General features: G+C 39.4%; 1 protein-coding gene across 3 annotated transcripts; it reads left to right on the forward strand.

Annotated features, from left to right (window-relative positions):
• The first annotated feature begins 3,822 nt into the window (after positions 1-3,822).
• On the forward strand, positions 3,823-43,351 carry si:dkey-240h12.4 (death-associated protein kinase 2). 3 transcript variants are annotated; one of them, XM_017720062.2, is made up of 12 exons: positions 3,823-4,160; positions 20,431-20,575; positions 21,471-21,692; positions 23,672-23,810; positions 25,697-25,826; positions 27,399-27,447; positions 30,781-30,807; positions 33,215-33,367; positions 34,862-34,907; positions 37,344-37,433; positions 40,804-40,890; positions 41,604-43,351. In XM_017720062.2, exons 2-12 carry the CDS (start codon positions 20,514-20,516, stop codon positions 41,682-41,684), a joined length of 1,086 nt encoding a protein of 361 aa, XP_017575551.1. In that variant the 5' UTR covers positions 3,823-4,160; positions 20,431-20,513; the 3' UTR covers positions 41,685-43,351. The 3 variants fall into 3 exon arrangements, with proteins under 3 accessions (XP_017575551.1, XP_017575552.1, XP_037396521.1); XM_017720063.2 differs by lacking the exon at positions 3,823-4,160 and adding an exon at positions 4,313-4,677; XM_037540624.1 differs by lacking the exon at positions 3,823-4,160 and adding an exon at positions 19,804-19,826.
• Positions 43,352-72,089: the final 28,738 nt, after the last annotated feature.

Consider the following 72,089-nt stretch of genomic DNA (forward strand, 5'->3'; position numbering starts at 1 on the left):
TGGTTTCCTCCCACAGCTTAAAGACATGCAGTCGGGTTAATTGGATATGCTTAAATTGCCCCTAGGTGTGAATCTGTGTGTGAATAGTGAATGTATATGTCTTAGTGTCTGCCCTGCGATAGACTGGGGACTTGCCCCTGCCTTCTGCCACTGGGATAGGCTCCAGTAAGCCCCGTGACTCAGAAGGATAAGCGGCTTAGAAAGTGTGTGTGTGTGTGTGTGTGTGTGTGTGTGTGTGTGTGTGTGTGTGTGTGTGTGCGTGTGTGTATCAAAAATGATTGGGGTGGGGGTTCCCATAGAAGACGGATTAACCGATGAAATGATATCACACCCATATCACTAACAGATATGATTTGTTTTTCTCAAAACCAGAAATGTTATGTAATACTACGAAGTTACCAAATGTACTAAAGTACATTTTAGAAAACTGAGGGCACAGGGATGAATACAGAACAAGGATGAACAGAACAGGGAGGGACAGAACAGGGATGAACAGAACAGGAATGAACAGAACAGGGATGAATACAGAACAGGAATGAACACAGAACAGGGATGAACAGAACAGAGATGAACACAGAACAGGGATGAACAGAACAGAGATGAACACAGAACAGGGATGAACAGAACAGAGATGAACAGAACAGAGATGAACACAGAACAGGAATGACCAGAAACCCCAGCCCCCTGAGCTGTCTAGGAGCTCAAACAGGGGACCCTGCCTCTGACAGTCAGAAAACACAAAGTGGTAGAACAGCCGGGTTTGACACAAAACCATTAGTAGGCACAGTGAGGAATCCTCCACTAGAGGTCTCCAGACCGTTTAGGCAAGGGGCTTTTGTACATGAGCATCCATGAAGGCCACAAACCCTCAGGAACTGAGAGATGGGCTCTTCATTTGGAGTCACATCTCCTTTACAGCTCACAGAAATGAAATGATTCAACACAGCTGTGGTACAACACCTTCTTACAGCTGTTGAGAAGAGCAACTTCTGCAAACCTCCAATGCAGAGAAGTTGCCCCTCTCTACCACAGGCTCAGAAACAAAAGGGTCAACAAATAACTAGGAAGGGCATTTGAGTCAATCCACAAGCCAGAGCACAAGTCACGGATGTCTTCAGATGTGGAGACGAGGAAGCTTATCACTGTCTCTGATCTAAAACCAGTCTGCCTTGTTAACACGTCAGCTGATCGCCACTCCTCCACCCTGAAATCAATTTTTTGTCTGATGCGTGTTACACCTGCCATCATGAAGGCTGTGGCTATGTGCTGAACTGGTGGACAAGATGAAAGAGAAAGTGGTGAGAGAGAACAGGCTCATCGGTCCATAACATGCATCATTCCGCCTTGGCCCCATGCATTTAACATTGAACCATAAAAATATAGCAGTCTGTGGGTGCACGGTCAACACCTGCATTAGCTCTGGGCCTCTTTCAGCCAGGGGCAGAAGTGATAGCTGTCCCAAAAGAAGTCTACAAAGGCCTTCTGAACATGGTTTAGTAGTTCCACTGGAGGATCCAATACAATTAGCCAGAGAGACAGCGATACTGTACTGACCCAATTATGAGTGTACTGACCTACATTATTGTTGTTTTTCAGTTTTGACATAATTTTAAAATACCTGTTGCTCTTTACACTGTGTGCAAATTTCATGAAGAATGGACCAAAAAGAAATTACCCATAATGACTTGGAAAAAAGAGTCTGGTCCCATTGACTTACATTAAAAGTAAAGTAGGTTTTTTCCTTCTCCTGTAAAGTTCTCAATTTGGAGATAGGAGGTTTTCCTCCGACAACGTGTGAAAAATGACAAATATATCATTAGTTCATTAATTGAATCATTATAATGGAAATCATTACTGTATCAGTATAATGATAGTATTAACATCAATATTATTTGCCGTATTTTTTATTGTTGTGCTATTGCTACTGCTGTAATGCCTTGGTAATATTAGCAGCTCAGAATCTACAATTTTTTCCTCATTTTAATTCGGAGTTCTTCTCACAAGCAGATTTCACTGATTCTCACTAGCTTTCACTGATTACGGGAATACTATTACTGGATTCTGTAAAATATCTAAAATAAAGTTCTTTATGACCAAACAACAGAACTGACGTTAGCACAGAGATGCACTAGATGGCACTGAATGTTCAGTATTGATGACTCTCTGTGGAACCACTGAGCTTCAAGTTTGTTAGAGGCTCATTAACATTTCTGAGGTTGAGGTGGACAAAAACAAATATTTTACATCAATATTTATCAATATAGCCATTGTTTAAGTGTCTAGGGTGCAATAAACAACACATTACGCTTCTTTACATCCAGTTTTGACAAATAGCAGCCAATAAAACAGCCTTGATTTCTCCATCACATAACGTTTCATTTTTAGTAGTTTAGAAACTTTTCCTAAAAGTAATTTTGCACAGGTACATTAGTCTCAGTTACAATAATGGAAATCGGAATATGCAAAATGTTTAAAAAGTTGAATAACTCAAACAGCACTCGTATAATTCATAGAACATTTATCAAGCTCACAGACTGGAGTGCTGTCTGACCTTGATTTACTATTTACTCTTCATTTTTTGATTTGGCACCTACTGTATGGTCAAAGATACACAGTGTCATTAGTTTAGTGGCTCGGTTACTTCAGAACCTTTGTTTATATAATGTGCAGACTTTTCTGTGTTTGAAAAAAAAACTGCAATGTCCTCAAACCATATATTCCAGCTCACTGTTTATATGTGCAGCTGTTTTGTCAATAAGGTTTATGTTTCTTTGTGAATCTCACAGCAGATGGAGGCCCACCTCTGGTCTTCGAGTGCCCGAATCTAGTTAGTGATTTTCCCTCTTAATGAATTTTCTGCTAGTTGTCTGATAAAATATAAAAGCGGAGAAACCATCAAGCTGTGCCGGACTCTGCCCTCCAGCACCACAGCTGTAGTCCTGTCTTAGATCTGACCATGTGATGACATGAGTTGACTCAGTTCACCCACTAGATGGCACAAAAGCACTACAAAGCAGTTTGAAAGCTGGTCCTGCTGGTTGGCAGTGGTGCTACTATACTAACAGTCAAAAACAACTCTCACCCAAAATGTCCACAGATTCTGGGCGACACCTCTATTGCATATTAGTTACATTAGCCTAGTAGCTTCATGCACAACTAAGAAAACTGGCCACGAAACACGTCTTGGCCAACTGACAGTGTTTGGGCTGAGGAGAGAACAGTCCAAGATTGATGTTATGTTGAACTTGTCCTTTAAACAGCAACCAAACACATCCCTAATAAATGTGAAGGACCTGACGGTCAGCTGTGTCTGGAACTTGTGAAAACTTCTAGAAAGATCTTAGAGCAACAATTTTCTATTTCAGTCCTTTGGTTTTGTATCTGATAAAATATCTATTCTTCTGTTTTTAACTAGGTGTAAGGAGCTATAGGCTAGTTTGTAGTGTATACTAGGACTACTTGCCCTATTTTAGACATCTGCGAAAGCATTTGAGCTTAACGTGTCTCATCAGTCCTGTTATTGTATGGTTATTATATCTTTTAAAGGACCCATATCCTGCATTGATCTTGTATTTATGTTTTATCCCTGTGATGAGTTTACATATAGCTTGTGTGAGTTTATGTACAGCAATTCATGTTTCATGCTATTCCAACCTCTCTTTATCCATCAGATAAGAGCTGAAACACTCTTTATAACTTCAGTCTGTGGGCGGGGCTAAACTACTGCATCCGGAAAGGGTCTGTAAATGAGCCTGTAAATGTGTTGGATTTTGTGACGTCACAAAACAGTGAACTGAAAACGGGCTGTTTCTGTAGCTTAGGACTGAATTGTCCAGAGAGTGAATGAACGGTGTGATTTGGAACTTTGTCAGTGTTTCGCAAACAGGAGTAAATTCTTGTATTGAAGAGCAGCCAGTGGTGATACGGGCTGTGTGAAGGCATGATGACCGTACTTGATGTGTGAGGAGTGTTTATGTGTTACAGGACATCAATGAGCTCCTCCCGTCACGCTCATGAGGGCGGGGGGGGGTCTAAAATCGCCTTTCCTGACTCGAGCGAACGCAGGTCGGACCTGAGGTGAGCCTCACAGCCACACCAGCGCTCAGAAACGCGTCCAGGCTGCGTGAGGACACCGAGGACGCCGCCAGCCCCCTCCACAGGTACGTGCCGGGAGTTTATTCCGTTTGCATTAGTACACCGGGGAGGGAAAACGAGGGAATACAGGGAGGGAACTGTAAAAACAGACCTGGTCGTCCTCACACTGGCCGAGAGCGTCACAGCTGCCTGAAACACAGCACGCCGTCCGCTCTTACCGGTTGCTCCGAACTCGGAGGTGAATCTTTAGGTTTGAACCAGACGTAGAGCTGCCGTGCGACTCGACCTTCGCGGCCGGTTTCCCCGCGGTGTCCGCCGCGCATGTCGCCTGCATTCCGGGGAGTCGTGTCTGTGAGTCGTGACCGGCTCCGTGAAGCGCAGCGAGAGCGCCAGGTTCCCGCCGCCGTGCCTGAACCGAAGCGCTCGAGCGGAGCTCTGTGAGGGGAAACCGCCTCAGCCAGCGCTCGCCTAGCAGCCCGCTCCCTCACCGCCGGAGACACGGAGAGATTTACCAGCACAAATTCACGTTTTACACCAACTCCACGCTACATTTCATCTGTTTTTTGCCGCTGCTCGTTTCTGGTCAGTCTCCTCTCTGCTTGCTGTTCCTATTTGGGCTTAACAAGTTCATGAAATGGTTTCAGACGCTGACCACAGGGCTTCATGACAGCTCTCCAGGGCCGTGAAACCCTGTCACGAGGTGCTCGTTCATAAAACAGGTGGTTTAGATAGCAGTTTAACATGGTTACCTCTGCAGTGTGAGGGGAGAAGGTTCTGTGCAGGTTCGACTTTCATTCAAGGTACAGACAGTGTAAACGAACCCTCACGTACAACTGGTTCTAATGCCCGTCTGTGTACCTTAAATACGCTTGTCCTAAAGCGAGGGGTTCGTACTGGTGCCCTTTCATAGCCTAAGGTCCAAAACAGACAGTAGAATGAAAAGCCTGGAGTCAGGACAGAGTCAGTACCTCTGAGGGAATGTGGACTATCTTCCCTAAATACAGGTACAGTTAATGGCACAAACCCCAGAGGTGGACGAAGTTCACAGATCCTGTACTTGAGTTAAAGTAGAGACACCCAAGGTAAAATATTACTCTGGTAAAAGTAGAAGTTCCTTCCTTTAGACCTCCACTTGAGTAAAAGTACTAAAGTATTTGCCTTCAAATGTACTTAAGTATAAAGTAAAAGTACTAAAAGTGTAATTGTGGCTCTGATGTCCTGTTATCATTTTTATAACAAGACTCGCTTCATGAACTCATTTCAGGTGAAAATCCTCCAGCGTCTCTCTTGGTAAACCAGTCTTTTAATAGAACGTCATTAATTAGTGACGCTGACGTCTATTAATATGATTATAAGCACAAAACACTGAAGGTAAACAGTTTCCATCAGGGAGAACCGAGTGGCTCTGAAATCACTTTTTACACACAAGCAAAGTTTCAGTTTAAGATTACTTTGTAAATTAGTTACAAGTTGAATAAAAACTGGCTTTAAACTCAGGATCACAAATAAGTTTTCCTTTACTGTGTTGATCTGTAGGTCTCTGGTCATAAACATAAACTAACCCAAACTAATTTACTATAAAATGAAAGTGGTTGTGTGAATTCAGAAAAAAGAAAACATGCCAGTCAAACTGCTTATGTGGACATATTTCTATATTGTGGTCTATTTACACAAAGTTAGGTTAGTTCATCATTTATAGACGTATGTGCTCCCAAATTTTTACGCTGCTTCACTGACGTTGAACCGTGTGCTGCACTGGGTTGGTATGACCAACAGGTCAAAACAAGCTCAGAACAAAGTGACCGCTGTGCCCTGATTGGTGCTCTGGCTTTGTGCTTCTTTCGTTTTGACATGTTATGTTTTTATACACACAGAAACCGAAAGGAGCGACAGATTTCTCAAAATGTAGCGGAGTAAAAAGTCAGATATTAGACTCTGAAATGTAGTGGAGTGAAAGTAAAAAGTCGCCCAGAATGGAAAAACTTCAGTACAGATACACGAAAAAACTACTTAAGTATGGTAATGAATTACATTTACTTAGTTACTGTCCACCTCTGGGTACAACCCCAGTGACAGTTTAGTACTTTTTAAAGGTTTATAGCTTTTATATTGTAAACTTAAATTGCTGTATTTCAAATTGTAAGGCTTTCGCAACTGCTATTAATACCTTTCCTTTCATAAAATGCTTAAACGCTTACAAATTGTATGGCAGTATTTAGTTGTTTAGTATTACTTGGCTGTGCTAAGATGGTTTTGACTGACTTGGAGTTATTAGATGCTTCCTTGGATGCTGCCATAATCAGAGGCCATATGCCATTGACTGACAACTCTCTTTCATCACTCTATGAAATAATTAGGTTAAATAACTTAATAAGTTCTAAGAAAAATAAGTAGTATTGAAAACAGTGGATTTTGTTGGCTGAACATGTTGGAGAATCCAGTTGACTTGACCGAGAGTGATCATTATAGAGTATAGTACAGTCTGGACTGGGAAGACATGTTTGATGTTTTTAAGATATTTCAGAGTTTTGCTAACAAATCATATGGAACATGATGTGAAAGGTGCTTCATAACAACATATGTGTTCACACAAATACCACAGATACATCATTTGTGGCTTATAGAAACATCCAGTTTTAAGATTGGTACACTGCTTCAGGCATTTCAAAAGCATCTTCCGCTAGTTGATTGGCTCACTGGTAGGGGAGGGTTTCTTAAAGGGGAATTCCATATTAAATATTAAACAAACATTTTTGCATTACTCAGTTAAGAGGTGAACCAAGTCATCCAGAGTGGTTTGATGTGAAATGCGCTGTTCTAGAGAAACTTAACATGTCGGAATTGTTCACAGCAGTGAGTAGTGATGTCTGAAGTCTTTAATGCCTCTAAAATCTACTTCACAGGCAGCTTTTAGATGCACTAGTAATGAATACGCTGTCAGATGCCCGGGACATTGTTTTACAGCTGTTTTAACCTGAAGTGTCTTTTCCGACATGCATGTATAATGAAGAGGTACATGCAGGGCATGCTAAGGAAAAATAGCACCCAATGAAAACTTCTTTGTTCTTGATTTACCACCATTTTACTATTATCACCGTCACTTATAAAAACCCAGAAGACACATGGTTGTTTTGGTTAGTAAATAAAATGGCTATATTTGCATTGTAGACATCACAACCCCAGTTTCCTATCACAAAGAAATGAATGAGTCAGGAAGTTTCTCTGCTGACTGAATCAACTGAATTACTTTGTTAACATGTCAACCACTGAAGGATACAGAGTAGTTTAAAAAAACAACTCATCAAATGATTTTCAGTCACTTGATTAGCTGGATCAAGTGTGTTGAAACAGGGAAACTATGCATGACAGTGGCTCTCCAGGAGTAGGATTGAGAAACATTGCTCTAGTGCAAGGTGTAGACACAGATGTTAAGAAAATTTCTTTCTTAAACCACTCTGTAGCATTTGTGATGCAAAGGGCTTTATGTTGGTTAAATGCATCAAATATGTGAAAAGAATGTGATAACACTGCCAGAATCGCAGATCCACAATGCTGCCTCAGCCTCCATTTCTCTTGTGTTACATGCAATGGAGCAGTTTCTGAACAAGCATGGGCATAAATTCAGACAGGAATTTGCTATGAATTAATTCGCTTGCTCAAAGTGAAGGTTCATCCAAAAAATCTACAAATTTGTAGTTGTTTTACGGAAGGTGTTTGCAGAAGGCCACTATCTGCAGATTATGTGCTGGAACATAAACTGACAGAAAATTCCGTGAGATACACAGGTGCTAGGTCATTTAAAGCCTTAAAACTAGAAGCAGAGTTTTAAAATCTACCTTGAAAGATTCAAAACAAGAGTGATATGACCTCCTTTTTGGTTTTGTTAGGATCAGTGCTGCTGCAATTTGTACAAGTTGTGGAGGATATATTGCTGTCTTAGGAAGCCCACTAAGAAAAGCATTACAGTAATACATTCTGCTGCTAATGAATGCATTAAAAAGTTTCTTTGCATTGCTCTGAGAAAATGCCAACCGTATATCTCTTCAATGATAAAAAGCTACTTTAGTGACTGTGCTTACATGTGGGTTAAAACAGAGCTCAGAATCTAACATTATACCCAGACTTTATACTTCAGGTTTGGTATACGAAGCTAATGTAGTATCAGTATTTCAGTTTTTCATTATTAAGCTGTAAGAAATTTTGTGACATCCACTGGGAAATATCTGACACAGCTGGTAAGCCTATCTACAACATGTTAATCATCAGAAGGAATCAAAATTTATAACTGCATGTCATCAGCATAGCTATGAAAAACTATATTATGCTTCTTAATGACATCACCTAGGGGTAAAATGTACAAACAAAAAAACAATGGACCTAAAACTGAACCCTGTGGGACTCCACAAAAATTGTTAAATGTCTTCAATTAATGATTTCCCAATGAATCCAGGAAATGTCTTTGCAGTAAATTTGATTTTAATAGCATATAACCCTCAGACCTGCTGATTGTGAATCTATATTATGCTTTGGCCCTACAGGACAAGACATTGGCTGTGTTCAAAATGGTACACTGAGTTCTGTATACTGCATACTGTACCAGTATACACTGTACTGTGTCAGTATTTAATGTACACTACATACTGCACCAGTATATCGCTGTTGTTCCTGAAGAAAACCTTCAAAATGGTAACTTTACAGGAGAAGGAAAAAACCTACTTTACTTTTAATGTTAGTCAGTGGAACCAGACTTTTTTCCAGGCAATTTTGGGCTGTTACTTTTAAACTGTTCAACATGAAATAAGCACAATGTAAAGGGCAACAGGCATTTTCAAATTATGTCAAAAACAAAAAAATGACAAAAATGGAGGTACAAGATTTTCTTACAGCAGCAGCAAATACTATATACTCCATCAATATATACTGTATACTGCATACTATATCAGCATATACTGTCTATTGCATATTGTCCCAGTACATACAATATACTGTAAACTGCATACTATAATGGTATATACTGTATACTACATTAGTGATTACTGTACACTGCGTACTGCATCAGTATATACTATACTATACCTGCCTGAGTGTATATTCTGTACTGCATTCTGAATCAGTATATATTGTATACCATACCAGAGGATACTGTATACTGCATGCTACACTAGTATATACTGTATACTGCCTCGATATATACTGTGTATTGTATACTTTATCAGTATCAGTGTGTACTGTATACCAGGGCAAGATGACAAGATTTATCATGATCATGATCAATGAAATCACATCATACTACAATATGTTTTTCTGAGCATATATTGTGAATATTGTCAGTACTTAAAAACACTTCCTAATACATTTGATTACAAAGAGAGTCTTGTTTTGATATATACTGTATAATGTATCATGTATTAGTATATACTGTATACATCATTAGAATATACTGTATAATGTGTAGTGTATTAGTATATACTGTATACAGCATACCGCACAACTATATACTATATATTGAATGCTAGTTTTCATATTAGTAGTATAGACTATGCATCAAAAGCCATGCGCTGTACTACAGGGCAGGGACATGACTGAAATAACCGCATTGCATTTTGGGATGCAGCACATCATGAACATAGCTCTGCCCACATATGGGAATATTCGGCTAGAATAGTACGTCATTCATTTATCTTTGGTGTACTGGAGAAATTCATGTTGGTTTCACATTGCTTACTACTTACTTCTGTTGGACAGTACATGAACAGTATGCAGTAGTCTGTTTTAAAGACAGTCCTAGCCTAAAGAACAGTGCTTTGGAGCAGGGATGGGAACTACAAAATTTGGTGACTTTCCTGCTCAAACATACCTGCTTCATCTCAGCAGTTAATTACCGTGTTTGGTTGTTGTGTCAGAGTAGAGATTCACTGACCCCTGAGGATTGGTTGCCCAGCCCTGCTGTATAGTATGGACACTCAATTCTACTCTAAATCAACTGGGGACGCAACATTTGCGATTATTTGTTCCAGCCGTGCACCACACATCTCATTCCACTAATTAGAGTCCCTTCTGTGTTAAGGAGCAAGGCTCATTATTGAAAGCAGGTGTTGTTGTGCAGAGTTGCAACAGACACTGTGTTTATATATGCGCTGCTTAATTTAACCCCTTAAATCCCAGGCACATTACATACTAGGGCTTATTATTCAGTAACTACAGGGACTATAAGAGGTTAATGGATGGAATGGGAGTGCCAGCTGTTTAGACAGCCATTTAACCCCAAGTAAGACCATTCTTTAAAGAGGTACTCAGGCCATAATGCTAATCCTCCTTGGACATTCCTACTTGATGTCTTAAATCCGACTTGATTGTGTTCAAGTGGTTTTGGTTGGAAATAAGTGGAAACAACGTTTTTGGCTTACTTTTATTTTTCTGTTAATAAAGAAAGTCTGTGTACATATATTGTATCTGTATTTCCATGTGTAGATGGTTTCACCCTGCAGTGTTAATGTTGTGGTTGATAAATAACTGAAATAGAGCCAGTTTATCAACAGCCATCAGTTTTTTTTGTTGACACGCCCAACGTGTCCTGCTAGTAAACATGACATTGTGGTGCTGTTCATGTGCATGAGTCTCGTAAATACGATATTTCCGACACGACTTGAAGGCAGCATAAAAATAAATCCATTGCTACATCAGTTATAAACATGCATGCTTGCTTTCTCCAGTGGTGTTACTGCAGACTTACCAGTGAGATTTTCAAGTTAAAAAATCAGAGGTGTTTATTCAAATTCAGCAGTTTTCAGACCACATCATAAGCTTTCACTTAATAATGTCATGCAGCAGATTCCAAAAGAAGGCCCAGCTCAATGTTTAAGTCCCAAATGCAGAATCAACATTATACTGTTGAAGATATGATGATGACAGTAGATCATTCACTTACATCCTCGGAAGACACGTCCTTCTCCGAGTTTTGACTGAGTTCTCTATTAATACTCTTTCAAATCATTCGCACTCATCAGATTCATCTGCTCAGGGAAGGGGTCTGAAGCACATCCCACAATACAAAATGATCTACCACACATTGCGTGCACATATACTCTCCAAGTCAGACAGCTTTGAATGCTAGTTTTAGGCTGTAATGCTCTGTTAATGCTTCTGTAACTAAAATGCTGCTACCCAGTATTTTCAACAAACAATGTCAACATGTACGAGGCATTTAAGTTACCTATTCGAAATTTTACTTAGTGCCAGTGGTCAACACTGTGCTGTAGAATCACATAGTGGGTACTTACCTGGGGGCAGTTGTGGGCTGGAGGTTAGGGAACTGGCCCTGTAACTGGAAGGTTGCCGTTTCGATACCCAGTGCTGACAGTCCATGACTGAGGTGTCCTTGAGCAAGCCACCTAACCCCCAGTTGCTCCCTGGGCGCCATGGATAGGGCTGCCCACCGCTCCGGGCAAGTGTGCCCACTGCCCCCTAGTGTTTGTGTATTCACTAGTGTCTATGTGATGTTTCACTTCACGGATGGGTTAAATGCGGAGGTGGGATTAAAAAAGTATCACTTAACGTACAGACCACAAAGTCTGAAAGCTATTAGTTTATCATAATAAGGACGTGTACGTCACCCAGCTTACAGGGGTTTGGCCTCTAGTTCTGCATTGAATGTAGCAACTCTACACTAGATGAGTCAATCTTTTTGTGCCTCTGTAGTATGCAGTATTTCGTCACTGTCTGAAGAAATGAAAGTATCTCCAAAATAGTAAGGTTCCAGGAGAGGGCAAAAATGTTCATCACTTTTAATGTAAGTTAATGTGAGGAGGTTTAATTCAAAGTGATTTTGGAGCATTTCTATGATTGGTCCATTCATCATGAAAATTTCACATACTGTAAAGGGCAGCTGCTGAGCTCAGATGATGTAGAAAAATAAAATCGACAAAAACAGAGATACTTCCTAGATATTTGCCAATATTGCTGTGCTTTATATATTTTAAAGGCACAATTTTTGGCTTTGTGAACTCCATTTCTTTATCTAGCACATTTTTTACTGTGCAACGTGCCATATCATTTAAATGCTTGGCAGTCTCTAGCACATTTTTTCTGACTGAACCATTCTGTGTCTTATCAAAAATAAACTGTCATTGTTTGTAATAAAAGGAAAGCCACAGATTTTCAAATTTTCTGCACAATTATGGAGATGTAAACAGGATCATTAAGAGTGGTTTTATGTGAAATTGTGTATTTTAGAGAAACGTATGGACTTGGTCAATGAACTTGTGAAAAGCATTCATCATTGACTTCATCCTCAGTGTATTTCCTGTTCAGCGCCCCGTCTGCTCCAGACATATGAAAAAACTGTTGAAGTGTGTTATTTTAACAATAGGCAAAAGCAGTCATTCCGGCTTTGCTTTGAAAAACAGCAGAGTTGTAGTGATATGCTAAAGCTGTGCTGTGGCAATAGATTACATAAGAGCTTCCCATGCAAAAAAGGTAACAATCCAGGAATTCTGACCTTTATTTTAAAACTTTAGATTTTTGACACTAATGTGAACTCACTGTCTGACTTCTGGCTTTAGCAGTGGTACAGTAAATGAATGTCAGGTATTCTGGTAGGCTGCCAAACTGTCAAATACTCTGCTAGATTTACTCCTGTTTCCAGTATGATGCTGATTTTCTACACTCTCTGTGCTATTGTTGTTGCGTTTTCAGGCATGGCATATCAGATTGCACTGTCAGAAAGTAAACTTTTCAGAAAATATGAAAGGATGAGAAGGACAGTGGGCGGCATGAATATTAATGATAGTGTCCTGCTTGACACAGTATATAGCCTGGGAGAGAATTTGAGCAGAGGAGTAGCAGCTTTTTTGGTGTATGACTGAATCAGTAAATTGTTATGTATTATACTGATGCTCTCACCAGGCCTTTTAGCAGGCCTTTTAATATTGAACACACTGAAGAAAACGTGTAGCATATTTAGTATTGTGCAATAAGTATTTATTTGTTCTGGACAATAACATCAAAATATTTACAAATAAACAGATAAACAGTATATTGGACTGTTGTATACAGTCAAATCAGATTGAATTAATCTTTGCATATTGCATATTGTATCTTTGCAATGTGCAATAAGACATAAGAGTAGTAATATATATAAATTTAGGTATAATAGTCTGCTAAGAAAAAAAAACTCTTGATTTGTGGTTCAAACTAACCTAAACTGTTATCAATATCATCTATAAAACTAGTAATAAGACTCTAAATAGAAAATAACAATATAACTAATAATTTGTTCATATGATAGTCCAGTGCAAAGTTCTTATTTTACATGCACATTTGGTATAAAAAAATGCTGCAACTTTTCCATGTTCTGAATAAAGACATATTACACTTTGCTGTTATATACAACTGACAACACCAAAAAATCCAAAACACAGCTAATGAGTGCTGTTATTTATTGGCTTCCTACTGAAATATCTGAATGAATTAGGACCGCCCTCATAATACACTGTATGCACAAAAGTTTTGGGACACCCTTCCTAATTATTGAATTTAGGTTTTTCAGCCACATGCATTGCTAACAGTAAAATGAAGCACATAGCCTTGCAATCTTAATAGACAAACACTGGCAGTAAAATGGGTCATAATGATGAACTTAGTTACTTTAAACATGAAACTGTCGTAGGATGCCCCTCACCCACAAGTCAGTGTGTGAAATTTCTGCCCTGCTAGATCTGCCACTGTCAACTGTGCTATTATTGTGAAATGGAAGTGTCAAGGAGAAACAACAGCTTAGCCACAAAGCGATAGACCATGCAAACTCACAGAGGCATTGAGTGCTGAATCCTCTGTGTAATCACTCTCTGAACAGTTCCAAGTTGCCTCTGAAAGCAATGTCAGGAGAAGAACTGTGCTTAGGAGCTTCATGAAATGGGTTTCCATGGCTGAGCAGGTTCACACTAAGATGAGAATGTACAATGCCAAGCGTCAAGGGGAGTGGTGTAAAGTACGCTGCTACTGGACTCTGGAGTGGAAACCTAGTCTGTAGAGTGATTAATCACGCTTCTCTATCTGGCAGTTTGGATGAGTCTGGATTTGGCAAATGTTAGAAGAACGTTATGTGCCTGACTGCATTGTGCCAAGTGTAAAGTTTGGTGGAGAAGGTATAATGCTGTGGGGTTGTGGGAACAGTTTGGGGATGACCCTTTTCTGTTTCAGCATGACTGCACCTCAGTGCACAAAGCAAGATCCGTAAATGCACGGTTGGGTGAGTTTTGTGTGAAAGATCTTGACTAGCCCATGCAGGGCCCTGATTCATCATTTGTGCTCAAATCTCTGCTTGTTTTGACTTTAAACAAACGTTTTATTAATCAGACTTGGACTAGTCTGTACGCCATTAAAGGCAGTCATATATGTGCTTTTTAATGTAATAGGCAATACTTTTACGTCATTGAGATTAGATGTCTATAAGTTTTGTCGCCTTAACCTCTTTGAGGAAGTTTCCACTGAGCACTTGCTTCAGGTAGTCAATCGTTCATTAAGTTAAAAAAGGTTAAACATTGATTAATTTTGTATGAGTTTTTTGCAATGCAAAATTTTGCAATGCTTAGATGTGGCCGGGATGTTCTGAAGTTGATTATGCACTCTGCACATAGACCATCTACTAATTCCGCACTTCACAGCACAGATTACATTTTTTAATATTAAAACTTTCTACAGAGGTGCAATTCTGTTCTGACACACGTTATGTTGCACGCGCACACACACACACACACACACACACATGTATATATATATATATATATATATATATATATATATATATATATATACCCCATCCCTACCAATTATCTGGTCATTAACCATTAGAGGTCAGTTAGTCCATTAGTAGTCAGAATGCACATCCCTGCTGTCAGTATCACCGGAGAGAGATACATCCATTTAAGGTTCTCCTAAGTACAATATGCACAAATTGTGTACTTAGCACTGTCCACCATTTTTTGTACATAACGTGCAGGTAGAATATGCCTGAAATTTGGCACAAAAAGGCCTAGCACATCTGGCCCTTGAAGTGTCTCCTGAGCTCTTAAGAAATAAAGCTAAACAGCTGTGCAACATCTGCTTCAGTCTTTCCTTTCTCCAACACTGATGAACAAGGTTGATTTGTGGGACACTTGTTTCGTTATATACTGCAGTATTTGTGGATGTTTTAATTTGCAGCTTAAATCAATACAAATTCAGCCAGACAGCTGTGGTTCAACCTCTTTCCTTTAACAGCAGCACTGAGTCGGCTGAGAGTAAGCACTCAGTGTTCTTTTACCACTGTTATATTTTGTGGTGTTTCAAGGGAATAGACAGGAATCTGGTCTTAGATCAGTCAGTAGATGTATATCCTGCTGTGTAGTTCCTCCCAGCTCAGACCCTTTCAGGCTTTTCCTGATGGCAATGGAATGTGGTTTTATCATCGTATGGATCTGTCTTGACAAGAACTATTCATGGGAAACAGGAATTTCATCTCTCCTTCCAGAGAGACAATGCCTGCAGCCTCAGGCTTGCATGTGAGGTAGTAAGGCTAGGGACTGAAGTGGTTTCGGCATTAGCTACTAACCAATTCAAAGCACTGACATTTACATGATACTGTTCTGACAAAAGGTATTCATATGTTTGCAGGATGCACAGACATTTACATGTTTATGAAAGTGTTTTTGCAGTCTTGAGTTGCTTTCTTGATTTGAGTTTGTCAAATGCATAGAGAAATGTAAGTGCAGTGTGAATATGGAGCACATGCTGTAACTTGAAGAAAAAAAAACATTTATAGTCCCAGATTGACTTGAGTTAGGTGGAATTTGGCTCTTCATTACTAGTTCTGCCCATGTTCTATTCTGCTGCTTGATGATTATTGTTGCACTGTGGTTTATGGCTCAAGAGCGGCTGTTTTTTTATTGAATGGACTTCATTGTTGTGCTCTGTGACTGATTTCCTGGTATGATACTGAAGGAAACCAGTGGGAGGGGCTGGATGAACACTGTTATTTGGAAAGGACTTATAAATCAGAATGAGTAGCCAATGCAAAAACAAAAACAAAATTGTTTCATCTGTCTTTCTATTTATCTGCCTGACTGTCTCTGTTGATCTATTTTTTGTGTGCATTTTTCTGCCTGTCTACGTTTTTGTGCAGGTCTTTCCTTTAGAAGTCTTCTTTTTAAACCTTCAGTATTCGTGTTATCTGTAAATCTGCAGCAGAAGTGCTATACAGCGGCCTCCACAAATGTTGGCACCTTTTGAAAACATGAGCAAAACAGACTTTTTTACAAAACAGTAAAAAAATATTCTGATTGCTTATCCTTATGATCTTTCATTTCTCAAGTCTCCTATAATGCTTAAAGAGTAACTACACTCTAAGACCCTTTTTCCATTAACAGCTGAATTGCACTGCTCTGTAATAATAAAATATAGTAGCTTTGCTTAAAATGTGAACACAAATCTTTCCAGACTGTTCCGCCTCTGCAGCGCCCCTCTGGTTCAACTCTGCTATAGGCGCGGATGACATGTCTTCGTACCGAAGAACTATGATATGTCACAGTATGCAAATCAGTCAAACAACATTACCACCCCCGATGACGCCCTGTTCACACCGGACTCAGAAATATGAAAGCATAGGACCCTGGAGTGAGGAGATAACCACACTCACGTCCTGAGCTAAATACCCCCAGTACCTCTTCACAAGGCTGAGATATGCCATCTGTCTGTACCAACTGTGAATATACCAATTAATCTAAGCTTAGTTTGTAATAAAGATGTTGGACCGATTCTTGCAAGTCTCCATAAAGCTGCTGGTGCTCCATCCAATTCATGTTTCCCTTTATAGCTCAAACTCTCTGGTGCGTGAATAGAAATCAGTGGCAAGCAACACTGGAACTACGGAAAGCGAAGCGGTTCAAGAAAGGTTAACATTAAATGGACGACTGTGTCAACCTTTCCTCTGTACAGCCTATGTCAAACTTTTTTCTGCTTTCCATAGTTCCACTGTTGCTTGCTGTGGATTTCTGTTTAGTGAGTGTGCGTGCCCAAGAGTTCAATTTGTGAAGGTGGGAACTGAATCAGGTGGGAACTGAATCAGGTGTAACACCGGTAAGTGCCATGAACAGCTTGTAGAACGTAAGTATTTAGGGCCTCTGGAGCAAACTTTGGCTGACTTTGTGATGCACTCTGTGACTGAATGTTCTACCATTCAGACCCCTCTCCCACTTGCTGCTAATCATTTTCTGGCATAACATTAACTCTTCAGTGGCTTGAGTCAGTGACTGATAACTGTTAAGGCTCACGAAACACTGCCTGATCAGAACCACCTTCCCACGTCGGAGAAGGGGATGGTAGTAGAGAAGAATTGTCAACCTCCTAAGACCTCTCAGTTGCAAAAGTGGCATTTGATTCTGTCACTCTGTCATATTTTCTGGTAGCTAGCGTACCCTAGCTCTAAAACACAGCAGCCCAACCTGCCGTTTCCCTCACAGCCCCACCTCCAAACCTGTAGATCAATGCAGTGCCCCTCCCAACATGACAAACAATCTGAGACCATTTCTCCATACAAAACCAGTCCAGATCCTTTCTCCAGATCCTTCACACTCAGATTCCACACTCAGAACTCCCCTCTGTAGCTCATTCCACTCCAGGGTGAGGCATGGCATGGACAAACCTTGATTCTGTGGTCAGTACACCATTTTTGTGTTGATTTTGATGTCTGCTGTGGATCATTGTCCTGCTGAAAGATTCAAACTATGGCCCAGTTTAAGCTTCCTGGCTAAGGCAGTTGGGTTTTGATTTTATTTCTGCTCTTACTTCATTGAGTCTATGTTACCATCTTGAACGTCTGGTAAACTGTAAGAGCTTGAGTTTGTTGGGCCTTGATAGCAGAGGCTTTCTTCTGGCAGCCCTCCTAAACAACTTGTGCTTATGCAGGTGATGTTTGATTGTGGTTTGGGAGACGTTCAGACTTAACTGATTTCTGCAATTTCCCCATCTGTGATCCTTGGAGATTCATTGTCCACTCAAACCATCCTCCTCACTGTATGTGAGGTTAGTATGGACATATGTCCTATTCTCCTTATTTTAACATCACTAGTTGTTTTAAACTATTGGCCTGATAGTGGAAATGGGCATTTTCAACCGTTTACTATCTTCCTGTCACCATTTCCTGATTTGTGCAGCTCAGCAACCTTTTGTCATACATCACTGCTGTATCCTCAGGTCTTTCTCATAATGATGGATGACAGGGAATTTGGCCTGTGTTTCATCTCATATATATTCTCCAGTGAAACTGGAAGTCATGGCTGATCATTTAAGTGTTTGTAATCACTCAGGTTGACTTTAAACATAAAGTATGAAAGGGAAAATAAATCAATTAGATTTCATTCTTAAGAATTTCTTGTGGTGCTAACAATTTTAGCACACATAGATTTAAGAAAAATAGTTGTATAATCCACTACATCCCCCTATAGATTATCTACATATGTCCAGATTACAAACTATCAGTTGATTCTAAACAGTGGTGGTGTTAGGGTTAGATTTTTTGGAACAGTATTTGGGTTTAGTTTTTTGGTTAGGGTTAGGATTAGGATTAGAACCCGGTTTAGAGTAAAGAAAATTATGGTCAACTTAATAGATATTTAGTTGAATGTAACTTGGAAGTAAATTAAGTTTCTACGAAACAAATTAAGTGTTACCTTAGTTTGTTGTTTCATTTATTATGTCTTAAATAAAAGTTAAATTTTGTCCTAATATTTTGAATGAAATATTGAAAAGAATGAATAATTAGGAATGTTTTTACCGCTCATTTTGCTCATGACTACCAGAAGTGCCCATATTTGTGGAGGGCACTGTATTCACTTATCTTCTCACGTATGTATACAAACAAAGTGTTTGGTCATTGACACGTCTGGTTTAGTGACAGGACAAGATTAGGCCTACAGATTGAGTACATCCTTTGCTGCTGTGTCTGTTTCACTTTTACACAACACACACTAACACTGTGTCAGTGTTACTGCATTGCTGATAATGATCCACTACCAAAATAATGCCTGCTATGTGGTCTAGTGGGGGTTCTGACATTGAAGATCAGAGTAGATCAGAGGTAACAAAGTATGCAGAGACACAGATGGACTATAGTCTGTAATTGTAGAAGTGCACCTATGTGGTAAATAGAGCTGATAAATTAGACAAGTGTAGGTACAAGGAGGTGTACTTAATGAAGTGTATAAAAGATTTACTGACATTGTACATGTTGTGTAATTTCACTAATATACTCTGTATATTCAGGTAATCAAAGAAATGTCTAATACATGGATTTTGGATGAATGTGGTCAAGAAGTGATTGCCTAGACTGTATTACAGAGACTTTGTACGTTGTTCATTTAATAATAATGAAGCAAGTATGTCCTCAAGTTCTCCTTATAAATTGTATACATAATGAATTGTTGGGCTAATAGATGGGTATTTTCATATACAGGTCTACATGCATAGGTTCCCTTTCAGGCTGTTTGCTTTTACAATCAGCTGTTCATCACAGCTCTCTCTGTACAACTTCTGTCTGTTCACTGTGTGTCTAACAGTGTGTCTTTTCTTTTGCAGAGCACTGGCATTCTGTCCTCCCCCCTGCGTCCTCTCATTTACTCTCTTTGTTTGTCTTTTCAGACCTCTCTGTTTTTTCCTCACAATAATGAAGAGAAAGCATTTGAAAACTAATTACAGAAGTATGTGTGCTTGTGGCAAAGGGGCATGTTATGTAAGTGTTGGCTAACACCCTCTGTGTTGCATGGGAAACTAACTGTCCCGGCGTTTGCTTATGTTTCTGCCTGGTCTTGGTCTGTGCACTCTGCATTCTTGTTCCACTTCGTCATGAAGTGGTGGCTTTGACAATAGTTGGCTCATGTGCTAAACAGTTTTTTGGTTCATGCTGTGAGTTACACAAGACATTTCAGATCAATAGCACTCCCAAATGCTCAGCTTATGAGAACTCAAAGGTGTGTGCACAAGTTAGGTGCAGGACGCTTTGTTTGGTCATAAAACAGGGAGGTTCCCGACTAAGAATTTTCTTTGTTGATGGAAAGGCCTAAGTCACCTAATTCACTCTGACCCTTGATAAAAAAGGTCTGAGGTATCTGAAAACATTAGACTATGAAGCTTAAAACTTTAGTTCACACGTGATGTTTAAATGGAAGTTTTTCATTTTCATTTTCATTATCCATTCATTTTCATTTTCATGTCCATTTAATTTTGGGCCATGCTACCCTTTGTTACTGCTAAGACCTTTAACATTAAGAATAAAAAGGTCAAAAACTCCTCTCTGTCTTTCAGATCTGGATTGAACAATGCTGTGGCCTGTGCTGTGATCACTGAAGTCTGAGGAAAAAAGTCAGGGGCGAAAAGGCAGAGGCAGGATGGCAGTTTTTAAGGTGGATAATGTTGAGGACCTTTATGAAATTGGAGAGGTACTGGGCAGGTAAGGAGTTTTAATAGTCATATGCTGTCTATGGAAGGCCTGTTTGGGCCCTATCTTTTATTCCTACCAATCAGCTGCTGTTTAGCTTTAACAAAAGCTTAAGGCAAGCGTGCTCAACTCTGGTCATGGAGGGCACAGTATGCAGCATAGTTAGGTGATTTCCCTACTCTGCTGTACTCCGGCCCTCCTGGAACAGAGTTGAGCACCCCTACCTTAGGATATCGGATTTTGAGACCATTACTTGATATAGGGTTTACAGTGTATAGAACCATTTACTTTCTTTCTTAATCTCTTTTACCCTCAGCAACACACTTGTGGGTCCACATTTTTAGTTACTCTTAGAACTATAGAAAATATGCATTATTGTAATGAAAGTTAATACATAATATCTGAATAGTAACAATGTCAAAAGGTCTTAAGGGGTAATTTTAGTTTAGTCCACAGTAAAACATGGCTTTCTTCTGTTGAGTCTTAACTGATCCTTTCTTAATGCTACGTTTATCTGATACGTGAAGGGCATAATTTCAAAAAGCTTGTAGTTTTGTATTTAGTTTGTCTTATAAACTACATTTTAAAACAGGCAAACACATGAATAAGAGGATTAGTCCCACATTAGTAGTGTTTTATTGTTACTATGATCAAATAAAATGGTAATAAGCTCTGAAATAATAAGCTCCTGAAAGAAGCCCTGTGTATCTTTTAGACATATTAAAAGCACCAATTCAGCATGCTGATACATTTCACTGTGGCCAGTGTGGATGTGCATGCCATAACTCCTCCTCCAGCAGATTTAAACAAGTTTAGGGAGACATTGCCAAATTGTCAGAATGGATTGCTGAAGACACACTCAGTTCAATAAGGTTAACCCTCTGATGTTCTTTTATCACCTCGCCAGTGGTCATTTTGGGCAGGTGCGAGAGGTTCGTGAGCGGGCTACAGGCATCCCGTGGGCTGGGAAGTTTCTAAAGCTGAAACGAGGTGTGGGAAGCCGTCTCGGCCTGGAGAGGAAGAGCGTGGAGAAAGAGGTGGAGATCCTGCAGAGCCTACAGCACCAAAACATCATGGCCCTCAAAGATGTTTTTGAGAGCAGGGCTGAGGTGGTCCTAATCATAGAGCTGTAAGTTTGTGTGTGTGTGTGTGTGTGTGTGTGTGTGTGTGTGTGTGTATGTGAGATGTGAAGACACAGCAGGAGATAAACAGGAACTCAGGAGTGTGGATGATGAATAGCAGCTCACTGATAAGCAAGAAAGATGAAGGCGCGTTGAAGAGAAAGGATGAATAAGAGCTCAGCCCATTAACAGAAGATTGCTTTGATGAGAGCGAAGTAAAATGATGCTAATCAGAGTTGCCCATGGATCAAAGCACAATGTTTAGCTTTAATCCCAGCCCAAACATGGCTGTTTTACGATGTTACCGCCTGAAGAAGCTGGCGTATGGTTCCACTCCATGGGTTCTGGTTTGATGTTAATGTTTAACGGCTGGTGGTATGTAACATGCAGTGTTTGCCAAAGTGATGTCATCAAGAATTTATGTTGAAAGGTATGTTAAGCAAATTATTTAGAAGGGTTAGAAACCGAGCAAGTCTTTTACCAATCACAATCTTCCAGTTTAACTTTTAACTCATTATTGCCAAGATTGCTTCATGCAACGCAGCTGTTTCCACAAGAAATGTGACTTCTGGTGCTGCATTGGTGTCAGAAATAAATTAAATTAATGGAATCAATAATTTAAATGAAATATTCTTGTTAAATCGGCACTATGTAGAAGACAATAACATGCTAAAATAACACAAGAAATAACATGCTATAATATTTGTGAAAGACCTCACTAAAATATTTTAGAAAAAAGCATTCTGAACCATTCAAGAAAATACTAAAATATTGGAGAAACAACACAAAAATATTGGAGTAAAATACTCCAATAGCAGAGAAAAGCTTGCTGAAATATTCAAAATCCAGTACTCTAAAATATTAGAGAAAAAACACTAAAATACTGGAGAAGAAAATGCTAAAATATTAGGGAAAAACACTATGAAATATTGGAATAAAAGCACTAAAATATTGGAAAAGCTAATATATCTAAATAATATCTAAGAAAAAATACTCAAAAATATTAGAGAAAAAAAGTCTATTAAAAAAACACTCCGAAATATGATGTTGTTTGTTTTACTGCAATAATTCCTGAAATAATAACTCCTGAAATAATAATTTAAGTCAGAGGTTTTTGGGTCATGTAGTATTGTTATGTTGTATTTACGTATTAACATCACACACACACACACTCAAATGGAAGGTCTGGCTTGATGTCATGATGAAGACCTCAGATACAAAATCAACATTATACTGATGAAAATATGAAGACAATAGTAGAGAATTCACTTACATCTTTGGAGGACACGTCCTTCACTGACTGAGTTTTCTTTGAATACATTTTCAACACACTCACAAAAGCAAGCAACATTGGAGTTAATGCAGTAAATTTGAGAATTAGACAGGTGGATTAAACAGGTTAAATAGCTGTTCCAAAAAACTAGGATGCAGCTGAGAAAGGTGGGTTCTTGGTTGGACTACGAAGGCTCGTTTTTTGTATAGAACTGTGCAAAATGTACTGTAATGGTCTACCCCTGCTATCAGAAAGAAGAAAATGCTGCTGATGTGAATGATGTAATATGTTGCAGGGAAACAGTTTTTAATGAAATGCCGTCCTGCAGCTAAAAACTGCATCTCACTGAAAGCAGGTGCGCCTGCATTCAGCTTACTCCTGTGAAAGATTTTCTGTTTGAGTCCTCGAAAAACTGCCAGGTTGCTTTTTTCAGCTATATAAGGAACCTTCTGATAGGGACCGCCTAGGATTGTGTAGAGGACTAGATATGCACACCTGGACCACAGCCTAGGTCTGGGAATGCATTGCTGATAAGCAGTGGAGATAATTGTGGCTCAGTGGAGAACCAAGATTAGAGCATAACCTTATCTGAAAGTAGATCTGCAGGAAGTGGTTTAGTGATCAGATAAACAATGAAGAAAATACACTACTTGTGTTCTCTCTGGTCTCATGCCTGTGTTCACTATTTGTCTTCTGTGACATTTTTGCATGCAGCATTAGAGGTGGTGAACTCTTTGACTTCATTGCTGAGAAGGAGAGCCTGACTGAGACAGAGGCCATTGAGTTCCTGATGCAAATTCTGGAGGGAGTGAGCTACATGCACAGCAAACACGTCGGCCACTTTGACTTAAAGGTACATGGTGAATAGGCTAACGTGAGGTGTTGGTGCATACATTAAACCACATGTGTCAGACTCCAGCCCAGATCACAGCACTGCAGACATTCTGCCTCATTAAACACACCTGATGCACATCATAATCTAACTGGCAAGGCCTTCGGAGTGTTAGATGAGGGGAAAATGCTCATCTCTGCTAAACCATGACCCGAAAGGGAACGCAGTTTTACATGCCTGCACTGAGGTAACAGATAAAACTACTTCGTCACCAAATGCTGTTTTATATTGCTATTGTTGATGAAACCTAACAGTTCAGAACTTCTGCATTGGCTAAAATATGAATAAATGTTACATTAACAGTGCTGTGAACAGGTATTTGATTAACTCTGTTTTTGCATATTTGTCACAATAAGGCTTCAGATTTTCATAAAATCTGAAGACTGCAACCAAATGCTTTGTATAACTGGAATGTGTTTAACATCACTGATGAAGACTTAAGGTCAAAGACAGAGCATCTCAGAGAAACTTAGACTTTGACTAAGCCACTGCAAAACTTTTTGTTTCTTTTGAGCCAGTCAGAGTGGACTTACACTCATGCTTTGGATGATTGTCTTCTTGTGCAACACAGTTGCCCTTAAGGTCATGAATCAGTGACCAGACAGTTTGCTTTCAACTTATCAATCCACGGAAAGTTATTTCTGAAGGCTTTGGACTCATCAAGGTGTTTTTTGTAAGATGTAAGATGAGCTTTTTACTGTTGGAATGCTGACCTTATCTGAGGCGAGAGAGGCATGCAGTTCTTAAAAGTTTCGTCTGGGTTTTTTTTTGACTACCTGGATGAGTCATCGCTGTGACTTTTGGTAGGCCAAGCTGCTTTAGGAAAGATTCACCGCTGTTAAACGTTTTCTCCATTTGGTGATAATGGCACTCACTGTGGTTCACTGGAGTCTCAAATGGCTTTAAATGTCCTTTTGATTAGCACATACATTTTATTTGTCAGAAACATTCAACCTCAACCTACATGCGGCATCTGCACATGTTTAGTGAAGAATGTGTTTCCTAAGGCAGGGAAAAGGGTGTATCCACAGTCTTCTGGATCTTATTTACCAAAAGCCCATGAGAGTAGTATTAATAATAATAGAAAATTTAGGCATTCAGCTCACACTGAGTAGTTTATTTTTTTTAGACTGGGGTCATGTCTTCAATAAAACTCTGAGAAGTGTTTTAATTTTGGAGAATTAAAAGATTATTTTGAAGAGTTAAAGTGCTAAGCTTACAGTATCATCTAAAGCAATACTAGAAGCTTTATTTTAGTCTTATCAACAGAAAGATGGTTGCCTATGTGACCTTTATAAACTGTAGCCATTCATTTTTCAAAATGCAATCTGAAAAAGGAGATAGCATATTGTTACTGTTATATCAGAACCTTTATTTATTTGGTGTCATTTTAAGAAGCTCATATTAGAATCCAAATGCAGTTAACATTACCAGTACAAATACATTAATACAATAAGTAGTGGATTTACATATGCCAGCATTTGCTTAACCAAACCTCTCCTTATGGCAGCCCAGTATTAATAGCAGTTACCATCCAACACCTGGTTTGGCCAGTTTTTTCATTGTATTAAATCAAGAGTGCTTGTGATGGAATTTAACAAATCCATGTGATGGCTGGAGGCATCCAGGAAAAATCTAAAACCAAACTTTGTCCTTCAGATGAGCTCATAATATGTCAGGTATTTTTTGCAAAATAAGAAATCCTGGTTAGTTTGAAATGTATTTATGTTTATTTGCATTTATGCTAATAATATATGGTGTTTTCACAAACAAAAATACCTTTATTGCCAAAATAAATGGTCTTATACTGTGTGTTTAGGTGCTTAAAACCTTTTTTCTTCCCTCAGCCTGAAAATATAATGTTGTCGGATAAGCAAGCCCCCAATCCAGACATCAAGATCATCGATTTTGGCATGGCTCACTGCTTCATACAAGGAGAAGAGTATAAAAGCATGGGTGGCACCCCTCAGTACATTGGTAAGTGATGTGGTCCAGTGAATTGATGAGTTATTTTGCACTTAAGGGAGAGAACATGTACAGAATTATGTGTGTCTGCATCTGATTTTCATTGCTTCAGTACAGAGCAGGATTTCCAGGTCTCTGTCATCTCCATGGAGACGAGTGAAAGTTCAGGAAGTGACATGGCACTTTTGGTCAGGGTGAGAGATGAGTGGACAGAAACGAACCAAAATTGGCTTTTGTTCGATGGCTGGCGATGATGATGTACAAAACATACCATCTAATTCTGCTGTTCTCGCTTTAAAGCTGTGTGCCACGGACACACACACATCCTGTGGCTCACCCAGCAGCGATCAGCGTTCACTGAAGAACATCAGCGATGACAGCAAGCTTACTCACACACACACATACACACGCACACACATACACACACATAAACGCACACACGTACACACACACACACACACACACACACTCGATCGCACGATGTTGCTCTTGCCTACATAAACCCACAGCTTCAGCAAAACACATTTACTGAGAGAACGAATGCTGCACCACTGTGAAAAATGTTTTAATTCCATAATGCAGCTGAATGTGAACTGGAGGTGAAGTGGTATCAAACTCTCTTATCTCTTATCTGGAATATTAAGTAGCATGATAAGGTTGCTATGGTAGCTGAGTTTGGAGTCTCACCAATTGTTGTGGGTAGAGACAACATTTTGAACATGAAGTAGGCAGAGAAGCCTCTGCTGTGGAATATGAAGTTTGTGTTAGCAGATTAATGTACAGGGTAAAGTTTAATGTTCAGGTGAGTCCACTGATAGTCTGATTATGTGATACTGATATGTTTCATAATGTTTGAGCTACTGTGAATGTGGACACATAATACAGAGCAATGGCACAGTCTACAATTTCTCTCTCTCTTTTTCTCTCTCTCTCTCTCTCTCTCTCTCTCTCTCTCTCTCACGCACACACACACTCTGTTTTCTCTGTCTCGGACGGATCAGCCAATAGAAATATGGAAAAATGGTCCAAATGTTTTATGATTATGATGTCCTTCTCTCTTTAACTGTTTTCTCTCTCTCTCTCTCTCTCTCTCTCTCTCTCTCTCTCTCTCTCTATCTCTCCCATCTGTTTCTTATTTCTCTTCCTGTCTCTGTCCCTCATTTCCTCATTTCTCTATATCTGTCTCTCTGTCTCTCTGCTTGGTTTATTGCTCTCTGTCTGTTTCTCTCTTTCTGTTTTTCTCAAACACTACTTGTTGCTCTCTTTCTTTCTCTTGCTCACTTTTCTGTCTTTCTCTGACTTTTTTCTGTCTCTCTGTCTCTCACTTTTTTTTTTTACTTGACTTGTTATCTTTCTCTATTTTTGTCTTGCTTGCTCTTTGTCTCTATAACTCTTTTTCTTTCTCTGTCTCTTTATGTGTCTGTTTCTGTCTGTTATCTCTCTCTCTCTCTCTCTTTTTCTCCCTCTCTTTTTCTGGCTCCTTATGTCTCTCCTTCTGTCCATGTTCTCTCTCTGTTTCTGTCTTGCTTGCTCTTTGTCCCTATTATACTCTCTCTCGCTCTCTCTCTCTTTCTCTCTCTTTAGCCCCTGAGATCATCAACTTTGAACCCCTAAGCACAGCTGCAGATATGTGGTGAGTGAACATAGTTTGCATCAAACACACACACACACACACACACACACACAAACACACACACACACACACAAACACACACACACACAGTGACCATAAAGACTGGCTGCTGCTGCTCTTCTGAAACGCTACCTTGTCTTCGATTGCCTCAGGGTTTCTGACAGGCTCAGACCTGACCACACCTGCCCACATGCATGCTGAATATAGAACTACATTCTTCGTGCTAACAATAAAAGTGTACCCAGCTGTTGTCTCTGTAACTGCTGATATATTGTCCCTATTGGAGCAAAACCTTGTACATCTAAAATCAGTAGAAAAACGCTTGAACTTTTAATACCTTACAGCATTTCTCTGTTGCTGAAACACACTTAACAGAACTGGGCTCGACTTAATCTTCACTGTCACCTTAGCAGAAGTGCAAGTGTGTTAACATGTTCTCATCGCTTTCACTCATTTTTCACATCGTTTTTAAAAACATTTTTTAAACTGCGCACAAAAGCTCAAAAGCTCATTGCGTGACAAAAAAAAAATTTGTAGTTACAGCTTATAAAAAATGCTCTCAGTTATATGTACTTTCTGTACCATGTGAACTATTTACAGTGCTGTGAAAAAGGATTTGCCCCTTCCCAATTTCTTCTGTTTTTGCATGTCACATCTGAATGTTTTGAAATCATTAAATAACTTTTAATATTAGACAAAGAACCCAAGTAAATACAGAATGCTGTTTTTTTAAGACAAATTGCTGTTCAGCCATATGTAAAAAAGTAATTGCCCTGTTAGCTAAAAAATCAAACAGTGAACCACATTCAGTTGATCTATAGAAGTTGGGTGATGTGCAATACTTAAATGTGACACATTAGCAAAAATAGAAAAAATCGAGTGAGGGGCAAATACTTTTTCACAGCACTGTAGTGCGTTATTGTTACTTCAGTAAGCTGTTGTCATCCTTTGCTGACTGTAAGCATGGATAAAGGAGACAGACGAGTATTTGTTAGATGAAGAACAGGGAATGGGTAAGACCATTGGGTGCCATTGTGTACTGACTAATATAATGACAAACATGCTTAGCGAGACTGTAGAACCTTCAGACAGTGGATTCTACCAGAGTTAAAGATTTCAAAATTGCTAAAACACATTTAACAAAACTGGGGTCTGCAAACATTTATAGGATATCTGTTTAAAGCAGAAGGAAAACATGTAGTGACAGCTCATAAAAAAAGCTCTCATAGCTCTCAGTGAACTACATAATGGACAGTCGTTAACTGAACAAACAGTCGTCATCAGTTGCTGATGTGAGCACTGATAAAAGAGGTTTTAGACACCACAGGCCAGATTTGTAGAACTTTGTCTCTTGGTTACAAGTTGTACATATCTTAATTCAACAGTTTACTATTATTTGTCAGCAATTAAAATTCATTGCTCTGTTTCTGAGACTTGGTTTTCTTTGTTTCTTTGTTTTTGTTTCTTTGGCCAACTGGAGCTTCACTTGGCAAGGGTCTTTATTATGTATGTGCTCATTTGCATATAGATTTCCATGGCCTCTTCTCTAGGACACTGGTGAAAATATCACAGTATTAAAAAGTGCGCTAATCATTGCCTAACTTTATGAATAGCTCTTATTTACCATGCAAGGTTTATGAATCAGAGAAACTCCATTAACTCGTGTTCCTCAAATCATTCCCAAAAAATGTGTGCAGTGTGGCAAGGCACATTATCCTGCTGAAAGAGGCCATATCAAGGAACATCATTGCAATGAAGGGATGTACCTGATCCGCAACAACGTTTATGTTAGGTAGGCATGTGTCACACTGATGTCCACGTGAATGCCTGGACCCAGGGTTTCCCAGCAGAACATTGCCCAGAGCATCACACTCCCTCCACCAGCTTGTCTTCTTCCCACAGTGCAACATGGTGCTATCACTTTCCCAGGTAAACGGTGCACGTATATCTGGCCCTCCACATGAGGTAAATGAAAACAAGATTGAATTGAATTGGATTGGACCAAGCGGCCGTCTTTCATCGCTCGAATGGTGTCATGCATTCAGCAAAAGAGACAGACTTCATCTCCCAGAGTGCTAGGGGGGACCAGTGACCGATCACGTGCTATCTGACTCCATCATAGGAGAAGACTTCAATCCCCAGGATTCTCAGACTGATCACGTGGTTTCCCCTCGCACCTATCTGCGATCTCAGTCGCCTGATTATTGAAGCCTTACACTGGAGTCTCATTTACTACTGGGATATTTAAGTGGGGACTCAGAACTTTGCGAGGTATTGTTTAGGCAATCACTGAGCGTTCTCTTATACCTATTGTTCTGTGTTTCGACCGTTGGATTAGTCTACCCGTTTCTGATTTGTGTTTTGCCCCTTTGGTACCGTTGCCTTCTTGGATTGCTTTCTGTTTTGGATTTCTGGACTGGACTTTCTCTGTGAACTGTGTTTTCCCCTTTGACCGTGTGGATCATTAAACCACATCATCTTACCTGCGAGCGTCTGCGATTCTGTCTGCATGTTACAAAGGGCCAGTTCTGATACTAGTGCGCCAATTGTATGCACTTTCTGTATTTGACTATGTAGCTCCATACACAGCAGCATGTGATGTGCTGTGTCGTTACACATTCCTCTCATAATCATTTCTGACTCGTGTCACAGTAGCTTTTCTATTGGTTCAGATAAGTCGCATATTGATGAGCTTTGGGTTCCGAACACCCTCCTCGCTGTTTTGTGGTTTGTCCCTATTTGGACCACTGTTTGTAAATACTCACCATCACACACCACAAGCCTTGCTTGACAAAGTTTCCTATTTGCCCTATCCCCACACATCCAAAACACCGACTATGAAAACCAACTGTTTACTTACTGTCTAATGTGTCCCAGAATTTGACGTGCGCCACTTTTATAAGAAAACAGTGCTATTCAGTTTAACTGTGAGTGGTTGTAATGTTTTGTCTCACTGGTGTGTTATTACTGCCTTGTTTCTTTGAAGTGGTAACATGAAACCAGAAGGATAAAGCTTTCTTAAAATTAATGTTATTTTAATATAACGCAATATCATTACAAGTCATTTAAAACCATTTCTATTAGTTCATGTTATGAAATGTTCACACAATGTAAAGGGCAGCTGCTGTTTAAAATGCTTATGCTTATTGTATCATTTACAAGGCAATCTGAAGTCAAAACCACAGAAGATCTGTCACTGAATGACTGTGTTTGGCTCACTTCACTTTTTGTGCTGGAAGAAAGTTCTCTCATGGGCTTTATGACTGCCCTACCTGTTCCACAATTAGGATGTGAGAAGTGAAAGAATGTTCTCTTGTGTGTTTCTTTTCTCAGGAGCATTGGCGTCATCACCTACATTCTGTAAGTGCCCATTCTTCCCCATACAGTTCTTGCTAGTGAAAGTTCTTCAGGCAAACTGCGCCCACTTCACCCCTAATCCCAATAAAAGACTTCAGATATTTAAAGGTGAACAGTTGTTCTCAGAAGTGAAGCTTTTCGCTGAACGAGAGATGCTTTGTCTCAGGGTTGTAGGTCAGCTACCATGGGATGAATTTGTGCAAATGTCAGATTAAACATGAGATTAAGAGATTAGTCCAGCACTTCTGCCTGTTTCTATTTGAATGAGGGCACTTATTCTGAGACCTCATCAGCAGATTAAAGGAACTAAAATATACAGTTCAAGGAAGGGTTTGGCGCAAGATCTACTTTCTTCTTGTCCCAAATGTAGCTAATCAAGACATGTTTGGTATCCAAGGACTGCCTCTTCAGTAAAAGATGTAGTACTAGTAATATGTGTAGTAACACTCTATGTCAGCCAGAAAGATTTTGAGTGTCATAGACTTCCATTACTTTTTAGCTGTGGTAGCCAAAGAAACTAACTTCAGACAACAAACATGTCTTGGCTGATCACTTGTGTTTGTTGTAAAAGGAAAGCTGTGTACATTTTTCACTGAACTATTCCTTTAAAGAGCATGCCTGTCCATGTAGCTGAATAGCAGAAACATTGCTACGACCCCCCCTCCCAACTGAAAATGGAGAACAACTGAAATAGGAAATGTGAAAGGTTCTTCCCATTTTAGTAGATATGTTATTGAAAGATGCTACAATTTATCTCTTCTGGGAAATGTAGGTGTTATAGAAGCATACATACCATACAAGATAACATAGGTGGATGAAATATGAATAAAAATGTAATTGGAAGCAAAAATCAGTGTAGACCAAAAAAATATTAGTAGGAAAGTTATTATCTTATTGATGAATACATTGTGTTATAATACTTTAGTTTATATACTTGATGTTTTGTCATATACTTGATAATATGCTGACTTAAACCGTTGTGTGTATGGATGTATTTGATATGTAGTAAATCAAAAAGCTCTACAATGAAAATCTTTTCTTAAAGAAAAGACTTGTCTCAAAATGCCAATGTGGATGTATTAAGGCCTTCACACACCAAGCATGATGAATTTCTATGTTAATGAATTAATTAGGGCAAGTATACCATGTATGATATCTTGCACACCAAATGCAGTCTTTCAGATGGTGAAAATGCAGCATTATTTTGTTCAGCCTTGTTTTTTTGCTTTCTCTGGTTTTTGAACTCGGTGAACTAATCACAGTTGTTTCCAGCATTCGAACGATGAGAAGAACGTTTTGACAAATGTCAAAAAGATGAGATTGTTTTTTGCTTTTTATCGTGTGGAGCTGTATCTCCAAAAGCTGACCAAACATGAGAGTGTCATGTGGAAGCAGTCATGAAGTTCCAGCTCCTGACATTCTCTTTTCACTCTTCCAAAATGTTACCATCCATCCATCCTCAACCGCTTATCCGAGTCCGGGTCGCAGGGGCAGCAGCCTAAGCAAAGAGGCCCAGGCCTCCCTCTCTCCCACCACCTCCTCCAGCACTGTCTTGGGAACTCCAGACAGTCGAGAGATATTATCCCTCCAACGTGTCCTGGGTCTTCCCCGGGGTCTCTTCCCCGTCGGACATGTCTAGAACACCTCCCTAGGGAGGCGTCTAGAGGCCATCCTTAACAGATGCCCGAACCACCTCAACTGGCTTCTCTCAATGTGGAGGAGCAGCTGCTCTACTCCAAGCCTCTCCCAAATCGCCGATCTTCTCACCCTATGTACCAAAATGTTGCCATTTGCCCGTTTTGTAAGAATGTGTTTTGGGACGCCCTTTCCTCACTTTGTGAAGAAAAACACTGTGGCATGTCCCGTGTGTAGTCTTAATGCAAAATTTTTTTAGATAGTTAATCAGCTTCAAGAAGAATGAGCTTTTAGTCATAACCCTGTATTCCCATAGCAACACCATCTGTGAAGTGTAACTACAATCAGATATCTCTCCAGATTCAGCCTGAAGACCGTTTTTGTGCCATAAAAGTAGCTGTAGGTGTTTTTTAATCTGAGGAATTGTGCATGTGAGTCATCGAATTCACTTCTAAATGATGTTATTCACTGCTTTGGTCACTATAAATCAGATAAACAGCTTACAGTGAGCTTACGGAGCTTATGGCTAAATTACAGCATCCACATGGCAGGCTTAGTGTTAACACAGCTTTACAAGAAAGATTCCTAAAATAAGCAATGAGAGAAATTTTAAATCTCTTTTTTTATGAATAACATTTGTTGTATTGTGTAATGTAGTTCTGTATTGTCACATATATTTACATATATTGCACATGCATGTACATGTATATTTCTTCTGTGTGGGCTGTTGGTTACATTGGTGGTTTTTGGGTGAAGTATTGCTTTAACCTCTCAGGCTGAGCGGCCTGTCCCCATTTCAAGGAGAGACCGATGAGGAGACGCTGAAGAACATCGTGGCAATGAACTACGAGTTTGAACCACACTATTTCAGCCGCACCAGCTCTATGGCCAAAGATTTTATCCAGAAACTCCTGTTAAAAGATCAGAGGTGACTATCATGTATCACTCACTACGTTGTCACACACTGTTGTTATTTATCTAACGAGTCCATAAAACACAGTGGTTGTATTTGGAAAAGCCTACTTCATAGTGCATGTGTACTGTTAAGGCCCAATAGGAGTAAGTTGAACACAATATATGACCAACATCAATTTCTGCAGTACAGCAAAGATAGGTGTTACACGTACTGCAACAGCCAAACATTCCAGCAGAGCTATCTTCATGATAAACTGTATCCAAGAATGCATTGCCATTCAATGGTCATTTCAGGAGGACATAACCACTGACAGTGCCTGGTTTGCTCTGAACAACTGAATAGCCCCACTTTCAGCCCTTTATGCATACATAAATTAAATAACAGGAAAAATACCTGTAGCAAATGTAAAACATCTCTGTATCTCTGAAAAACACACAATATATCCACATGTGTTGCTAAAAAGCTGCTAGCAGTGATTCCTAAGCAATGACTGGAGGGCTGAGGAAAATGAGGTTGGTCTTTAGATGGATCTAATTGTCTCAATCCTGATGTTAGCAGTCTAGTAGCACCTCTGCCTAGTAATACAATACTGGATACTATACTGTACACTACTATGAGGAGTAGCATACAGTACACAGTATAAACAGCCACAGTATGCAGTATACAAAAAATCTTGTGAGAACTCGGTTAGGCTTAGCAACCTTTATAGGTGTTTGCACTTATTTTGAGCATCACTCAAAAACACTAGCTAGTGCATGACTAGTGAACGCAGCTTTGAAGAGTTGCACACACTTTGTCAGTACTGTTAGTTCCTTATGGCTGTGTTTTTAGACCTGGGGACATATTACTTAAAACAACAGGGTCTAACTGGTTACCGTGATGCTATGAGGGACAGGGATGCAGTCTCACTTCCTGCTCTAAAATGCAGGGGTGAGTAAAATTAGGATCTGCTTATGGACTAAAACTCTGTGTGTCAGTTGTGGGACATCATTTTTTTTATTTAAAAATTGAAACTCATGATGAATCTTTTGACTTCACTTTAAAAGAAATCGAAAAAGATATTTTAAAAACAATGTTGAAAAAATACCAAAAAAACTATTTTCACACATTGAACCTCATTAGTAATGATTTTTGTGTATATTTTGCTTATTACTCTCTCTGTAAATGCTGTTATGTGATCATAACATAATGCTTGTAAATATCTAGGGTCTGAAAACTTAATTTGCTTTTTTAGATAGTGTGGGACTGCAGGTTGAGCTAATTCAGTAGAACTGTTCATTACACCACCTCATGAGCCTCATATCTGTTTTATGAGCCTGCTGTTACTCATATGGATGGAGAGGGGTAGTCTTGTTCTAGATTCAGTAAAACATAGTGCCATATGTGTTGCTGAAAACAGCTGTGCTCATGTCTGTGAATCATTTGTTTTGCCAATTCGTAATATTTGCTCCTGTGTCTCCTTCTCTTTAATTATATGTGTGTTTGTGTGTGTTTTCATATATGCAGGGAGAGGATGACTGCGGAGGAGTGTTTGATTCACCCTTGGATCAAGGTGAGAAGATCTGTTGAATCAGCACTATCTTTTACTTATATGTCCAAAAATTTTATATGGTCAAAATTAAACTCTAGTTTTATTTTTCTGGCTGATAAAGTTATCTGCTGTCAACTATGAATGGTCAGATATGATTGTGTCAGTTCACAATTTTCATATTTCTTAAACTTAAATTACTTAAATAATGTTTAAAATAATATATTTGCCAGCATATTTTATATAGTTTTCATCAATTCCATTCCTAGAACAATAGCTTAATTGGGGCTGGGTATCAAAATTTTATGCATTCATGCAACCAACTGAATTACTTCAATTATACAAAATATCAAAAATTCTGTCATGCAACACCAAGTTTCAGTGCCTAAGCAGTCATGAGCACTATGAGCCAATAAGCTTGCTTTTTCCAAAAAACCAGACTGCGGATTGGTCATCTTAATTACATTTCGTATACATGTTAACGTCAGTACCTCTTGATTCCTCTGGAGTCTATTGCGGTTTGTAAATATATCCATTTCTGGCTCCTCACATTGATTTTTGGTTTAAGCCACACCTACTTCTGGTTTATAATTTAAAAGAAGGCAATGCAAAAAGGATTGTTCAGAAAACTGTATTGAAGACAAGGTAATGATGTTGAATGGTGTTGTCAGATTTTTATAATAATACTCAGCCATAATAATCATACTACAGGTGAAGTTTAAGGGGAACAGATGATATTTTTCCATTTTTTCCCTTTTCTTTAGTGTATTATGTAGCTTTTTGTGCATGTAAATGGTCTACAAAGTTATGAAGCATGCCACGTCTCAGCTACCTTAAATACTTGTTGAAATTCCATCCTTTTTTCCTTTGTTACAAAATGATGTAATCTTGTAACACAGTCCTTATTGTCTGCCTGCTGGCAAGCTTGGCACACCTTAGGACAATGCACAGCAGATACTAGAGGCTGGGAAGATTGTGTTCAGTTTTGTAGGCATGTCATGAAGACGGTGACCTGACTTTCAGGATTGGAATGGCTTAAACTGTTACAGCAGAACCGATGCCATTGGAAAAATAGTCACAGCAGCTCAAGAGAGAAGAGTCTATCTGCAGACTGCAAGACAGGGGTGGAACATATAGGGAGAGAACTGCTCTGCTTGACCTGTCAGAAAAGAGTGGGTGAGCTGATCAATCAGCTCACAGTTCACACTGTGCTCATCGAGAGGGGGGCTAAAGTACACAGGAGCTCCAACAGAGCGTTTCAGACAGCGGGTTAATAGAGATGTACAGTATGAGAAATGTAAGTGTGTTTTTGGAACATTGAATCATGTAGATCTATTCTAGTAGACCCAAAAAATAAAAGTATGGATTTCAAATGGTTGGAGTGTAAATCTCTTTAAGCCCCATTCATACATGCATTTTGGAATTCAGTAGTAATTAAACAGGGTTAAGCCAGAATCAAAATAATGGTAAATTTGTAACGCCAATTTACCTGCATGTGACTCAGTACAGTACCTATTACTGGGAGACTCGTGTGTGAACAGAAATGGATACATTACCAGGAAATACAATGACTACAGCTGGACTACAAAACTGAACACTTCTGTGATTCTTTTTACAGATTTTATTTAGGTTTGCAAGTAAAAATGTCTTATGAGTGAATTTTGTACATGATTCTACAGAGAACTGGCAAAAATCTTTGCTTTGGAAGGAGCTTTTGGCCTTTTCATACTAAGAATATTGCATCATGTTTACTGGAATTTTAAGGCATGTATGGACATGTGCATGTTAAAATACCATTTACAGGCTGCACCTGTGGAAGATGCAAAGCCTGAACATTTTCGGTGAAAGTAACCTGTTAATGTCCCAGGTTTTGAGCGTGAAAGGTGATTAAGGGCTTTAAACTGCTAATTTGACCATAATTATTATACCAACATGGCATATCAGTATCAATGGACATCAATATTGAGCTGATATCAGCTAGAAATGCTGGATGAGAAGTAAAAAAGGAACACTCAGATCCCATCCTGTAACAAATCTATCCTGAAATAGCACACACTCACATTGTGTGATGTGATGTTCTTGGCTGTATATTTCTTCCTGTGAGGTCATTGAGTGTTTGACAAGTTTCACTATGTCTACTTTGAGATGCTTATGATAAGTGAAGTGCTTCAATGGCTCATTATAAGCTTGGTAGTTAAAAGAAGAAGAACAGAATCAGTGTCATGAAAGAAAAAGTGGTATCTGTAATGATTATGTTTTGTTCAGTCAAGCCTGTATCACTGGTTGTCCTCACATCAGGAGTGTATGTTTCTTAGAACCAGCCTCTAAATACTGGCATGTAATACCTGGACATTTGCCAATACTGATATGAGTGACCTTGATACTGGCTGATATTATCAGCCAAGTTTAGAGTCTACTGTAATTTTAGAAGATATTCCAACCTCTCTTCCTTTGGTGCAGCCTCTCACAAGGACGCAGATGGCCAAGAGGAATCGCTCTTCCATCAACATGAAGAACTTTAAGAAGTTTAATGCTAAGAGGAAGTGGAAGGTGGGTGCTTGTTTGCTCTTGGCTCTGAGTCACTGTATGTTCTATGCCACCACCACTGCTTTATGTAAACACTGCCTGGGAAAATCTCTGCTATTGCAGAAGCATGCTCACCGTTTACTACTAATGACTTCTGATGGCTCCAAACACCCTCTGCTGCTCTATAGGCCTCTGTTTAATGCAGTAGCGCAGCAGACTGTCTCAGACTTAATACCTATGTTGCCTTCTGTTTCTGTTATTCTTAGTCTCTAATCTGTAGTCATACAGCATGCACATTATATATATATAGTACGCTTTTCAGCCTTAATCTGTCCACTGGAAAATGTAGTTGCCCTGGGGTGCTGCTGTGCGTCTGCTCCACTGCCTCCTCTCTGCAAAGATGACTCACGCTGTATGGCAGCTGGTTTGTGAGCTACAGTGACACCTGCTGTTGAAATGTGGGAGTGTAGCCTGAGTCCAGCTGTAGAGTTGGCGCAATAAGATCACTACTGGATTAATTCCTTTAGCTTCAGACTTTTGTGAACTCATGAGTTTTGTCAGTCAAATGTAAAAGTTTTCTCACTAGCATAAAAGTAGTCAGTCAGATGGGACATTTTTGGTATCTGAAGTGCTTCTTTAGTTGTAAGCTGGAGGAACTGATGCAGGCCAATGGAATCTAAGGTGCGGTATGATACACATCACCATAGAGCTGAAAGATTAATCAATTTTCTTTCAAAATTACAATTGGTTATTATAGTCTACATTATCAACTACAACAACTTACCAAGTTTTAAGTGGGAAAAGTTTAGCTTAACACAGATCTTGTGAACTGCCTGTGGATCAGTTAAACCAATCAGAAGCAACCAAACCCATGTGACGTGTACAGGACAACAAATCCACAGACGGGTACATGTTCAGCGCTGGCTGAAAAACCTGGCTTTTTAGGTTTTTTATCTATCATAGTCACAGTTTTGGTCAGAAAAATCTTAGTTTGCCCATATCATTCAGCCCTACACTACCATAGAAAATATTGGAATCTGTGTTTTGAATAATATAAAACCAGTTTGTTACATTTATAAAATTGTTGTATTATGATGCTATGGCTGCACAACTTTATTTCAACTAATTAATAGGAAGATGGAAAAAAATAAGAAATTTTAGCCAAAATGATGAACAGAGCTGTAGATGATTCCATAATGATTGAGAAAGCTGTAAAACATTGAGAATGAACTCAGCCAGAATGCCTTGTATATATCCCTTGTTGTACAGATCAAATCTTAAGGTAGATATGTTATCAAAGATTACTATAAATACAAAACATATATACAGTATATTACTTATCACTTAATCCTTTATTGATATCCTGAAATTGGATAAACCATCTTAAAATGTCTTGTGATTTCTAGTTTATAGTATATCACATACTATAAGCTATCATCTATTAATCTATGTGGAATAAGTTATTATTGAGCACAATAACGTCACATATTACAATATGACAAGCAATTACAATCTTTTGAAGAGTTGTGTAAAGTATACTGCTATCTATAAATTGATCAAAGACAAAAGATGAAATGCAGACTTATGAAGACTGTAACTACTGTTTTCAGCTATGTAATGTACTTTGAATGTCACTCTATGTACAGTTGTATTTCTGGTGAAATGGTACTTGTAGGAGTAGTTTCACTAAAAAACAAAATCAAAAGTATATGGGCACCTGACCATTGCACCTATATGAGCTTGTAGGACAGTCCATTTTAAAACCATGTGTATTAATATGGAGTTGGCCTTCCTTTGCATCTATAGCAGCCTCCACTCTTCTGAGAAGGCTTTCCACAAGATTTTGGACTAATTCTGTTCAGTCTAAATAACATTTGTGAGGTCAGGCTTTAATGTTAGACAAAAAAGCCTGGCTAACAATTGAAGTTCCAAATTAATCCCAAAGTTGTGCCGTGGGTTTGAGGTCAGGGCTTTGTGCAGACCATTAGATTTCCTCCATAACAACATCATCATCAAACCATGTCTTTATGGACTTCGCTTCATGAGTTAACATTGCCCTTTACTACACTGTAAAAGAGTGTTAATAACAAAAGTTAATAACTCATTTACACATAAGTAAAATGAGTAAATTGTACTAGCTCAATTTGTTTTGTTGATTTTGAAATGATTGAGTATTTGGGACTTATGCTTAAGCTGTTCTAACGCAATATAATTAAGTAATTTTAAATTAAACTCAACATTAGGCTATTATTTTGACAAATTCATATTGTATTGCAGAGATATGATCAAAAAATTTGTCTTGCCCAACTTAATGTCCCTACAGACCACCTCTCCAAATGTTGACACTACAGTCCAAAGATGTAGTTATAGATGTAGTCTCTGTGGTGTTTAGCCACAGCACAACCACATTCAGCAAAGAGGAACTTACTAACTCGGCTGTGTCAACACATTTTTGATCAGTACCGATTGGCCTGATTCATAAAAATTAATAAATTTAGGTGACAAGTAAGGCAAGGTAGGTGGGAGAGAATGACAATACACAGGCGGTGAAGACACAAGCTCAATAGGTAAATATAAGGTACTAAGAGCCAGTAGGAATGATGTGAGTTTAACTCAAGAAGGTTGCATTGACCAAGTAGTTATCAAGTAAAGCTGAGAAGTCTAATCTAATTTGCAATACGTTTATTCAACTCAACGATTTTATTTGATTGGATCTTTGAGTCTGAAATTACTAAAATAAAGTTATGAAAAAGCAGGGAAGTCCAAATCATTAAAATGTAAACATCTGTGCTGTCTATTACATTAAACCGCACTAAATGTTCAAGTCTTTTATAACAACCTGCTATTGGCCTGTTTGTATTTTCATGTAAAGTCAAGTTAAATAAAAATAGTGAATAATAGTGAAAACTAGTGAATAGTGAAAATAGTGAATAATACCTTTAAATAAAGTTACCTTGACTCAAAATATGATGCTGATAAAATGCTGATAAAAACAATCTTACCCGTGGAATGTTCAAACAGGTGTTTTTTGAGCATTCCTCAACTTTCCCAGTCTTTTGTTGCCCCTGTCCCAACTTCTTTGGAACGTGTTGCAGGCACCAAATTCAAAATGAGTGAATATTTGCAAAAAACAATGAAGTTTATCTGTTTGAACATGAAATATCTTGTCTTTGTAGTGTATTCAATTGAATATAGGTTGAAAAGGATTTGCAAATCATCGTATTCTGTTTTTATTTATGTTTTACACAACGTGGAATTGGGGTTGTATTTCATTAATATGTGCTGTGAGTTTTACAGTGTAGAAATAAAAGGCTTTCCTCAAACCCTAAAACTTTGCTAGTCATGCCATCATGATTTATTTAGTTGTTTTTCTGACATTGTTTTTCCTTTTCAGATGTCCTATAACATGGTGTCTGCCTGTAACAGGCTTTGTAAGCTCAAGTTGGTGTGTAAAACTAAAGCTTTGGAACAACAAGAATTGGTAAGATGGTTCATAAGCAATTAATCGCATACATCGTGAAGGGGAATTCCATCAATGTTTCAAAATGTTTCTTTTGTAAACATGTAAACAACGTCATTTAGAATGGTTTGATTTGTACTCAGTTCATTCTAAAGAAACTTACTGTCTTGGATTTCTTTACAGTGGTGTTGATGGGAACCGGGGTCTCTATGTCTCAAATATATCCATTTAACTTACAGTCTAAAACCACCATTAAACCTACATGTCTTCTGACTTTTTATATATAGTGTTGATTTTAGAAAATTACTGGTAAACTGAAAAATTAAGTTTTCTTTGAGGACTATGTTTCCTCTTTACATACTGCATGTACCCATGAATCAGTTAAAAATACACTTTAATCCATAACCTGAACTCAAAACTACCATAAAACAATATCTCTTATATCAGGCGGCAAATTTCTAACCATTTTATGCAATAGCTTTTTTGCAAAGCAGCTTTTGGAAGCATTAAATGCTTCAGGTGTCTGGTTCCTATTACCAACACTGTGAACAATTCTGATTCTGTAAGTTTATGTAGAACGGAGCATCTCACTTCAAACCACTTTGAATTACTTTGTTTATATCCTAATTTAATTATACAGACATTTTGAAAAAATCGGAGCAATTCCTGAACAATAATAACCCAATAAGAAACATTCTGATCTGTAATTTTTACTCTGTTTTTGCTTTCCGTAGAGAGAGTGTGAGAGTGACCAGGAAGACACTGAAACAAAAACCGCCTCACTCCTGCGTCGCCGACTCAGCAGCAGTTCCTAAAGCCATCGCCAAGAGAGGGATACAGTGTTAAGCCCCTCCTGCAATCCTCCATGCGACCCTTAGGGGGAGGAAGAGGCTGATTTTGTATGACCTATAGGGGGAGACAGAGGTCACATCACTGTTTTCCAGACCAAACAGAATCCCCACCGCTAGGCCTCGAGCCTCACTACGTGTCATTTCCCGAACACCAGCTGTGTTCCCAGTTGCAGCATGAGACGTCACTTCAGAGAAATGTGACTGAGCCAAGACACAGTCACGGTACTCTCCAGACTTATATGCAAGTTTATTCACAGACCGCTACCTCTGAGATGCTAAACGGTGACGCTTTAGCTTGAAGTGCCATGGTCATTTGGGATGGAAGGCTTTTGAGGATGTACCTATTAGCACAGTTTGACATTCTTCTCGTTCTACTCCTCCAGAATTTGTCAACCCCAGAAAAACCTAGACTGGATAAAACACCCAGAAAGTATATGTACTGTTTCAACCTCCAAGAAGACATCTCGAGGGATTTTAGAAGCTCGTCCTGATTTATAGGGAAAGTTCTTAGAGAGCTCTTAAGGAATTGGGAGGTTCCTAGGCTGCGTGCCTTACTTGACATAACAAATTACCACACATTCTTGACCTTTGACCCTCCGCTGAAATCATAATTACCCACCCCACGAGACCACCTTTAGTACCCTACCAACGTCATAGACGCACACACATCTGAAGGGGTGGGCTTTTGGCCAAAGTCACATTCTTAGAATTTGGAATTTGGCTCAAAGCCAAGTGTTAGCTGTAAGAACATGTTGAGGAGGAACGCCGTGTGTGTTTAAGGATTCTTGTAGGCTTTCTGGTGTCTTTTATGGTGGTCATTGTGAAAGTGTGGAAGGGTTGAGGTAATAAATGGGGTACTTTGATCACCACCTTAGATTCGGTCAAGTTCCCCTGAGCTTCAGTCACTTTTGACTATTGTACTTATTCTTTCAGGAAGAACTGAAAAAGGGATGTTTCAGAACTTCATGTTTTACATTGTGATATTTTATTCAGTCTAAAGTACTATCCAGACGGGGTTAGTTTTATTTGGGGAGGTAATGTAATTATTACCTGACTATCCCTGTGGTTTTAGTCTTGTCTGTGTCTGTGATGTCAGTCGATTCTTTTGCATATGTAAAGATTATGGTGGCTTTTCTGTGCTATAACGTGAACTGTTGAAATAAACACAGGATATATTAGTTATAAACATTCCATCATAGCCTGTGGGATAGGAGTTTTTTCTCAAGTATGAAGACACGTGAGGAAGCATTCACTTGTATTCACAGATCAAAGTACTGGCTTACCCAAGTGGAGGACGACAAAGAGCACAGTGGTCTGATTTAATGTGCCTATTTTGAGAGTTGGCTGGCTAATGTTGCTTTTGAGCAGCCAAGCGTATTATGCATTGAATGTTTCTGGTGTGCACAAATTGAGTAGATGCTAAGGTCTCTGTAATTTATGTACAGATCATTTAACCCTTACCAGTCATATCATAAACTTTACACACCCTGTGTACTGTAAAAACTGCCAAATCAGCTCAACTTAAAATGATAAGGTCACTGATTGCATTGCTTTTCTTGAGGAAACTCAAGATAAGGATTCTAGAGTTCTTCCAACTCAAACTTCTTAGTTTATTAAAAAAGTTCCCCTAACTTTCATTTCTAGTTTCTCATTTAAGTAAATACTATAAAATTACCCCACTTTCTAGGACTCCTATCACAATATCCCAAAAGCCATCATCTTGAGACTGCTGGGGTACAGATTTATAGTGTCCAGATGTTGGGGTGCCATTGCACCACATGTTACTACCTTACAGGACAGCAGGGCACAACCTAACCCATTTTGTTTTTTGAAATGTAATTTTACAAATATTTAAGTTGGTGTAATCTTATTTTTGTACCAGCAACATATACATCTCTGCTACAAATGAACACTTGACCTGTATTTCTAGCCTCTACCGTTCATATACAGTTCCATCAATAATGATGGGTAGAGCAGTGTTACGGTTTACCCTTGGGGTGGGGTTAACCATAACAGAAAGGATTAGTTGTAACACTTGCTAGAAAAGTCTGATGAATTAGTGCAAACAAAGTTAATTCAATACAATTCTATATATAAGAAATATATTTTCCAATTATATTGTATATTCCATATTATCTATAATATATATCCATATTATAAGTCATAGATAGATGGAGCAATTAAAAGATACACACACAAAGAGACAACAAATTATACACCAATCAGTCATAACATTATGACCACCTCCATGTTTCTACGCTCATTGTCCAGTTTATCTGCTCCACTTACTGTATAGCTGCACTTTGTAGTTCTACAGTTACAGACTGTAGTCCATCTGTTTCTCTGATACTCTGTTACCCCCTTTCACCGTTCATTAGTGGTCAGGATCCCCATGGATCCTCATAGAGCAGGTACTATATGGGTGGTGGATCATTCTCAGCACTGCAGTAACACCGATGAGTTGTTAGTGTGTTAATGTGTGTTGTGCTGGTATGAGTGGATCAGACACTGCAGTGCTGCTGGAGTTTTTACACACAGTGAGTACACAGTGAGTAGTTTGTCCACTTACTGTCCACTCTATTCGACACTCCTACCATGTCAGTCCACCTTGTAGATGTAAAGTCAGAGACAATAGCACATCTGCTGCTGCACAGTTTGTGTTGGTCATCCTCTAGTCCTTTATCAGTGCTCACAGAACGCTGCCCACAGGACGCTGTTGGCTGGATATTTTTGGTTGGTGGACTGTTCTCAGTCCAGCAGTGACACTGAGGTGTTTAAAAACTCCAGCAGCACTGCTGTGTCTTATCCACTCAGACCAGCACAACACACAATAACACACTACCACCACATCAGTGTTACTGCAGTGCTGAGAATAAAATCGCTTGTTTGTTTACTAAAGGTGGCTTAGTTGTAGCACTGTTACCACTAACCCTGCAGTGCAGAAGCTGTAATTAAGCTTAGCTAGCACTTGCTGTGAGCTTGTCACATGCTGCACTTTGTAGGCAACAAGATAGTGATTACAGTAATATAAGGTTAGATTTTGTGATTTACACAAACATCTCAGTAACACTCTTTGACACAGATCTCTTTAAAACACTGACGAATCGCTCTGAATTTAAACAGAAAACTGTGGCCAGGAAATGTGGTAATGTGGCCAGAAGCACATGCTGTTTGACCTTGTATAACAACATAAGCTCTGTGTTAAACTGGGCCCTGCGCTAGGTTGTTCCCTGCACTCAAAGTTAAAATAACTAATATTTTACAGTGTTTATAAAATCTAAGGAAAATAAAATCAGAAATCTGACTCATTTCAGGAGCTTGAAAGTGGTGCAATGGCCTAAACGTTCACCCCCATCAGAAGACGGTGAACCCCATTTATGCCATGGCCATCCATAACTTGAATCCCAAGAGAAGAAAATGGTGGGGTTGTCCCAGCCTGTGAGACATTTAAGCAAAAAAACATGCATGCATTCTATATTTTCTACCTAACTTAGAATTATAGGGACTTTTGGCTAAACTGAGACGTTTGAATTTGGTGAACTCATGTCCTCAAGCTGACTTTCTACAAGAAAGCAGTGTAACCTTATCTTTTATTTCTGACAGAGGTAACATTACTACACAGACTTAAAACTAGTTCCGTCCTCATAGTACTTGTAGCTGGAAGCCGGCTTATCAGTGTCATAGTAGCGTAATAGCAAACAAAACACATCGTAATAGCAGAGTGTGCATGAAAGTTCTCACACGTGATCAGGAGCGCTGTAGTGAATTGTGAAGTGCTGACCTTTTCATTGCACTGTTGACAGTTCACATACGTATATTACAACACGGATTACGCCAGCATTTCACATCTGCTACAGCAACTGTGTTACTGTGTTATTCTAGCTGTGTAACTTAAAGTTCTAGTGAGCCACTAAAGCTTCTAGAATTGAGAACACTGAGCTTAAAAGTAGATTAACCGTTTTTGCGGAATTGTAACTGTCACTGCGTATATTTTTGAAAGAGTTGTATTCCGTCTTCTGGAACTTGAGCATAATATAACAGGAAAAGTCTTCCATTCTGAAAAGTGTCCAACACATGTTCAGCGCCATCGCTATTGAAAAATAGAATGTTATTTTTGTACAGTTGTTCAGCATATTATTTTCATATTACATATTTTTAAGGCTGTATAACATTTGATAATGTTATTCCATGTTTGGGTTGTTGTGAGAGAATAGAGTTGAGTGCAGTCAGTGCTGTAACATCAGTATAGAACTACTATTGTACAAATCAGTGATATTATCAGCATGTTCGTTTTATTATTATTTTAATGGTGCATAACTGACTGACTTGACCTGCACTTTGAAGCAGTTCTAACTCTGTAGGGGGAGATGTCCTTCATATCGATTTACCATTATTGTTTTCATTATTGTTTCAGTATTGAGCTGTGTAACCCGAGAGTTGCATGATTTGATGTGTATTGTTTTGCTTTAATTTGCATATTCCTCTATTTCATATCCCTCTGAGGATACATTTAAATGCATGTATATTTTCTGCTGTGAGGTGTTATACACACTGTTGAGCATAATGTTGGTTTGCATTGTTTGACACTGTGATACTAATAAAATAAAATTAGGTTTGTCTTATACTCAGATGCACTAGCCACAAACACAGTCTCTCCCGCCCATCTGCAGCACAACACCTCCCTGAAAACACACACTCATATTACGCATTGGTACACAGCAAAATCCCCAATGTTGAATTAACACTAGTGCTAGTGTAAGTCGAGCTAGACAAAGATAAGCATTAAAAGGTCATTGATCACTGCGTTGAAGTCAACATTGAATCAGAACTGACCATTTTTACCTTGTTGGTTCATTATTAGTTAGTATTATCAGGTGGTTAGGGTATAAACAAAGTGGTATGCTGTGAAAGACAGCATTCCTGGGAAACTTACTGAGTCAGTATTTTTCACAGTAGAATTCATAGGAACCCAAGTGGACAAGGTAGGAGTGGCAGTGACAGTGACAGCTGTGAGGAAATGACTCACTCTAAATTTTAGTTAATGTTGGTATTTATAATTCTGTTCTGCTCTGTTGGTAACAGGACCTGCACTGCATGCAGCTCTAACTTTCTTAGTGACACAACAGAGGAAAGTATATTTACCTAATGCCCTTCAGCTCTTATAACACTGGAGGATGTTCCACTGCAGTCCTAGTGACCTGACTACTCCAGGAGTGTTTGACTTGATGCTTTATACTATGGGAATTCTGAGTAGATGTTGATGTCTGACAGTTAATATATAAGTACATATCTGCTATGTAAGTCTGTTCCCAGAACTGAAAAAATGATATAGCCATTTAGTAGGTCATGATAATGAGAATGTTTCCCATAATTATCATTATACCAAATTATAGTTCATAATTAACTATGAATTATGACTTGTTAATTCATGTTAATGAATTGGTCATTCATAATCATGATTAGTGCCTCATAACTGCTGCTTAGTAATTATGACCTATCCATAATAGTAAGAGTAATAGTACAATGTCACAATTATGACTTATAATCTCACAATTATGTCTTATCTCATGATGATGAGGCCCTATCTTATAATTATGACTTAGTATCGCTTAACTATTACTTACTATCTTGTAATAATGAGATATCATGATACAATGTTTCCATACGTTTGTTTTAGTATCTCATAATTATGACCTGGTATCTCATATGTATGACTTAATAATTCATGATAATGACTTGGAATCTTATAATCATGAGAAAAAGTTGTCATTATTTTAAGACATTAAGTCATTTTTTAAGGTCATAATTATGACATACTGTATGGCTTTCTTTTCAAGTGGTGGAAATGGGCTTCCATACTATACTGATGCTGATCCATAAATGCATATTAAATATAGAAACTGGGACTAAATGCACCTGAATTAGCCTAACCACATTTAGCTGTTTGGAGTTATAAATGCACTAAAATAAATAAAATACAGACTTTTAAGTATGGGCTACTGCACATTTAGCTTATCCAGAATATAGCAAATACATTAAGTATTGGTTGGAAACATCTGTCTGATTCCAATATTTTGCTGATACTGATATGATCCCTGCCCTGCGATGGACTGGCGACCTGTACAGGGTGTATCCTGCCTTCCGCCTGAAGACTGCTGGGATAGGCTCCAGCACCCCCCGCGACCCTGACGGAGAAGCGGCTTAGAAAATGGATGGATGGATGGATGATATGATCCTAATATCATCGTGCATACTTACTTTTCATGCCTCCTCAAGTTATTTTAGGCACCTAATTTTCATTCTTAATAAGTTGTTTCTTCAGGTTCTTTAGTCAAAGGAAATGGTTCTATTTAGACCCATGAGTTCCATATAGAATCATTTGCCTGCTCAAATGATTCTTTGCATGGTGAAATGGTTCTTTAGATTGCTGGAGAACACTAACACACCACCAGTGTTGAGAATAATCCACCATCCAAATAATACCTGCTCTGTGGTGGTCCTGACACCAAAGAACAGTGTGCAAGGAGGCTAACAGAGTATGCAGAGAAACAGATGGACTACAGTCTGTAACTGTAGAACTACAAAGTGCAGCTATACAGTAAGTGGAGCTGATAAAATGGACAATGAGTGTAGAAACAGGGAGGTGGACCTAATAAAGTGCTCAGTGAGTGTATATAGAAGCATAATAGGGGCAGTCGTGGGCTGGAGGTTAGGGAACTGGCCCTGTGACCGGAAGGTTGTCGGTTCAATCCCCAGGGCCAACAGCCCATGACTGAGATGTCCTTGAGCAAGCCACCTAAGCCCCCAATTGCTCCCTGGGCGCCGTGAATAGGGCTGCCCACCGCTCCGGGTAAGTGTGCTCACTGCCCCCTAGTGTGTGTGTGTGTGTGTGTGTGTGTGTGTGTGTGTGTGTGTCTATTCACTAGTGTGTATGTGGTGTTTCACTTCATGGATGGGTTAAATGCAGAGGTGGAATTTCCCCACTTGTGGGATAAATAAAGTATCACTTAACTTAATAGTCTATCAATCGGAAGAACCATTTCATCAGGCAAAGAACCATTTAAGCATGCAAATGGTTCTAAATAGAAGCCTTTTAAGAGTGGTTTAAGCTTCTCTGCCCATCTCTGCTTGTATTAGTAGAGTATAAACGAAGGCACGCCAGTTAACACTGATGTGACGTCAGCGTCGTGGGCGTGTCTCGTCTTTTACAGCATCTTGGAGCGCGTGCAGCGTGTCAACGCTATCTACCTGTTGTACCCGAATTCCTTCTTACAGACCCTCCAGCGCTTTCCTCACCAGCTCGTTGGTTGAAGTCTGTGCACTTTTCTTGAAGCCTTTTGAGAGGAACCTCTTGGGAACTTCTTCAGACGTCTTCTTGGGATGTCGTCCACTCTTTCACGGACAGACGAGCTCCGCTCTGAAACCGGGAGGCGAGCCTGAGAGAGCCACACGACCGGTGACAGGTACTCAGAAATGTTCTCCTTCCTTAAGAAGGAATAAAGTGCTGGAATTATTGTAGAACGTAGCTTGTGTGGTGTTTTTCTGTTGGAGGAATGTGTTAAACTGAAGTGAGACGCGGATAACTTGAGGCAGTCTCCCTGAGAGGAGTTAAGAGGACTCTTGGGTTAGCATAGGGGCTCACATTTGATAAATATCTCAACAGAATAGATTTTCTCGACGACGTTTAAGCTCACATGTGAAGAGAATTTGGTGGGTTTTTTTGCCTTCAAGAAGTTTCCTCACATTTCATTTAAAGAGCGTCTTTTAGAACCGCTCAGTATTTTCAGTAGAGAAAGTAGAGACCAGCTACAGCTCGTCTGCGAATGAGCCACTGATAACCGAAGGCGCATTTTTACCATTCCTCAGGGTCAGATAACGGTCATTGGCAAGCCTAAGTGCTTCATTGCTAAATATTTGAATGGAAATGAACCTTTTTGCTTACGTGTGTGTGTGTGTGTGTGTGTGTGTGTGTGTGTGTGGAAAGGGAGTGAAAGAGAAAATATCCCCCTTATGTTTAATCTGTCAGTGCCTGTGGAGTGAAAGGGTAAGCAGACTCAATAGCCTAAGACCTGGAAATGTTAGGTTCAAACTAGGGCCTTGAGAGACTGAGAACATGTGTAATTGCGTGTGAGAAAGAAGAAAAGGGAGGTGTATTGTGTCTGTTTTTGTGCCAGTACACTCCCTGAAGCTCCTGCTACCTGAAACCATTGTGACAGACCGGTGGATTTTCACTGCTCTTTAAAAACATGACCTCATGGGGAGAGAGAGAGAGAGAGAGAGAGAGAGGTAAGAGGATAGAACTGGAGGAAACAGGGGTTAGAGGTTACAACAGAACAGAGAAGATCAAATGCTGTTGTCCAGTAAAATAGCCACTCAAACAGGACCAGGCTGCTGAGGTGAATGCGTGGGAGAGAAGGTGTGTGTAGAAGTAACACAGAGAACAGACCACAGCGGTTGTAAAAGGTGGCTGGGGAGGGCCAGAAGACATAAAATCGTGGGTAAAAATCATTAAAAGCAGTCGTTCCTCTGAGAGAGTCATTGAATCGTTCTGTTTGTGGGGGTGAACGTATGTGCTCAAGTGCACGTGTGGTATGGATCTTTAAATTTTACCGCACAGCTGTGTTAAAAGTGAGCCGTAAAGGGCACTGGTAGTGAAGTATGGAGGAAAAGCTGTTAGCCTGGGAGAGCCCAGCCGCTTGGGGGGTTTATTGGCCAGTGGGAGGGAGGATTTAGAGCAATAGAGCCCGAAGTGTGAAAGACATGGAAGTTACGCCACAGATTTTAACACAAGTTGTTGACCAAAATGGTTCTTTTGTGGCAAAGAAACATTCGTGGTATCATTACTTTTAAAACTGTGGATAAATTTGTGCAACGAGTCCCCAGAAGCAGGATTAAGAAACACTGCTCTGTAGCTCAGTCTGGCACTGGACACCCCCCCAGCCCCCCAATGATTCCACACTCGCCCTCCTTTGCAGTGAATAAGAAAGGGAAGAAGGGGGGGACAGCCAGAAGAAGTGGCACACACAAAAGAGAAAAAGGGGGAGGGCATGTTTACGGTCATGGAGTGAGTGACAGCACAGGAGGAAGCCAGGGGGATGGACAGATCACTGGAGAGGTGAAAGAAACACAGATAAGCACAGGAGGGTCAGGGGCAGGGAGGTGAGTGGTCATCTTCTCGATTCTCTCTGGCTCACTCATTTTTTTCTCTCTTAAATACATTGAAAGACTTACAGAGCACAGGTGAAACTCTTTGATTATTTTTTGACAAAACGTTGAAATTCTGCATTTGTTGTAAAGGTGTTTGACCCTATTTGACCATATACTGAATGTTTAGGAAAGGCACATAGCTGGGATTTAATGAACTCTTTCTGAGCAAATAATTGCTGTAAAAAGACTTGCATTAGGTCCCAGAGTCTGTTTTTGGCATCTAGCATAGCAGTTTAACTTAAAGGCTCCATTGAAAAGATCTTCAGCCACCTGTGCTTTTAATGCTAATGCGGTTTTCTAAGGAGATCAATGTAGCTTCAGTCATGAATCGAGCTCAATGTCTTTATGATGCACCTGCAGTCAGTGTGATACACACGCACACACACACACACACTCACACACACACATACGCCATAGACAACCTACAGTTCACTGTGACTCAGTACAGCCATCATTTCCCTCTTTGTCATGAGTGTTTGCCGTTTGGGAGCGGGACGTTGTGTGAGCATTACATCAGACTCATGATCCATGACCATTCCATGAGAATTATGATGAATTGATTGTAAATGAGGGGTGGGGAATCAGGAATAGAGTGCAGAGAGATGGATATGGAGCACAGAAGGAAGCTGGAGAAAACATTGAGAAGAGTCCGATGGAAAGTTTGCTGTTTTGTACTTGTGTGTTTTACATCTTGAGTACTTCTGCACTGAATTTTCTAGCTCTCTTTTTTTTTTTTTCTATGCAATTTTGCTGAACAGTTGCCTCAGTCGTGTTTTGGCAAGCAGTGGAAGAGAAACTAGAAACACAAGTGGAAATCAGAGCAGCCTTGTTCTGAATTCAGCTAAGGACTTGGGTGGATTGGGAGAGAGAGAGAGAGAGAGAGAGAGAGAGCGGAAGGGCAAAAGAGCATGGAAAAGGAAGAAGGAGCAAATGCTTTAGTCAGGAAGGAGGAGAGGGACTTGGATTTTAAAGGGTGGTGAGAGATAGAGAGAGGAAGGACAGTGAAAGATAGAGGGAGGAAAAGAAAAAGTTAAGGTTTTCCACTCAGAAGCAGGGAGGATTGATTGTTTTGGTGAGAAGAAACGTGCTGCCTGCCTTCAGAGTGAGATAACATGATTACATTATCACAGACGTTTGTGATAAAGTTTGCTCTGGGATGTTAATCATATTTTGACAACACCGCCACGTAGATACAAATCATGATAGCAAACCATTTCATGACCTAATGTAGTAACTTTTGAATGCCACGAGGAGTTGAAATGAAAAGTCACAGGCTAATGGAGACTGGGCCTGTGCTTTGGTGAATGTTGATAAGCTATAGAATCTGTAAGACTCCTCTCTATCCATACGCTTTCTCTGTCTTTACTCTGTGTGTGTGTAACAAGGTGTGGTATGGAGGTAATAATAGCTTATCACTGGTCTGTTTGCTGGGTGTATGATTAAATAGGGCAGTCTCTGTGGACATGCATGCACATGTGTCTTTACACACATATTGCTCTTTAAATGAAAGGTTTAATAGGTCTGCTGGAATGTGTGGCAAAACTATTTGGCTTGAAGGGTCAAGAGGGGAAAAATCATTGTGTCATATGCAGTACCTTCCTTTTATGTACATTGGAAAGAGGAATAAGGAAGGTAAAAAAATACACTTCAGACTGGTTACATTAGGTAATATGTACGCATGGAAAGAGAGAAACAGTGTGTGTGCCTGGGTGTGTTGAAGTACTTAATTTTGAAGTTAGAGTAAATAAAAGGTGTAAAATTGTTTCAAACTTACCAGTTTTGGTTTGAGACTATATTTTGACTTATACAGTAATTATGAGGATTTAAGTCTTAAGTCTTTGCTATGGCCTGTTCTCCAGTGGCGTCTTAGAAACAAGATCTTTGTAAAGACGGTATCATTAGACTACTCTTTACTTTGTAACATCATACCACTGTTTCATGGCTCTGACTTCTCACCCATGATACACAATAAAGAGTGCCAGGAGGAGGAAGATAATGACATTATTATGAGTGTGTGGTGCTAGTAAAAGAGGATAAGTTTACCACTGATAGGCAGAGCAGCTGCAGTCCGAGCACTCGTTTGTCTTTTGAAAGATTTTATGAGGAGATTTATTGCTGCTTTTTGATCACCTTGCCCAGGAAGCAGTGATTGTTTTTATGCTCTCACATGAGAAACTTATTTTAACTTGCCGACATTATGGTATGGTTGTTGCTTCACCTTTCTGTCACTGCATGAACAACGGGCTGCAATTTGTGGTTTTGTATGACCTGTTTCTAGGCACAAACATGAGGTAGCCTATACTTTTTTTAAATCCTCAGGGTGAAAGAAGGAGTGGAATGGTCAAGGAGTGGAATGGTCAAGCTAGAGAGAGCTGTGAAGAGGCTGTCTGAGAATGGGCCCTGAGGAATCACCTGACCTAAGAGACACGGTATGAGCTGTGTGTTAGTGGCTGAGCATGTTAGGAAATGTTTGCGTGGAGGATTGGAGGTAAGTATTGATGTTGCATAAGTATTGGTGTTGGAACTTGTTCTAATGCAGCATTGCCACTTCACTGCACAGTTTTAGACTTAGATCAGACTTAGTGCTTGGTGCTCCTAATGAGTTGAATCAAGTGTTAGAGCACTAGATTATGCATTGTTACTGCATAATCAGAATGTGAAAGCATATGTGCTTTATTTTTATTTTTACGATCATTTTCTCTAGATGTCAGACACGCCTCCTCCATCCCCTGGTCCTCCCGGCTGTTCTGCCAGTCTGTCCTCTTGCTCTCCTCTTCCCTCTCCACCCATCTCTCCTGCTCCGGCAGCGGTGATCTTTCGCTCTCCTGCCACTCGTCACCTCACACACCTTGACCCTTGGAGGAGGCATAGCTGGGAGCCTGGCGCAGTGGTGCAGGGATCCCCCGCCAACGACACGCGCAGGTACACACAACACCCAGACCTTTAACCCTTAGAAGGTGCAGTTCGGTGATAAAAAAAAGCATGGTGTGATTTGATATGAATGATTTCTCACTTGTAGCTCCTTAACCAAGAAATTTTTATCAAAGTTCAGCATTTAAACTTGCAGTCAATACTATAGTACTGTTTAGAAGTAGACTGTTTTATAATCTAAATCAGATGAAAAATTATTCTTGTACACTTATTCTTGGTTAGGGATGCTAAATAAAATGATCGGTATCAGCGGTTATTTGCTTTAAAATTAGCAACATCAGACAAATGTTCAGATATGGCCAATATTTTAAACCAATATTTGATGACATAGTTATTGTACTCCAGAAAAGAAGATCGTTGGTAATGTTGGAGTCCAGGGCTGCCATATCTACATTTCATTCTCTTACCCACTCATCATCTAAGCTGCTTATCCTTCTGGGTAATGGGGGAGCGGTGCCCCCAGCACTAATCAGGCAGAAGGCAGGAAACACCCTGGACGAGTCATGTGTCCATCACAGGGCTGCATTTCATTTTGTTAAGTACATTTGTAATTCTATAGAAATAAGCATTACACTAAAATAAGTCTTGTGTACATGACAAATATTGGATACTGGTATCAGTTCGTAATTGGTATCCCTAATATAGACCTGTTTTGTGGAAAGAAAAACATTCATTTTGCCAGATGTTTCTCATTTTAAGATTTAGTGACCCTTATTAGTCCCACAACAGGGAAATTTGACCTCTGCATTTAACCCGTCCATGAAGTGAAACACCACATATACTCTAGTGAGCACACACACTAGAGGGCAGTGAGCACACTTGCCCAGAGCGGTGGGCAGCCCAATCCACAGCACCCAGGGAGCAGTTGGGGGTTAGGTGTCTTGCTCAAGGACACCTCAGTCATGTGCTGTCAGCTCTGGGGAGCGAACCAGCGACCTTCCGGTCACGAGGCTGGCTCCCTAACCTCCAGCCCATGACTGCCCCAACATTTGTTGACATGGAAATATGAAAACCTGCCGACGCAGAATGTAATCTGAATATAAGTGTAATTCATTACACAACTAACTATAGTCTTAAAAATAAACGTACTAAAATTACTTTGCTTGGATGTATGGTTGTATTATTGTTTCATTGTTCAGCCCTCCAGGACTGGATTTTAAAATGCATGTTCAGTGGCATTGCTCCCTAGAACCTTTTTTTTTTTAAGAGTGTATGTAATTATGTATGTAGATACATCATTCAAAAAGTACATGAAAATAATAACTTTGGACCTTTATGGGTTAATTCGCTGAACCATACACTCAATATGCAGTTATTTATCGTTATGTTACCTGTGGTATTATTTGATAGCTACTATGTTATCAATAACTACTATGGAGCACATATGTAACTAGAATGGAAGCTATGTAGCTGTGAGAGTGAAATACATATACAAACAAATTCTTTTCTCTTCGGTCATTTAAGACTTTTCATCCACACTATCATCCATGATCATTCATCAGTATAGTAGCTTCATTCAATCCTGTTCCTCTCTCCCTCTCTTGCTCACTCTCTCTGTCTCTCTCTCTCTCCCTCTCTCTCTTTCTGTCTTTCTCTCTCTCTCTCTTTCTGTCTCTCTCCCTCTCTCTCTCTCTATCTCTCTTTCTTTCTCTTGTTCTCTTTTTCTTTTTCTCCCTCCATCCCTTTCTCTCACACACATGTACAGATGTGCACAGTTAATGCCTTGTACAGGAGTTTGTCTGTGTTACTGTGTGGGCTGTTATTGTGTGAGTTTTACCAGCCAGTGCCAATGTCTGCACACACACACACACACACACACACTTGCACACAGGGGCTAACATCACTCCACCCTTGTGTTTCTGGTTCTGTGTTTTTGTTATGGGAACAGTCTTTAACCAACAGCCATGCAAAGAGTGAGTGAGATTTCAGTAGTTGACCTTTATTATATAATAATAATGTAGTATTTTTCTGTGCTACTTGTGTTTTTTGTTCTGATTTGATATGTAAGCAAAAGTAGTAGCAGAAATTTTCAGTACATGAATATCTGGTTATCAGTGATATTGGTAGATGTTTCAGTCATTAGAGCAATAAGAGTTAAGACACATTTAATGTCTATATGATATCTATAGTCTGTAAATTATATGTGTGTAAGTATTTGTGAAACGCACTACCAAAGATGAGAGGATAATGTGTCTTTCAATGTTTTAGAATTTATGCCATTATAGCAAACTGCCACATTTTATTGTAAATGGATGTATTGGCGTATTGATATGAGTTTACTGAAAGGACAAACTGGAGAGTTGATCACACAGTGAAATTGTTTTTATTCATAGTTTTCATCTAAGACAAAGTTAACTAGGTAAAGTGATATTCCAGTATTTTTTTGAACTCACATATAAAATGCTCATATTTGAAAGGTTATTTATGGTACTGATTTGAGTATATGATGCTGTAACTGTGTATGATGTGTAACTGAGCATGTGATGCTAAACATATTTAAAGCAATGACTAAAATAGGCAAAGACACACATTTCTGATTAAACATATGTTTTTATGCTTTGCAAAAACATCTGGGTTAAACTTCTTAGTGCATTTTTTTAGTTAACCAAGTTTAATCAAAACTAAATGAGCCACATGTTGACATAAAGAACTGATTTTAATAATTTACACATTGCCATCTATTGGACATTTTTTCCACTACAGTTAAGAAAGATACATTATTAAATTTAAGTGTTAATGAGAACATTCTTGTAGATATGCTCCTTAGAATAATAACTTTACATTCATGCAGGTGTAACAGTGTCCCATTTACAACAGCTTCAGAACCCAGAATCTGTTTATTGATAAATAAATGAATTTGTCTGATTTTAGGATCTAATCAAATGCAGAAGTGAAAGCCCAGATTAAACTACCCCCTAACAGCTCCTCTTTCCCTGTCAGTGTGAGTCTGGAGGATTTGGACCCAGAGGACATGGCGCTGGTGCTGGGTGGCGCTCTGGGCTGCAGGAGAGTTCGTGATGCACGCAGGTCCATCACTCAAGAGGGCTCTCTCTCCTCTCTCACCGAGGAGGAAGCCCCTGCAGAGCTACAGCAGCAGCTCCACTCTGCATTGGAGGTGAGTCTGTATACACATTTTATACATTGCCTTCACTGTTGCTCTTTAGAGTCAGGACAAATAAACATGAACTGCACAGTTCATAGCACTCTAACATACAGTACCTCATTAAACTCATCAGTCAATTATTAAGCCCTTCATGCTAATTTTCACATTTTATTAGCCATGTTTTCAGTATTCGTCTCATTCTCATTAACTCATTGCTGATTTATATGTCACAATTGACACAAAAAAAACTTTGAAAGCCAAAGAAAGTATACTGTTATTATTATAGTATATTTTTACTTCAAAAAATTTTTTGAAGTAAAACAAAATCATTTTGGCCAAAATTACAAGGTGGGTTAAGTTTGTACAGTGATGCATGCACTAGGTGTTAAACAGAACTCTAATCACTGCAGTGTTTCTTCTGAGACTTCCCCTGACTGTGACTCAATCACATCACATGGTTGCCTGCGTCACTGCACAGAGTGGGCCTGTAGTGGTGTCGACTGTCAGAAGGACATACTCCAAGTGTAATTATGGCAGTGTTTAATTTCATTTCATCCTAATCAGTTCTCTCTCTGTAGTTTCACCTCATTATAATAACACATAAATTTCATAAATTCATAAATTTACAAAGTGTAGTTGATACTAATACTGCTGATACATGCAGACACTTTTGTTCATTTTATAGATAGCAGTGTGTGATACAGTACCAGAAACCATATAAGCAAGTGTATTTGAGATTACTTAACAAGGTCTGAAGCGATTTAGGCAAGTGCTACACAGTGCTAACTGGGTCCTGCATTATGTGTAAATTATGTTTCAGTTCTATACTAAAAAAGCAAAACATGTTTTGGCTGATCAATTTCATTTGAAATCGTAAATAAAATCAATTTGCCCTAGAATGAAACAGGCTTTTTTCCCTTTTTTGGTGAACTCATGAATAATTTGCTGAGCTCTGCTCTGATTTGCTGGTTTAGGCAGTGCAGTGGCGCACACGGAAGCAGCTTGTCGAAATAGACACAGGCAGGAAAATAAAATAAACCTTAATGTAGATAAGCTAGGTTGTCATGCTATTTAGTTAGCCATGCTAGTTACATGGAGCTTGCTAATGACTAATGTTCCATATACTACTTGCTTTTGATATTGACAACAACATAAAATAAATCAAAGTTTTTAGTTCACTCTGAAACTTTCAATTTAAGATGATCTGGCTTCAGCAGTCAAAAAGTGGATGAAATCACCCAGGATGGCTGCTGCTTATAGGTTGCTGTTGGGGTTGTGACGCTACTAATGTTGGGAACTACCCCTCTCTGCCCCAGTGTCAAATGATAAGCGAAGCTGCACTCTATTGACCATGGTTTGAGAAACTGTCTGGAGTGAAATGTGCGGAACAAACTAACAGCTTGTTTTCTGGGATCCTGTGATGTAGGCGCTGATATTGGCTTGATATTGGCTTGTCTGTCAGCTTGTTTTGCAAATTTTATGTTATACCTTAAATACCACAGTTATAAACCACAGTTACGTCTTGGTGCTTGTACAAGCTGGAGCATTTAAAGAGGAATGGAACATTTGATTAAGAATCTGGCAGACAGGAATCCAGCTTCAGCCTCATTTAAAGATCATCAGCCATGCTCATTGACCGTTCGGTTCTTTGGGAAGGGTATGAAAATGTTGCAATCTGTTCACAGCCTGATATTGTACAATTTCTACAATAGTCTGTTATTTTTGTTGCTTTTACTCTGTTGCCATTGCTTCCCTCTGGGCTGGTAAGTGGGCTGGTGTACGTAAAGATAAGATAAGATAAGATAAGATAAGATAAGATAATCCTTTATTAGTCCCACAGCGGGGAAATTCACAAATTTTGGGGCTGTAAAAATGAATCAGTCAAAACTGCTACGTTACAGTTTAGGATTTTGGAATTGTCCTGTTTTACTGTCCTCTTTTGGAAATGAAGGATTTGTTTGAAGGAAACAACAATGACTGAGGTTCATGGTATGTCAGTTCCATGTACCAACTTCCATAATGTAATAAGTGCAGTGTTGCGCATATATTCAGGAGCAAGCATGCCAGATGCATGGCTGCAGTGCGTCAGCTCCCAGCCTCTGTGTGGTGAGAAGGACCCCCAAAACGTCTGCCCCTCGACCTCGCTCATACTGCTATGGTGAGAAAGTGCATGTGCATGTGTGTGTGTGTATGTGTGTGTGTGCGCATTTGTATGAATTTCTGTGTGCATATGTCATCTCTCTATCACTTTCTCTGTTCCACCTTTTATACCTGTTATTAATTTCTCTCAAACTTTTTCCCAGTCGCTTCACCTTTCAAAAGAAATGACAAGTGTATTTTGCTTTTGGATTCTGTCTGTTTGCGAAACTGACACTTTTAAATAGGGAACATGCCACATCTACTGCACTTTTGAAAACAGTTGTTCTATTTCCCTTATTCATGCACACTGTACATTCTGTTCTGTGTATCCCAGAGAGCGTACCATACTACCAGGGAAGAGGCTCAACTCACAGGTTTGTTTAATTTTCTTCTAATTTAGTAGATGAGCATAACAGGACTAATCAGTTCACTGTAATGTTTTTTGGCCTGACATGAAATTTCAGTTTTAAAAAAATCATATTTTAATGCCTGTCAACCTCTTCATCGTTCCCTGTCTCAGTCTAGACCGTGAGCTGCCTGGTATTGGTTGGGAAGGTGGTGGACAGATACAAGGAGAGAGGGATGAGGACAAGGAGGAGTCAACAGGCAGTTCTTTCGGGCGAACATTCAGCTTCTTGCGCAAGATGACCTCTAAACGTAAGGTAAGGGCCCAGCTTCTCACAAGTCTGTGTACAAGGTCTGTGAATATTTCAAAGTTTCTTCTAAAAACCTTTTTTCTCTCTGACCCCGTTGTGGGTATTTCTGCCTTTTAATGGACTTTAATGGATGAGTAAAGAAGATGATCTAACAGCTGAAAATGGAACAAGCAAACAAACAAATAGGACTGTACTTCAGATTTTAGTCAGATTTTATTGTTACTGTGATAAAATAAATCATTTATAAGCCTTGCTCTAGTATTCTAAATCAGTGTACACATTCACTCATTCAGAAACTGTCACAGTGCATCCTTCCATGAAGTCAGCATAAATCTTCTTTTATATAGTGATGGAAAAGTGAGAGCACACAGAAAGCTCCAATTCAAAGTTCTTGTGAGGAAGGTAGTTTATAAAGTTTTATTTTAGTCATTAATATTTTGTGACTAATTTCTTTTTTGGATTTAATTTCATTATGCTACATTGGCAAAAGCAGTCACACCCGTAATCTAGGAGGTTTGTCATTTTGTTTTACTCCAAAAGTGTCATAAAAAGAGAGAGAAGAATAGTTTTAGTTCCTGCACTGGAAAGATTTCCCTGCAGTTACTTGGTACACTTTTTGGGGATGTTTTTGAGGAGGTTAGAAAGTCAAAGGAAGATAGATGACAAAATAGTAGAAAAACTGATGCTGAACTGAAGATAATTACAGGATATAGAAAACGTAAGACTACCATGACAACTGTGAAAGACAACAATCTAAGACATGGTAAACCAACAAAACTGTCACCTTAAAGCCTTCATCTTTGAGACATGGGTGAAAATAATGCTATGGATCTGAAAGAAAGTCTGTCAAGAAGGTGTTGCTAAGAATAACTAGAAAAAAATGAAAAAAAAAAAATGCCTCTCAGACAAAGAAGCAACTGCACTGACCACCCCAGAGACAAGACCTCAACATCATTGAATGTGTTTGAGCATAAAATACAACCAACTTCTAAGACCAACCTTTTGGTGTAGAAAAATATCTCTGCAAATTTCTTTCTTCACAAACTGACAGCAAGTGTCCATAAAACAATGGAAGCTGTAATAAAAGCTAAGCATACTAAATACTTGAATTACATAGTAAATACTGTTTTTTTCTGCATTTTTTTCTGATGGTAAAAAATGTATCATTTGTAGTTAATGGCTGTTTTGACTGGAATTACTTAAACCTAACCACAGTAACAGAGTATAGCAGGTTTAGGCTAAGACACAAAGCCAGCATTTAGTCAGTCAGTGTGTCCTGACAATGTTAGGTGAGGGTTAAATAGAACTGTATTTCATACTTAGAAAATTCCCCTGAATGTTTGTAGATACACTAGAAACTCCTCAGTTTTACCAACAGAAAGAAGTGACTGACTGGAAGTGACGTGGGAAGCATGCAGTACTGGTTAACACCAGCAGTGGGCAGAATGAGACACAGATTCTAAGAATGACGATACACAAAACAAAGTCCTTAGAAATTTGCCTCCTACATACGCACACGCACAACACCCAGACACACATATACTTCTCCTCTCGTCACCTCACTGCCTGTTGAATCACATTCGCTGTGTTCTGTCTGCAGCCTCTTACTCATAATAATGATTAATGATGAAGAGCTGCCATTGGCCAACATCTCAGGCTAGTCAGTGAGTCACTGTAAGTTGCATGAAAATGCTGACTCATTGTTGCTAACTTAGCAACTCGGCTTAAACTTCAGCATATAATTGAGCCAGGTTTAATTATCTGAATCGTGTGTGAATCAACAGGACCCCAGGAAACAGAGCTTCCCCCCAAATATATAATGTGAAGTCTCCTGTGTTGAACTTCCTAGACTGATTTGAAAGCCTTATAATGATGTCACAACAAGGTGTTTCCAAATAAAACATTGTGTGTTGCCAACTATGAGTCAAGACAGTTCACAACATTAAACTAGTGCTTAGCTTTATCCCATTTGGGCAATGCAGGTGCTTGAGAAATCTTTTTCCTCTTTTTTTATTTCATACTGGATTTTATTATACATAATATAAAGTTAAATATGTGCATGGTGTGTGTGTTTGTGTGTTAGGGGTCTGCTGTCCAACCTGAGTACAACAAGACCTGATGTACATTGGGCTAGAGCTGAGCTCGGATTAGTTTAAATGATTTTTTATGTAGTAGATTCATTTTTATTTGATGGAATATGTAGTAGTGGGTACTATACTGGTTCATATGTAGTTTTGACATAACCTTTATACTGGTATGCCAAAAATGAGCAGATAATGCAATGTACAAGCAGTGCAAGCCAAGCTAACGTCAGCCCCCTTTGGTGTTTTAGTCATGTTAAAAATGAAACTGAAAGCATTGCGTCTGAAGTAGTCCACTTAGGTTTCAAGGCAGCAGACATAGTAGAAAGGCCAGTCTTTTTGGGTTTAGCTTTACTCTAACATGGGCACATGGCTTCCTATCATACTATCTAAGGAGCCAACTAGCTCAATTGACATCCTGAGATGATGTTTCAGTCTTAAAGGCCTTGTACATAAAATAAGCCATGGACCACCTGATACTGAAGACTGAATGATTGCAGCATTTTCCAAATTCCAGTATGGGACGCAAATGTGAGATAAATGACTTAGACAAAGAAATTGGACGAAGCTGTTTGAATCTTGTTTGAATTTCCCATTACACCATTTAAGGTGCAGCAGTTACATTCAGGTGCCTCTGTGACTGCTGTTTGATTTAAGGTGGAACAGAAAGATTGTACAAAAAGCTGGCAAATAACTTTGACCATGTAGAAATTAAGGTGTGAAACAACATTTTGTACAATCTCTGCTGGTCCTGCTGAGATATTAAAGTGTTAGAACGTAGATTTGACCTATCTATATATTGTTCAGTTTTGTTTTTACAGTTTTGCACAATAAAAATATCTCCTGTTTAGTTTGGATGTTAAAATGGCTCTAATTAAAAAAATGAAGGGACATCTAAGAAACACTGTTAACCTAGAAAAATAACAAATGCTGAAAAATAGACTTATGTGAGCATCTAAAATGGTATATTTGGAAAAATATATACAAATTTAGATGCTTAAATGGCTTAGTCAACCTATTTTTCTAGGTTAAGTGTTTCTTATTCTTTGATGTCCCTTCATGTGTAAGATATATATACTGTTATATAAACCTATGACTATGCTATATAAATTTCAAGCACTCTCACATGTGATCACTCTAGCACAGCCTCTCTCTCTCACTCTCTCTTACTCTCATAACGTTATAGTCTATAGCTGTGTTCAGAACAGCAACTGGGGATAATGTTCAGCAATACATCAGTCCTAGTCACTCCATAGATGATGAGAAGGATGTATTGCGTTGATGGAGAGGTCACAGTGGATCTCTATGCTTGTTAAGGTCATCTTAAGTGGGTTACGTACAGCAGCAGCAATGAGAGGATGTTTTAAATGGTTAGTCAGAGGAGGGTGGATGCTATTTTCTGCAAGGTACAGCAATTCCACAAAAATGTGCTGATAATAGATACTGTTAGTATATTACAGATGTGTAAAATATCAGCTTATCCCAGAATGACGTTTTCTGTCGCTGAATTCAGGCACTGTGATTAATCACCTCTGTTAGCATGTACCAAAACCCCTAAGTTGTTCTTCTAGCATTCCAAAATGCAATACGCAGTATGTTTTAGTTTTCCTTTCCTTAAACAGTGTAACAAAAAGTCAGACACACAAGAAAGCAGGCAGAAACACACACACACATACACATACACACACACACACACACACCCTGTAAGGAATCAGCGAGTTCCAAACGAGTGCGGACCAAAAGGCGAGAGAAGTGGGTTTAATAATGTAAACAAGTGACACACAAGGTTCAAAACAAAAGGACAATCCAAGAATCGTAGTCGGAAATACAGGCAAACGAGGTCCAACACATGAATCCAAAAGTCAGTGAACAAATACAAGAGGCCAAGGCGAAATCGAAAACAAGCATAGGTCAGCAACAAAATACAGCACACGGAAATCAGAGTAGACGCTCAGTGCGTTCGTAAGGGAAACAATACTTCACAATTTGTTCTGGCTAGAGTCCGTGTTTAAATACTGAGTGTCACTAATCAAAACATAACAGACACATGTGGAAGCCTTCAGAAATTGGGTGACCGAGATCGCTGGTAGGTTCGGAGCTGATCGTCACTGGTCACGTGATCCCCTGTTGACTCCTGGGATATGGAGTCCCTCCAGGACTCCGATCTGGCAGGGGAGTTCACAGTCACATGTTCCCCCATGGTTTCATGGGAGATGAAGTTTGCAACACTGGGGGAGTCTCCCTGAGGCATTACACACACACACGCACACACACACACACAATCATGTGCTCATGATACACACACACACTCAGACAGGCACACAAATATGTCCCAGTGGACTGTAGACAGAATTGGCACTTCTGATTACTTGTCCTCTTTAGGGAATGAATTTGTTGGGTCAGCGCTGTGGGCACCACCGCTATGAGACCAGGGTGGAGTGGAAATTAAGAAAGAAGTTACAACTTCAAATCCTTACTTTAACAGGTTTATGCTATGGTTGTTATAGCATATTTATGAGACTATAACTTCTTTGTCTGAAAACACACTTGCAGTCAAAACATATTGCTTAGGAACACATACAGATGTTTAACCTTCATTTTGCATCTGTTTGAAGGGTTACATTTATTCTGTTCACTTATCCTCTAGAAGTCACAGTTATTGCTGGCAATAACAAAGGCATGGTGTATTTTTTAATTAATTACATCTCATTCATAACTCACTAAAACAATCTAACATTTCAACTGGTACATTTGTTGTACATGCACAGTTTTGTGTCAAGAAAAAGTAAGAAGTGCAGACTTAAATCTGCTGATACAGACTGTAATTTGAATACACATTTAATTTTCTTAATAAGGCAATTGTGTTATATGTTAAGAAACCTTATAGCAACATGACAATTACAGCTCTAGATATCTATGGGCAAAAGAATGAAAAAGCACAATAGAATGACCAGATTATCCAGCGGGACAGTGTATTAGTTCACTTCACTCATCGAGTGAGGTAGTGATTTGAAGACATTCAGGTGATGACATCGACACCACAGTCACCAGATTTTAATCACTTTGGGAAATGTGTTGGAGAGGACAGGTCCAACCACTATGGAAGGTCTGCAGACAAATCATTATATTAAAGTACAATAAAGCAGTATAAAGGTGGTCAAGACTAGAGGAGGACATACTATTAATGATATCCAAGAATAAATAAAATATACACACACACACCACACACACACACACACACACATTCTCCAAGTCGCTTCTCCCTCAGGGTCACGGTGGGGTCCTGGAGCTTATCCCAGCAGCCACCGGGTGGAAGGCAGGACCCACCCTGGACAGGTCGCCAGTCCATCACAGGGCAGACAGACATACACATTCACACACACACACTCACACATAGGGGCTATGTAGCATGTCCAACTGGCCTGACTGCATGTCTTTGGACTGTGGGAGGAAACTGGAGAACCCGGAGGAAACCCATACAAACACGGGGAGAACATGCAAACTCCACAAATAAAATAAAAAATTATACTTTTTATTTACATTGACAAAAAATGTTTTTTTTAATACACTGCCAGTGAATTAAAAAACAACAATGACAACAACAACAAGAACCACAATAACAACAACAACAATTATGATGATAATAAAAATAATCACTTATATAGCACCTTCTCAAACAGTGACACAATTAAGGGAATAATTATCTGAAAAATCAGATCAGAGTTAACATAATATAGTTTTGTCACCTAATTTGTCATTATTTGTTAGCTATGTTAGCTTCCTAGATCAAGTGCAAAGCTAAAGAAGCAAACTTACCACCAAACATGTCTTGGCTGACTGACTACATCAAGAGCTTCTTCAGATAGACCCAACTTTTCATCAATAACCTTTTCCAACAAGGCAGGTAATGTAGTAGCACAATAAGAGAAGCCTGCTTAAACTAGGACCAATAAACATGCTTGTATTTCAGGTCGGAAACTTGTGATCTAAGTATTACTGCTGTGAAATATGGACTGGAATAGTTTGATAGATTCATGCTTGTATGCTTTTACAACCTCTAAATTGCTTCTTGCCAAAATGGCCATATGCTATTACTGTTTATCATTCAGTTAGACTGGGCTTTATCTTTTGTTAACATCTTTAACCACAGTGTCAAAACCATGGATCATGTAAGCCCAAGTTAATGTTATGTGAGGTAAGATGTTCTGGAAGGCTACAGGATGACTTAGATCTACCAAGCCCTTTCATTTTAAAAACAAAAAAAACAAACAAAAAAAGAAATATTGCCCTGCCCTAGAGTGTTTTAAAGACAGACAACATATTCGGGCTAATATAGGTCATGGACGACAGATTAGAAGACAAATGTGTTTTTTTAAGCCATGGAAAGCACATTTTCTTACATTCAAATTGTCCAGCTTGTCAGTTGGCACAAGCCAGCATACAATGCATGGAATACACATGCAAAGCATACAAGAACAAAAAGCTGCTAATACAACATACACAAAAAATCAGAGCATTTCTTCTGTCAGGACTGGTGAGTACATGTGACTGACTCGGGTCTGTCGAGGAGGGTGGATGCCATCTCATGTGATTAAGCTTCCTGGGAAGTATGTTCTGCTTCTGTCTGTCTTTTAGGCGTTCTCTCTTTCTGTCACACATACACAGACAAACACGCGCAGTCGCATCAGCTGTTGAAAGTTTGATCTGACCTCAATCATACACAAAATGGAAGAACAATGGGGCTTGTGATAGGAGAAACCACAGGCACTGTGAGCTTCACAACATGACCAGGTTTCCTCGCTGACATGCTTTATGCTTCTCTACATTTCTGCAATTTATTTGACTCTCAGTTCCTCAAACATTTAGAGAAACAATTTAGATAGAAGACTCAGAAGAGTTTGTCATCCAAAGTGTGTTGTGTACATCTCAGGAATGCTCATTTTATGAAAGTGTGTGCATGCGTTTGTTTTTGGAAAATGTTCACATTTTTAAGACAATTATTTTCTTAAACCCTTTCTTTGTTTGATTCTTAGGCCTCGTCACATAAACAAATACCATTCCTCAAACCTTCAGTGCACAAATGACAGTGCGGCTGTCCCTGGTCTCCTCTGTGTTTTGTAATGAAAGTGATTTATAGTCGTCTCACACAGCTCAGCCGTGCTGATGTTTATCTGCCTGGAATAGTCATCTCACAGCTGGAAGCCTCAAGCAGTGCTGTCCATTCAGAAGAACCAGGACCAAGCTGCGGTTAAGAGAAACTTGACCTTTTTCAGTCAGTTCTCTTACATTCCTTACACATTTTCACGGGTTAGCTTTGTTAACAAGAAAATATGGATCGTTCTGCCAAACGGTTCAGAGCCATTGGTTCAGATGATTCTACCAAATTGGTATAGAGTCAATGGTTCAGTGTTGAAAACATGTTTTGAACTTTTAAATGACTTGGACTTTAGACTAAAATTGCTGTATGCACCTAAAATCTTGACTTTTTAATTAAACCACAAGAAAATTTACCTTGAGACTTGGACATAGGGACACATGTACTTTAGTACAGTGAGATCAAAATGCTCACCATTTAGCCATGAGGGACAGGGTGCAGTCTTACTTTCTGCTCTGAAAGCTAAAAAATCCAAAAGTAATTATTATTTTCTCAAGTTGAAATGTAAAGGTGAGGGTTTGGGACAGTCATCTCTCAATAGACAGTACCTTATAAACGATGACATTGTATATATTGAGCTAATTACTATCTCAATTCTCCATGTAAATATCTATAATCTGAATTAGTAATTCAGTAATTAGTAATTCATTTATATTTTACTTTTTTTTTCTTGTTATTTGACTGGGGGTGGTCAAACTTTTGCATACAACTGTACACACCATCCACTGTGTTAGAAATACCCGCCGTGTGCTTCCAGTCAGTGAAGTAAATCAGGCAGTGCAGTGTTGCTGGAGTTTTTACACATGAGTGCTAAGTTTGAACAGCCAAAAATATTCAGCCTGAAGAAATTCTGTGGTCAGAAACTGACCATTTATGAAGGGCATAAGGTTGCACCAGTGTGCATTAGTTGTGCGTACAGTTTCTACACTTGCAGAAAAAAAGGTACGTTTATCACTGGGCTGGTATCCCTGAATTGCAGTACCTTTAGTTGGAGAATTGTTTTTAGCAGTTAGAAAGTTATTTTATTTTTCCATTTTAAGATGTCATGTGGAACTGATGCACAAATTAGAATCCTAAAATATTAATTAAGTCCAAAATGAGTCTTTTTTTTTTTTGCAGTGTTGAGCTGAGGGCTCTATTGCAGTTACAGTACTGCCATGCTGATTTAGCATGGGGCACATCTGTGTAACGTGTCTATGGGAGTTTCTCTGCCAGACTGAATGAGCTGTGCTTTGTATTTTAACAATCTTGAGTGGGAACGGCTGGAAGAGGGTGTATGAGGGGTGGATGGCTATTTAAAAGTACCTTTCATTTTCTTACTGCTCTCATGGTGCAATGAATTGAATATGCTCACACACACACACACACACACACACACACACACACACACACACACACACACACACAGGCCTTAATACCTGCGTGAGTGTTTTGTGACAGTATCTCTTAGTTCAATGCTGAATGACAGGACTTGTGGGCTCCAGGCACTACTACCTGGTCATTACCACAAATGTACATGCACACGCACGCACACACACACACACACACACTCACACTCTCAGAGCAACATACCACCCCCACGCTCTAACCCCTACTGTCAAAAACACACAAAACACACACGCATTTTTTCTCGCCTGCCACAGAACAGCTCTGAAGAGCAGCTCCTTGATGGAGCGGTAACCCACGGCAACGCTTCGTGCTCTGTGCTCACTCTCTCTCCTTCTCTTTCTTTCTCTGTCTCTTTCTGTGACACACACACACGTACAAATGGATGAGTTAATACAGTAGGTAGTGTTGACTTTCACTGCAAGTACAAATACACTAAACAAAATTTGTAGAAATTTTAAGCACAAAACCTGAAAATCATCCTAGTGCTGTAGATGTAGACTAGAAACTATGGCTGTTAGATTTCTAGATTCAGTCCATAAGAATAACCATGGAATTTGCAGGAGCGAGTTAACCCCCTTACATGGCCACGGCCTGCTGGTGGGCGCAAAGTTTAATTATATGCTTCTATAACCCAATAATAGCTCAACAAGTTTGCACCTATAGTTGCTGAATAATAAGTCTTTGTATGTAATAAGACTAGGATTTTAAAGTGTTAAAGCAGTATTATACAGCACACCATGTGGAATATTGTGCTCCGTTCAACATCCACAGACTGAGCAGGCTTAAGTAGCGTTGAGCAGCCATCAGGCCCTGCTATCAGTGCTCTGCCTTTGCTAACATAGCCTGTAGTCTGAAGCATCCACCTACAGTACCATCAGCACTATCTAAATGCAAAGTCGCAACTCTTGGCTTTCCTGCAATCAGCTTTTCCGAAGGCAAAGTCAGTCCCGTGCTTTATCTCCACACTTCATTTTATTGATCGGCGCAGTAGTGTTTAGGAGGGGCTTGACTAGGTAATAAATAGTCTCATTGCTACTGTTTAATTAAAGATTGATTAAATGTTCAGTAGTTATTATGATTAGGTAATGGCTTACTTGTGTGTGTGTGTGTGTGTGTGTGTGTGTGTGTGTGTGTGTGTGTGTGTGTGTGTGTGTGTGTGTGGTGTAAAATTCAAGAAATCATGAGCAAAGAAAGGGAGATCAAGCAAGTGCTGAAATGCTGCGTGGAAGTCCGCCCACAGAGCAATCTGTCCTGTCCACAGAGAGAGAGAGAGAGAGAGAGAGAGAGAGAGAGAGAGAGAGAGAGAGAGAGAGAGAGAGAGAGAGAGAATGGTGCTTCACCAGCTCATGTTGAATAGCTGGAAAATTTTACAGAGAGAGCTCTCATCAGCAATCCACACTGCAGATATGCAGATCTTGCAAGAATAGGACATACAAGTTGTACTGCAGCCATCAGGTCTACCAGGAAAAATTATACAACACACCTCTCTTTTTTAAAGGTGTAGAACAGTGGTTCCTTTCTCTGATCCTGGAGAACCCTCTGCCCTACATAATTTTATTTCCCTGCTCCCAAAACACCTGCTCCAACTAATCAGTTAATTATCCAGCCCCCACCTGTGCTGAACTGGGTATTTTAGGGAGCAGGGCAGGGGGTACTCTTGGACCAGGAATGGGAACCTGTGGTGTAGAAGGTTTAAAGTTCCCCAGATGTTTTATTTGTGCTCTTACAATCGCAGTTTGATCATTTGTTGTTTTTTATGTACTCACTAACAAGCAGTCAGCAAACGTAACAAGCGATATCGTGCTTAATGTTGGCCTCCCATAAAGGTTCTCACTTCTAGAAGTCTCTAATGCAGCCCTTCCCCCAACGATCTGCTCTCTGTGCAGACTTTAGTTCCAGCCCCACTATTTGAAACACCTGATCCACCTAATCAGCAAAGTCAGTAATTGATGAGCATCAGAGATAGGTGGGTTAAGTTGAGGTTGGAGCTATTTTCTGCAAGAAGAGTAGATCTCCAATGTTTAGGGCAGCCCTGTCTTAATGTTTAAACATGCATAGGTCTTATTTGCTTAAACCACATCACCATAAAAGATGAATAGCCACTTTGTACATTGCTCTCATGGAGCTGAATTTGACTTGTTTCATGGCAGCAAGCAGTATTGTAATTGAATATACATGCATGTTAATTGAAGATGCATGCAAAGTAGTTTTAGGATTCTTGAGGATACTCTGCTCAACCTAGTTTAGTAAAAAAAAAACATCTCAGATAGTTTAACTAAAAGGTTTTTGTTGAGCTTATTCAAAAATAATAAAGGTGCTGCCTTAGTTCTACCCCCGAGTTAGCCATGGCCAGTTCCCAACCACCGCCTATGACACCCCACTATCATACACATCATGCCCACAGCTGGGAGGGAGCGAGGGTTTCCTCCTGTCAAACTCCAGACCATGGAGGGCTGAGGCTTCACTGGGATTTAAACTCTTAATCTCTTGATAATTAGGCAGTTAAATGCTCCTAATCTGCAAAGTTTTTTGTGTCCAAGAAAGAATAAAAATGTGAACTAACTCAGAGCTGGGTGGTCAGTGCTTAAACAGCTCTTCATGCTCAGACCGAGACAGAATGCTTAGATATTTGATATCTTGTCAAACACAACAAGAAATCCTGCCAAGTGTTATTGAGTATCTGAAAGATACTTAAAGGTGTGTTCATGGAAATTCTGCTCACATTCTGGTGGTTGTAAATAAAATGTATGTGCAGATCAAAAAAGACTCTGTGGAAAGTGGACAACCCAGTGCTCAGCCAAACAGAAACAAGGAAGCCTAGTTGATTGCTGGTTAACCAATCAGGAAAAGGAGATGTTTTACCTGACAATTAATCAGCACAAGGACGGGTTTTGTGCTTGCCTGTCAGTCATGTCCACTGCATATAGCGGACCCATAACATAAGCATACACCACAAATATAAATGATGTACAGCAAAACAAGAGTGAAGATCGGTAAGTTTTTCCGATGCTGGAGAGAGCTTGGGAAGTTAGGCATGAAGTATGTGCCTTATCTGCTAAACATTGCACTAATTTGAATGGGCTCTGAGATCCAAGGCTAAGACATCTAAGACATAACTTCTGAGTTAGACCTTGTCTGAGTCAATGTCTGCCTGTGTCATCATTTTATTTTTGACAGTTGATTACAGCTCAGCACCAGCAGTGTTCTGGCATAGACAGTGTGCGTGCATGTATTTTGGGGACGAAGCTTCAAAGGGACCACTGAAGGAACGGGTCATGCATGTTTACGTGTAGTGGTTGGTGTAGTGTAGAGGTTAACACCTCTGTCGTCTACACTGTAGACTGGGGTTCAATCCCCCACCTGGGTAAGCACCCTATACTATACCAATAAGAGTCCTTGGGCAAGATTCCTAACACTGCCTTCGCCTACTTGTGTAAAATGATCAAATTGTAAGTCGCTCTGGATAAGAGCGTCAGCCAAAATGCCATAAATGTTTAGTTGTTAAGACAGCTAGCTTCAGCTAATGTTCACTAAAATTGATGACCCTTCCTTTAATAATGCTTGGAGGATACTTAAAATAGACTCTTCAACAGGAAAGGGAAATGAACAAGAAACCGTACAAAGTGGTGTAGCACATTTGGATGTTTAAGCCTTGCATGTGCTTGTGCAGTTATAAAACCAGAACCCGCCTGTACCCCCCTTAACTCC

Source organism: Pygocentrus nattereri, chromosome 1, assembly GCF_015220715.1.
Source record: "Pygocentrus nattereri isolate fPygNat1 chromosome 1, fPygNat1.pri, whole genome shotgun sequence".
NCBI lineage: Eukaryota > Metazoa > Chordata > Actinopteri > Characiformes > Serrasalmidae > Pygocentrus > Pygocentrus nattereri.

Excerpts from the sequence above, each read along its gene's own strand:
- si:dkey-240h12.4 (XM_017720062.2), top strand. The coding sequence starts at position 20,514 with ATGGCAGTTTTTAAGGTGGATAATGTTGAGGACCTTTATGAAATTGGA. Across the intron at positions 33,368-34,861 it reads CTCCTGTTAAAAGATCAGAG|GGAGAGGATGACTGCGGAGG; the intron begins GTGACTATCATG and ends TCATATATGCAG. Across the intron at positions 37,434-40,803 it reads ATGCTAAGAGGAAGTGGAAG|ATGTCCTATAACATGGTGTC; the intron begins GTGGGTGCTTGT and ends TTTCCTTTTCAG.